Source organism: Juglans regia, chromosome 6 (assembly GCF_001411555.2).
Source record: "Juglans regia cultivar Chandler chromosome 6, Walnut 2.0, whole genome shotgun sequence".
Lineage (NCBI taxonomy): Eukaryota > Viridiplantae > Streptophyta > Magnoliopsida > Fagales > Juglandaceae > Juglans > Juglans regia.
The window spans coordinates 5,013,581-5,069,059 of record NC_049906.1 but is presented as its reverse complement, the minus strand read 5'-3'; the positions used below and the strand labels follow the sequence as shown (position 1 = coordinate 5,069,059).

Sequence of the window (55,479 nt, the reverse complement as noted above, 5' to 3'; positions counted from 1 at the left end):
TGGAGCCCCCAATAGTGTTCTGGTGCGGCTGTACGGTGATGGATCGTATGTCGATGGCAGTGATTGGAAAATAAATGTTGTAAAAGTAAAAAGAGACGACACAAGATTTACATGGTTCGGCAATATGCCTACGTCCACGGGGTTTGGGGAGGGAAGTTTCCAATATAATATATCAGTTTACAATCACTCATAGATCCCCATATCTCACTGTATAGAGAAGGTTGAAGCTCTTCTTGTTGAGGGCGATGTCTTCATTTAGGGGTTTCTTGAAGAAGAAGATCTTATTAAGGGAGAGCTCGTTCCCTCTGAGAAGTAGAAGTTGTTCATTTTTCTCTCTCCTTTCATCTGGCTGTGTGCTTTATATATGTACCCATTTGTTGCGTGTATCAGCTTCTTTCCTTGGCCTGCTTTCTTTCTGGCATGCTTTGAAGCTCCCTACCATGATATAACTTATCCCCTTGACGTGTCTGATTTTTTCTCCTTGATCCTTTCATATCTCCCTCTAACATTCACAGCCCTTATATCTCTTTTATCCCCCCCCCCTCTTTTGTCCCTAGTGGTATCTTGATGGGCAGGACCCAATTTATGGGCTAGTGTATTTTTTTTCCCTCAGAGAGGAAAAAGCATTTTTCAGTCTAGATAGCACGACAATATGAAGCATTATAGAGCGAGGGCAATAAGTAACCTGCTTAACATAGATAACAGTTGGGGCCATCAAAGCTTCACCTAATGAAACATCTTCACCAGGAAGTTTGTCCTTCAAAGAAAAGCCACTTCGAGCTACAACCCTGAGAAGTCCCTATACATATCAGCAATTGACATAGATAAACACTTCATCCATAGTTATAAGAGAGCAAAAACTATTTCATTTGCTGAAGCCTTTTCATTTGACATATAACAATAACAGAAAAGTTGAAACTTTTGAAAATAACACTAAACTTTCTTACAAGAGAGAAACCATTAGAGTGAACACCACTGGATCATCCAGACCAACAAGGACATCTCCAACCACAATGTCATTCCCATTAATTACAAGAGATGAGTTCATTTTTTTCTATTCAATTTATTCGTGATTTGATTAATTTGCATATATTTAGTTAAGCTAATGATCTTTATCTGATGCATTTATGTTCACTTCTGATCTTTAGTTACTTTGTTTATTATCTAAGATTATTTGTTTCATGGTGATCGTTCTCATGTATTTATTTGTGATTTAATTAATTTGCTTATATTAAGTTAAACTATTGATATTTATTTGATGCATTTATGTTCATTTCTACTCTTCAGAAAAATTAAAAATGGAAAATGCTAAACTAGCACGTAGTTAAAGACGAACGATCATTAATGATAAAAGGAGTGGAGTAAGAATGCATCATGATGATGACCAAAGTAGTGACAGTATAAATGATTACATAGTTGTGCGACGTAGAAGACAAATGATAATGCATAATATAGGAAGTGGAGTAATGATGTGTGTTGATGGTAAACGAAGCAGAGATAATACAACTGTCGAACCACCAAGTAAATGACTCAATTACATAATTCATGTATAATAACACATTTTTTTATAATCGAATTGATAGTGATGATGCTTTTTGGTTTTCTTTTCTATGTTCTAGGAAAATACACAAAAGTTTAGAATTTTGGTCCTCTATCTCATGAATGTAATTATTGTGGAGCGATATTATAGTATGAAGAGAGAACTCAAAAATTAAGGATGCCCACTCAATCGAGATTTTCTCTTTTTTGTATGAAGTTTCAAGTTGTGCTACCTTTACTTCAAAAGTCATATTCTCTCTTAGAAGAACTGTTAAGTCCAATGGGTGGACAACATTTTTAAAAGATTTAAGACAAATAGAAAGTTATAATGTCGTTCTAACTATGACTTCAATAGATGGAAATGTAGACAAGAATATCAATGATGGAGATGATCATACATATTTCGAATTAATGGTCAAAATCATATAAAATTGGAACCCTGCATCCAATAGATGGTTCTAATCCTTGATTTGCACAGTTATACTTCTATGACACTGAGAATGAGGTACAAAATTGAACGAGTGTACTGAATCCCATCAACTCCAATAAAAATATTGAGTCATCAATTCTTACTGTATTAGTCTAGATGCTTAATGAAATGAATGAATTCGTGAAAGTTTTCCATATAGTAGGGACCATTTCTCAAAGGATGATATTCATCAAATTAGACTATGTCTTATTAGTTCAAGAACAATAGATGGAAGAGAACATAATTTGCCCAACTGTTCTGAGATTGCTGTAATTATTATTGGTAATATTGGTATTGAGGATGCTAATTGAGATATTGTTGTCGAATATCTCAATTATTTGAGGTATTGTTGTCCTTTTGAATTATTTGAGTTGCTAAGTTGTTCTAGTAGCCCGTGACCTTAGCTATTGTGTGTAGAAATGGGCCCATGACCTTATTTTGGTTGTTGTCGATTAGGACGGGTGTCTTCCGGTATATAGACTAGAGGTAGTGGTTTGTAAAAAAATATCTAGAGTGTTGTTTGGCTTGATTTTGATGGAGGAATTGGGGTGTCTAGAACAACTCCAAGTTGTGACTATTTTTTCAATCTAATATCCATTATAGTTTCATTCTTAATTTCCTTCCATATTCATATTTCTATCTTTCTCATATCTTAGTATCTCCTTTCTTTTTCGTTGAGGTTCATAACAGATTCTATAGGACATCAGTTTGGGCCTTTTCAGTTTGAAGCGTTTAGCACCCGTTGGAACAATATAATTCTATATATCTGCCTATTACTTAAAAGCGCCTATAATGTTACTATTCATTACTGTTTCATCAACAGTAATGAACAGTAAATCAGCCTTTTTTCCTGCATGTTTTTTCGTATATTCTATTATTGTTCATTAACAGTAATGAACAGTAAAGAGTTTTTTTTTTTTTTTTTTTTGTCCGTATGAATGCCAATGTGCAACGTAATACCGCAATTGTGCATAGGGAATGAGAGAGAGGAAGAAAGAAAAAGTGGGAAAAATATTGATTTTTGAGTTTTAAATGAACAATAAAGAAGCTGTTTTTTTTTCTTCACATGTTTTTTTCGCATATCCTATTACTGTTTATTATATCTTACACTAAAAATTAACTTTAATTAATAAAATACTAAATTTTTATCATTAAATAAATGATGAAATTTTACTATACATTTTTAAGAGAAAAAAACTATCTAATTAATTTGAATTTTTAATATAATTTAAATTTCATAATAAATTATGAACATAAATAAATAATAATTTTATTCTTATACAATAGACTATTTTAATATTTGAAATTACACTTTATTTTTTTCTTCAATTTGACAGATGTAGCAAACGTGCTTTTTTTTTATCAATTAGAAAATCTTACGCCATACAGGATTTTACATAAGTACCATTAATTTCAAAGTAACCAAGTAATTTATAAAATACTAATATTTCATCATTAAATAAATGATGAAATTTTGTTAAATATTTTTTAAAAAGTATAACTATATAAATAATTAGAGTTTTAACATAATTTAAATATGATAATATTCTTAATTAAGTAAAGAAAACTACTACAACTAATAAAAAAGTAGCCTGAAAATATGTCCTGAATGTGTATTTCATTTTTTTATTTTTCTTTTCTTTTTTTTATGTATTTTTTTAATCATCATAAATATTTTTAAAAAAATAAAAAATTTACCTTATTTCTTATAAGTTCTTCTTAAAAAATTTTAAATATGATAATATTCTTAATGGGAGTAGGATAGTCAGATTGTACAAACTCGATTTCCTGTAAGCTCTCCTTGCTGGCAAGTCATAGACCAGTCAAACTTATCTTACAAAGGTGCTAATGGGTATGGGCTACTTAAAATTTGATAGTGTTGAAGGTCTTCCCTTAGATCATCGTCACCAAATGACCATGGCCTTGGGTCATGGCCTTCAATCGAGCCTTAGAGCTGTACGAGGTGGGCTAGATTAGTTGAGAAAGAGAGCGACCGGAGGTGGGGATAAGCAAATTGTAGTAGGTCATAAAAAAGGTGAGAGTGAGATGAGGTATTTTCAGGGCTAGCAAGTCACCATTAACGAGTATATGTGGAAAGAAATTTTTTTGAAGGAGGATAAGTTGCCATAAATGTGATTTGCATTGGGGTGAAAATCATCACATTTCCTACACAATTTTCGATCGTGGCTAATGTAAGTTTGTTGTCACTAACCACTCTTATCATGAATGAATGCATGTCATCATAAAAGGATATAATTTGCAAACTTTTTCTGACATATATCCGCAACCAAAAGTGATTTTAGGTGAAAGAGTTGGTAAGGACCAAATCAATTCAAATCAACGTGCGTGTCCGATATTCAAACCGGGCCTAAAACATCCATGCGTACCATTGGTCCGTATTGTTCTTTCAAGTATGAACGTAAAAGAAAAGAACTGTGGAAAAATAAAATTATAATAGGCAATTTTTAGATTGTGTTTGGATGTTGAAGTGAGTTGAGTTGAGTTGAGTTGAGATGATAAAATATTATTAGAATATTATTTTTTAATATTATTATTATTTTGAAATTTGAAAAAGTTGAATTATTAATTATATTTTATGTTGAGATTTGAAAAAATTGTAACGATGAGTTGAGATGAGTTGAGAGTGGTTTAAGTTCCAAACGCACCCTAAATCTGGTCTTCCATTTCCTGAAAAGACATACAGACTTTTCTTGAACTTCTCAATTCTTTTGGGCAACTGGGAACGTAGACTTCAATAGGCACAATCCTGTCACAACAGAAATGCATCACGATAAAAGTTACCCATTTTTATTTTATTTTTTAATTTTTTTAATTTTTTTAAAAATATTTAAAACAATTAAAAAATGTTTAAAAAAACACAAAATTAAAAATACATTTTACGTCGATAGAAATCCTGTGATTCTAATTGGACTCATTGTTAAAATATAAGTTAAATAATGAAATTTAATTGTTTAGGTTATATTTAGTTGGTTGAGTGATTTCAATTCATATCAAATTATTGATGAAATTTATTTTTTTATCTTTTAATTAAAAATTAAATATCTTAATTTATTTCAAATTAATTAGTAATGAGATTTAATCTTTTTTAACTTCTAATTAAAAAATTACATCCATCTTAATTTACATTATATATTTATACATATATATTAATCAATTTATATTTAAATACATCTTAATAAAATTTACAAAATATTACTGTTAATAAATCAATTCAAATCATTTAATATCATCTCGTCGTATTATCAACTATTTACGCAACCAAAGTGATTTTAGGTGAAAGAGTTGGTAATGGGGCCTTGCACTGCTTCGTTGACAGGCGTGATGGATGGGACTTCGCTAGATATTCTCGAGCATACAATGACTTTCGTATTATATAGAAAATATAAATTATTTAAAACATTATTTTAAAAAGGAGTTCTATGGATTATATAAAAATAATTATGAAATATAATTAACTACAGTAACTTATATGTAGTAGGTATTATTCATCCTGTAAAATAATTTTTATTATTGATATTTCATTTATTTTTTTCTTTGTATTTTACCATATAAGCAAATTTTTTTATTATTTATCATTTAAAATATATATTTTTTAATTTTTTTTTTTAAATATTAGAAATATTTTTTATTTTTCACATTTTTTTTAAACCGGGTATTTTTTTTTCTTTGCTATTTCGACTCTGAAAGTCAATTTGCCGCGTTTTGGACCTTTCCAAGCAACGGGCACTGCAACACAAGTATCCATGGATGTTGATCAATAAAATTGACGTTAAGGTTGCGTTTAAACGGTGTGTTGGTTTAGTTGAATAGATTTTTTTATAAATAATAATAAGTTAAATAATAGAGAGAATTATGTAAGGCCATTTAAATTAAATTTAAAGTATATTTAAATGTTATGATGAGTTTAATATTTTTTATATAAAATTAAGAAAAATTACGGGTCTCCTATATAAAGATGTTTTAAATTAAAAAAATTGTAGATCACATATATAAGAAGGTTTTGAATTGAGATGAATTTAATAATTTAAAAGTTAAGTATTTAGATATTAGATTCAGTTTAAAATTAGACTAAACTTAATTGACTTCAGCTAAATTTAAAAATCAAACTTTAAGGTCTCACATCTTCTAAATCCAATGTTCAGCACCTTAACATGAACGGAATCTACATGTCTTTTATTTATTATCAATTATTTTTTGTAAAAATTATTATCTTTTATTAAAATAATTCTATTTTTATTATAAATAACTCCTCACAAATATATATTTTTCTTGTACCTTTATATACAAGAACGTGCGTGTCCGATATTAAAATCGGGCCTAAAACATCCATACGTACCATTGGTCCGTATTGTTCTTTCAAGCATGAACGAAGGCACGGGTCGTGGGGGGCCTCCCCGCGCAAAGAAGTCCGGAAAAAGCAAATTATGATATGTTAATGATTAAAATCTCTCCACAGGCCAAAACAGGAGAAAAGGTCATTCCAGACTCATAGAGGTGTCTCGGGTTTTGATGAAGCTGTCTGAAGCCTATATGGTGGTTTGGGGTGTCGGTATAATACCTGTACATACATTTATAATATTAAATAATAAAGACTACAAAAATTAAAAATAGACAATGAAATATATAAATTTACGTGATAGTTAGTGATACAGCTTGCGGCCTATGTCTATTGATAGCATTACTCTTATATAAATGGGAGTTGATTACCTTTTTGGACGGGAGAAGATAGCCATTGGAGTCTACTCCCACTGAAGATATCCACAAACTTTTTTTTACCGAATTGTTTTTTATTTATTTAAGAGAAATGATACTTGCAATTGTGAGTATAATCGTTTTAAAAAAAATGAATAAATATAGGATCCACATGAAAATAAATTAATTTTTTAATAGTGGATCTCACTCTTTTTCAAAGCAACTGCACGACATTTACGTATTCTACGACTGTATGTAGCATTACTCTTTATTTAATATTTAAAAAAATATTTTTTCATAAGTTTGTGATTTTTTTTAAATTTCTAAATGATTTAAAAAAAGGTGCGGTTATTATGCCGTCCCATTTTGACAGCTGGCCATATCGCCCAACAGAAAAAAAAACTTGTTTTTTCACATTTTTTAACATAAAAAATATATACCAATACTTTTAAAATTATTTTCTTAATCACTTAGTAAAACAAAATTTATCAAACGGTCAAATAAAGTGTCAAAATGAGTGGATATAAAAGTATTTTCCTTAAAAAAAATGTTTGAAAAAGAAATTTGAACATTCGGTGAAGAATTTCGATGGCCTTCCCATGTGGTGTAGGTGTAGCATCACCATCATAATAAATGAACAACTCATCACGTACAAAAGATCATACGCGCAAAATTCGTTTTCTTGCTTCCGAATTTCTAATTAATTTGGGAGGTCGTGGTCAATCTGAACTCAACTTTATTTAATTTATAGTCACCTGAATAGAAATTAATCACTTTATATATATCTTCCAGGTGCATATACATTGCACAAGATCAGGTCATGGGAGAGTAAGACCTATTGTCGTTAACCAAATCTGCAAACATGGCTATGTAAATTTCCAATCAATGGCGTCTCTCACCACGCAAACATCCCCTTCTGCTTCTTCGCATGAATGGGATGTTTTCCTCAGTTTCCATGGCAGGGACACCCGCCAGAGATTTACCGCTCATCTGTATAAAGCTTTGGAACAAAGAAGCCTTTCCACCTTTATGGACGATAAAGAACTGGAGAGGGGAAGATATATATCTCTAGAACTCTTGAATGCAATTGAAAACTCCATGCATGCGGTCGTTGTTCTCTCTCCATGCTACGCTTTTTCGAGGTGGTGCTTAACCGAACTCGCCAAGATTGTTGAATGCATGGAAAAGAAGGGGTTGATACTTTTGCCAATTTTCTATCAAGTGGATCCCTTTGACGTGAGAAATCAGAAAGGTACTTTTGCAAAAGCTTTTGTTAAACATGAAAACGATCCCAGGATTGTCGGAGATGATCTACAAACATGGAAATCTGCTTTGAGCAAAGTGGGCAATATCTCCGGATGGGATTTACGCGATAGGTAATTGTTTAACGTTCTAGATCTTCAGAAACCTGCTTTTGGAAAATAATTATGTTTTGGTTTCAGTACTATATATATATGATCAACTATCTTTAAATTTAAAAGTTTTGTTTCTATATAATGTATTTTATATTAATTATAAGTACATAAAAAAAACATTTCATTTGAACAGCTAACTTATATCTTTTTTATTATGATAACCATATTAATCTCTCTCTAGCTTGAGACGGCATGTGGCCTGTTTGAACTTGAAGTATTGATGAAGCGCGCATAATGGGTTTTCCTTGGAAAGTTCACAATTTGTGTGCTAGCGATATCATGGCCATGGCTGGAAGCTAATAATTATATTCTTGTTGGGTTTAATTGTGATAGAAATGTGTTATTTTTGAGCAGCCACTTATATATATTTTTTAAAATAATTAGTTGGCTAAATTTCAATCGTCTTAATTTTGGCAGAGATGAGTCAACTGTTATTGAAGAGATCGTAGGAGAGATACTTGCTAAATTAAATTCTACATTCTCGACTGTTTCCAAGAAGCTTGTTGGAATAGACTCTCGTCTAGAGAAATTGGTGAATTTATATTTAAATATTAGGCGGGATGATGTTCACTTTTTAGGTATATGGGGGATGGGTGGTATTGGGAAGACCACTCTTGCACGTGCTGTTTATGACAAAATTTCTAGTCAATTTAAAGTTAGTAGCTTTATTGCCAATGTTAGAGAAACAAGTACTCAAGGTGGTCTTGTTAATTTACAAAAACAACTTCTTGCCGATCTCTTCAAGGATAAGAGTAGCAACATAAAGGATGTCGACAGAGGAAAGAACAAAATTAGACATGGACTACGTCATAGAAGGGTTCTTCTTGTAGTGGATGATGTGGATCAAACCCAACAATTAGAAGCATTAGCAATTGAGCGTGATTGGTTTGGTGGAGGGAGTGTAATCATTATAACAACAAGAGATAAGCATCTGTTGATAGAACGTGGATTGGCTGAGGATGAAATATATAGGGCTAAAGAATTGGATGACGATGAAGCTCTCCAACTATTTAGTTGGAAAGCCTTCAAGAAAGACCTCCCTCTAGAAGGTTTTGTGGAGCTTTCCAAGGAAATTATACATTATACTAATGGCCTTCCTTTAGCTGTTGAAGTTTTGGGTCATTTCTTGTGTCATCCAAATGTAGTCTTTTGGGAAAGTGCTTTGAGAAGTCTAAGACAAGACCCCATGAAAGAAATCGTGGATATACTTAAAATAAGCTTCGATGGACTCCAAGAAAAACAGCAAAAAATCTTTCTAGATATTGCATGTTACTTCAAAGGGGAGAAGTATGTCGACCGTGTCAAGAGCATACTAGAAAGTTGTGAGTATGAACCAATCAGCGGTATAGATATTCTTATCAATAAGTCTCTTGTAACAATCTCGGAAGGAAGACTGTGGATGCATGATCTACTCCAAGAAATGGGTCATAAAATTGTTCGCCACCAATCTCAGGGAGATCTTGGCAGACAGACTAGGTTGTGGCTCTCTAATGATATCATTCGTGTACTGAAGAACAATAGTGTAAGTGTATCTTGCACGCTCATTGAATTGCATATGTTAATGCAATTAAAATTTTCAGTATACTTGATTATATTCATGCACTGCACTAATTTGTTCTCGTTGGTCTCAAGGGAACAAACTTGATCGAAGGCATAGTCCTAAACTCTCCTCCACAAGAAGAACTAAACTTGAATTCTAGCGTCTTCTTGGAGATGAAGAACTTAAGATTGCTCAAGATCACAGGTAATGTGCACCTTTCTCAAGGCCTTAGTTATCTTTCTACAGAGTTGCGGGTCATGGAGTGGCATGGATATCCTTTAAAATCTTTGCCAATGGGTTTCCCACCTGATAAACTCGTTGAACTCAATATGCGCTGCAGCCACATTCAGCAACTGTGGCAGGGAACTAAGGTAAGATTTTTGCTTACACAAGTGTCCTTTCTTTCTGAAAAACTAATAAATTAATGTATGCATCAAAGTAATTAATTCCCATATTTATTGTTATGTCCCAGAGTTTATACAAGCTAGAGCATGTTAACCTTAGTAACTCTCGGTACTTAGTGGAGACCCCAGACTTCACTAATGCCCCAAATCTTAAGAGGCTGATTCTTCATGGCTGTACAAAATTGCGTAATCTCCACTCATCGCTTGGAGCTCTAAAACGCCTTATTCTTCTGAATTTGAAAGGTTGCACATCTCTTACTAGCCTTCCCTGTAACATTAGCTGGGATTCCCTAGAAATTTTGATTCTTTCTGGCTGTACGAGACTCTGGAAGTTTCCAGAAACGGTAAGAAATATGAATCGTTTGAGGCAACTTGATTTGGATGGGATTGCACTAGAAGAACTTCCATCATCAATTGGGCATTTAACTGGCCTTACTTATTTGAGTTTGAGAAGTTGCAAAAGACTCTTGAGTCTTCCGAGTGCTATTTGTGGTTTGACATCTCTTAAAACTCTCGCTCTCTTTGGTTGTTCACAACTTGAGGAAATGCCCGAGGGACTGGGGAATTTGGAACATCTGGAGGAGCTCGATTTAAGTGAAACCGCTATAAGGAAATTTCCATCCTCCATTACACGTCTACAAAATCTTAGAATGTTGTCCTTCCAAAGATGTTCAGGTTTGCCACCTAAGTCGTTTCTCAAACGATTAGTAACTGGGTTTTGGGGGAACCCCAACACTGGTTTGGTGTTGCCTACTTCAATGTCAAGTACTCCATGCAGCTTGAATGTATTAGATTTGAGTTATTGCCATTTAATGGATGGAGGAGTTCCCGATGACCTGAGTGGCTTGTCATCGCTGCAATTTCTAGATCTAAGTGGAAATGATTTCACGTTCTTACCTGAAAGCATCTCTCAACTTTCAAAGCTTTTTATCATTTACTTGAGATGCTGTAGCCAGCTTCGATCATTGCCAGAACTTACGTCAATTATAGTATACGGTAATGCTCCAGATTGTATCTCATTGAAAGCACGTTCTATTGACATTAATATATTGGTAGTAGATGCTGGATCAGCTATTCTAAAGAGTACCCGTAAGCCACTTCGATTGAATGAAAGAATCATTATGGTATGTTAGTTTCTTCTCTCTTGCACCTTCAAATATTTAACTTTATTTCAAATTGCTGCAATCCTTTGTCAAATATCATATAGAGGCTTTTAAATGTTAAATGTGCGGTCAAATTATAGTGCTTTTTTAACCCTACTTGGTGAAGATAAGGACACTGATAATATCATCTCAAGTTCATAAAATAGACGGTGCCAACAAGATTAAGTACTAACGAAAGGCACTTAAATGAGTAATAAAAGTTGCAATTTAAGAACAGTAATTTGGACTGAAATCATGGATATTGAATGGTTTAACGTGACAAAAGAGTTTTGCTATGTACAAGCAAGTTTGCGTACCAATCTGCATACAAATGCTGTTGTCTTCATATTCTAAATTCAAATTAACATTATTTTCAATAAAGTCTACTTTCTGACCAATCATATTGAATGGATGCGTGTATTAGTGCGCATAATCACTTACAACTAGATTTTTCCGTGACGAAATGTCATATTAATATACCTTGTTAGTTGAACCATAAAAAGTTAGCTTTTTGTTTCCTCTTTTTCTTAATTTAATTTATTTTTCACAGGCAGAAATTGATGTTGCGGCCAGAGGAGTAGGAATTCCAATGTATTTCCAGAATCAGAGTATGGGTTCCTCGATTACAATCTCATTAAATTCGGATTTGGATGATAGTAGAAAGTGGGTGGCATATGCTCTTTATATTTTCTATGAAATCAATGACCTTGAAAGTTGGGAGTCAACACGTTTTACGAGGTTAGATTGTGAGGAGCTTGTGTTTCATTTTGTTACCGATGAAGTTCCTTTCAAAGCCCTCCTAAAGTTCGATACACTCCAGAAATTCTCCAATACTATTGATACACCAGCAGGATATTGGATATATGTACCACGCAAATGGTTTGATGAAAAGTCAAATGAGGTGGATACATGGAGTTACATTGAGGTTTCAATTACGATTGGCAATCCAATCACGAAGGTGGAAAAGTGCGGGGCTCAACTAGTATACGTGCAAAATTTTCCAGAGTTTATAGATGCAGTTTTCTGGCATCCTCATTTTACGAATAAAAATTCAATTGTGGCATCCTTAATTTACGATTAAAAATTCAATTATGACTTTGGCTAATAGACTTTAAAAATAATTTACATTGAATTATGCAAATTCAAAAGGATATGACTTTAACTACAGTAATTTGGGATTGGTGGTTATATTTGGTGGTCACTGTAGCTAGACCAAATTGATTAAAAAATATTTTTAAGTACTTGCTATTTCCTTTGCTTTTTCTTTTGCCCCATTTATTTCGTTTCAAAGTTTTTTTTTTTTTTTTTTTGCCTGTTATTAATGGGTTCAATCTTTTAGATTTAGGACTTTTTTTTTTGGGAGGGGGGGTGGGGATTTGTGCTTTGTTCTAGTGCTCCCAGGGCTAGGATTTGAGGTGGAAACAAAAAGAAAATTAATTGGTGCTTTTTTTTAGGTAAAAATGTAATAGACAAATGTGTTTTTTTTTTATGGTGTGTATTAAATATTTAGAATATATTTGCTGCACTCCAAAAATATTGCTCTGCACTTGTATTAACGTATTTCCATATAACTCTTAATTTAAAAAAAATTAATTGAAAAAAATATTATTAAATTTATAATATTTTATTATTATTTTGACTAATAGATGGATAATCTAACGAGGGAATAAGTTTTGCGTGGAATACCCAAATGCAAAATCATGTTATATTATGCAAATTTTGCATTTGCATAATCCAATGCTAATGCTCAGAAGATGACTCTCAAAATTTGCGATGGAAATGGGCATTTCAAATTCCAGAGCTTTCTGTTATGTGTCCATATATGGCCCACGGATTCACATCCTAGAAAACCGGCTTGCTAGGTGGAGGTGCTCTCAAGCTTATATGCACACATATTAATTGACTCCTAACTAATGTGGGACCATAACATACCCCCTCCTTCAAGATTAACGCCCACGTTGGTCGAGCACTATGGGAGGCTTTTACTAGGCTAGGACAACATTGCCCGTCCCACTAGATCCAAAGCCGGCCACTCCTCAAGCCTAGCCCATTAGATGAGGTAGTATGGAAGCCCATAACCTTCTCTGATACCATTTTTTAAAAACGCAACCATTGATCCAAAAGTCCTTAATACTCTCTGCGAAGTAGCTATCCAGATGGTTCCAGTTTTTCCTTTCTAAACCTGATTATGCCAAAGAATGTTGGTGAAATAGAATCTAGTGGTCCAATCTATTGCATAAAGGTTTTACCTCAAATGAAATATTAGAATGCAACTCAAAGAATTAAAGTAGTTGTTCTTTCAAGGACCCAGGCTGCATTAACAGTGACTCAACCATCCGTCTAAAAACACTACTTGAATCCTTGCTTCTCAGATACCTCATAGACTTTTTCTGTTCCACATACCCTGTGTTCTTTTCACTGATAAGTTGAATCAACGAAGCAAGATCCAAGCTTCATTTGGAACCAACGATCAAAATATGGAGGTTGTAATGTGTGGCATCCGTGTTGTATACAAGCAAGGCTTGATTGGGCTTGTCCATACACTAGTAGACTGCGTATCTAGGAGTCCAGATATCCACCGTCAAAGCTATCTCCAAAGTTTTGTAAATCAAGTCAATAATCTGCCAAACTATGTTTATGATAAAGCTGTATCAACTGAGTGCAATCCAATATTACCAGGAGAAAGGCCTTGTTCTTTTGGTTACTTCTCAATGGAAAGGTTAAGTTTTTGCTAAAACAATTTAATTTTCCAATGAATCCTGAGCCAGGCTCATTAACTTTAATTTTATAAGCTTCAAAACTGATATGTTTTATTTTTATTTTTTTATTTCTCATTAATTGATCTGGAAAAATGTAGGAAGAATCATTTCTCGGAAAAGCATCCATCAAATAGTGAAGAACAGAACAGAAAAGCTTCGATCAAATAGAGAAGAAAAGAAAAGCTTTCATCAAATAGGAAGAATCAAATGTCGGAAAAGCTTCCATCAAATGAGAAATGCCTGACGCAAATAATTGCTGGAAGGGTTTCAAAAGATTTGAGTTCTAATTTTATTAATGCTGGAGCAGTGTATTTGAATGAATTCAGCAAAGGAGATCCTGTAAAATCCTCTCATGTGAATTTAGTTCTAAATCACTTCCAAGTTCCTCTCTCTCTCTCTCTCTCTCTCTCTCTCTCTCTCTCTCTCTCTCTCTCTCTCTCTCTCTCTCTCTCTCACACACACACACACACACACACACAAAGATTGAACATCAAGTCTCCATAATTCTTTATGTTATGGGGACTACAAAGCGATTTTCATGGATATTTCTTTCCTCAAGGTGAAATTCCACCGTTGTTCAATAATCGAAATGATGAAACCTCAATAGAAATCCACTTGCCACTGAATTTGTATAATAACGAGAGCTGGATGGGATTTGTTGTATGTGTTATTTTGGGTCACCCAGTTGACTCTCGCAACAAGTCAAACCCAAAAACTCCTACCATTTGCATTCTTCATTTGGATAGCAATGAAGGTTGTTTGAAACCTCACTTAGTCCTTAGGATCCCTAGATCCATATTGTTGAACTCAAACCAATTACTTGCCGTGTATTAACTATCACCACAATTCTTCCCAACAAACTAAACCAATGGAATCATGTTAAACCTATAGTTGAATGCAACACCCCTAGTGTGGAGACTCAAATATGTGGGATACGGCTAATGTACAAACAAGATGTTGAAGTAGCTATTCGAAACGACCAACTTTGCTACTAGCATCTATCTTTTGTAGATAAATTGAAGTTTCTGAAAACCCATGGTAACATAACTAAATCTAGGGAGCGCAACTTTTATGCATATCACTCCCCCATAATTGAAAGGTAATCCATTGTCAGCTAGCCCTTTATATGAATGCATCATTATTCATACTCCCTACATGAAATATATTAAATTACTTGGGTTATTTTGTAGGCGCTTTGAATCCTTGTCAAAGCCTCCATCTATTTGTAAACATGAAGCACATCAACAATGTTCTTCATCAAAAATATTATCGAAGGAAAGAGTTTCAAATAGCACGACTTCAGGAAATGGTGTTGAAATAGTTCTACCACTTGGGTATCTAGACTGCACCAGTGACTCAGTTTTCTCATTGAAAACTGATTTTGAGTACTTCCTTCATAAAGGCATCACAGTACTTTATTTCCTCACCTATGGACTCTCTCTCTCTCTCTCACTCACACACACACACACTAGAACCATGTTCGGTTTAGCAGGCCTTTAATCTATCCTCCACATCCCGTATAAGTACCGCTTATTTGCCTCAGACAAAGGTTCTGTAGTAGTTAAACCATCAAAGTAGTTTGTGAATATCCAGCTACCTCCAAATGTCATGAATGATAGAAATTGGTTGGGGCTTGCTCTATGTGCTGCCTTTTCAATCCAATATTATCAATATTCGACTTATCTCTCTTGAAAATCTCGATTCCAATGTTTCTCACGAGCTTATTTGGTGATTGGATATTGATTTAGGTGGGTTGATACTTCTCCTTATCACTCGCCTTACTAAAGAAAAATGCATGTGGTTTTATCTACGTGGATTCATATGGCTAGCCTATATAGCGCATGGACTTCTAAGAAATGGCTTGTGAAACCCATGTAGTCAAATTAAGGCTTTATTTGGAAGCAATTGCCCTAATTTGACAGCGCAAAATTGTAGGCTCTGCCTCTTATACCATCAAGCTATGGAAGAGTGTGAGCAAACATTTCTAAGTGTTTTACCCCACCTTGTCAGTACCAAAACTGCGAGGTAATAAACTATAGAGAAAATCTATTCTTAATCTGGTTTGGGTATCACACGCCACACGAATCTGATGTGTCAAACCAGTTTAACTTAATGTCTGGTCCAACTGAAATATCTGAGTCCTTCTCTCGTGAAGCCTCTCCTCCCTTCAGAAATCCCTCACCAAAATACATCCTCCCCCGAGAGAAATTCCTCTCCTCCCGTGAGAAATCCCTCACCAAATCCCTCTCCCCTCATGAATGAGACTCCACTCCCTCTAAATCCCTCTCACCAGGCAATTTTCCAGTGAACTAGTGAAGTTAAGGCCAATCGGAAGGGCCTGGAAATGAAATTTGAAGACCTACAGTCGACTTTCTCTGTTTCGTTGCATGGAGATCCAATTGCAATAAACCTGAGGTTGCATCTTTTAGACGTTAGTGAGGTGTTTGATGAGATGCCTGAGTGAGTCTTGGCTTCACAGGCTTCCAAGAAATGGGTCTTCAAGGAGTTACATCCATGCCACACCTGTTATGGTTCTTTGGCATAGCCACCTGAGTAAAGCTCCCCCTCATCCTCTCTTACCATAGCACGGACTTCAAGGTCCACCACAACTAGCTTGCTCTCACAAATTTCCTCCCTCTCTCCCAGTGGTACTTTCTCCATTTTCGCCAACCTTATCGGCCCCCAAATCGTTCAGTTACGAAAGGGGAAACGAGTTGTACAATAATAAATTCACCTCTCAATGAGTGCAATAGTATTGCTGCTTGTTTTGTTCCTTTTCTTTTTATTTCTTTTTATTTTTTTTACAAAAACAAAGACATAGTATATATTCTGATATTTATGAGGTTGTTTAAGTTACAATCGCTAGGTTTGTTCTTTTTATTTATTCCATATTTATTTTTGGAGGTTTATATGTCCTGTAATTAATCAATCAGGGTTGTTAGATTAGTAGTCATGCCAAATTTGTAGAGAATTGATTTTGAAAATCTTGTAAGGTTGTCAAATGAATTGATTCACACCAAGAAGATAATATTATTTAATCGTCTCGAGGGAGGACCAATGATTTTGACATATATAGGAATATGGATAACTATATTATTATTTTTTAATTCTTCACTTACAATCTTTTTTTTTTTTAGAAGATGATGGTACCCCAATTTTATTTATAGCTCTCACTTGTGATGGAAGAAAATTGTGATTACAACAAGAAACCTGGTGGATACATATTAATAAAGAAAAAATCAAACTCAAGCTTCAAAATGACTAAAACATCCTGATTACAAAATAGAGGATTAATAAAAATACAATAGGCCAAAACTATATTTTGCAACGCCAACCCTAGACAAAATATTAAAACCTGCAAACAAAATACTTGTAGAGCAAATAAATCAGCAAAATTGCATACCAAGAAACTCCTTACAAAATCCACAAATAAGGAAGATCAATTATGTCCAAGCGAAGAAGACCTTTGAGACTACTAGGTAGCAAATTATCTCTAGACCAGTCGAAATTAGAACCACTAGCTCCCCACTTGGGAAGAAGCTCAGCCACAACATTACATTTCCAAAAAACATATCTTATTCTATACTCCATGCAATTCACATGAATATGTAATTCATTCCAGAAATTCTCTAAATACCAGATATTACAATCACCCTTAGAGCATCCCCATCTAGTTCTCCATCTCTCCTCCATCCCCATAATTTAGGAATTATTTTAGGATTTTGGAGGAAAACACTCTCCATCCCACTCCCCATTTTGCGGTTTGTTTATACAGTATCTACAATCGTTCCCCATATATGGGGAACTACTGTACATCCACATTGTCATTCGGCATCTTCTTCTTCTCGCAAAAACTCTCTCCATCGGTTGGCCCCTCCCTCGTGCCACCAACGAACACAGCCCCTCTCCATCGGCAATATTTGTAAGTTTTACTTTAGTTTCTTCAAAATCAAAACCGTTTCTCTCTTTCCTCATTTTCTCCCATTTTCTTGGAATATCTCTCTCCTTCTATGCTTCTCTTTTCAATTTTTCTTCCTCCTGATGCCATGATCAAGGTAAGCATACAAGATCTTCAACTCTGTCTCTGGCTCTGCAATTTCTTCACTATTTGGCTGCCGAGAAAGTTATGGCTCACTTTCACTGATTTGCATTTTTTTTTTCATATGAGAGATTCAGTTTATGATTCTGGGCTTTGTTAGAGGAAACCGCTTCTCATTTGTATTCTTGCATTGCCATTGATTTTCTTGTATTATTTTGGCTCTCTTCGCTGCTTGGTTGTCAAGAAACACCTTGGAATCGTCTACTGTTTGATTTGCAATTTTTTTTTCACTCTCGTTTAGATTTGTGATTTTGGACTTTGTTGAGGAAACCGATTCTAATTTTTATGACATGCGTTGCCATTGATTTCTCTGTATTATTTTGACTCTCTCGAGTTGTTTGGCTGCCAAGAAAGTTATGGAAAATTATTTCTATTTTTTTTAATTACTCTGTTTCTCTCATTGTTGTGTTGACTGTTGGCTGTGTTAACTGTTGAAATGCTAAGAATTTGATGAAAAAAATTACACAGATTTATGGAGTTTTTGGTTTTGAGAAAAATTTGATGGAGTTTGTGGTTATGGAATGTGTGAGGTTTTTGGTTTTGAGGAGAATTTGGTGGAGTTTGTGGTTATGGAATGTGTGGGGTTTTTGGTTTTAAGGAGAATTTGATGGAGATTGTGGTTATGAAATTTGTGGGGTTATTGGTTTTGAGACCATTTTGGTGGAGTTTGTGATTATGGAATGTGATTTATCATTGTTTGTAGTTATTCATTCATTAATTTATTGTTTTGTTGGGTCATCTGCAGTGTTTCGTATCTCTCGGGAGAGAGGGCTATTATTAGGCTGTGTTGATGGTGTTATAGTGCGGGTTAATTCACAAGTGTTAATAGGGCCCCATCGATATGGCGGGGTAATCCTCAACCAGATTGTCATATTGCAGTTTCTAGTACTTTCCAAAAAAGGCAATGGATGTTCGGGTGGGATTTTGCAGTCATTCGATGTGAATGGCTCGTTGCTTACGCATGTTGTCAATATTTCCACCATTCTGAACCTCATTTATTTATAAATTCGATATAAAGGAACCCGATGAGAATGCTTTTATTTAGCATTATTGTGATTTGCATTATTGTTTGGTTGTTTTGTGTGAATATGTGAATTGGTCAGTTCTGTTCAATTGCTTTTTTGCTGTGTCTTTGTTTGAGAAAGTTATGTTGTGATAAAAAAAAAAATTTTGTGTAAATTAAACCCCCTCGGCTGTGATGATGACAAAACCTAGTGGAGATACAGGAAATTTATGGTCATTTCCTCAATGGCTAGGTAACCCGGACGGCCAACAAGTAGTGGCAACCGGTTGTTCATGCCATGAGAGGGTGGCCAAATTTCGTAGATGTCACCATTTGGTTCCTGAGCCAGCAATCGGAAAAAACTCCAAACTTCATACTTAAGTGTCTAACATTATTTTTAGATATGGATTCACAAGACCCTGGACATATGTATTTCACAAACCTCCTGAGTGAAGATCCTCAGCTAGACCCCACTTATGGTGGGCAAAGTAGAAACTCTCCTATGACTGTTGATGACTCTCCACCCTTACCCCATAACGATCTTATCAACATTAGGAAGTCAGTCAGGGGTGCGAACTTCACCCCCGAAGAAGACAAGTTACTTGTCTCCGCATGACTTAATTGTAACCTTGATGTAGTCTAGGGAACAAATCAAAAACACTCTCAGCTTTGGGAAAAACATTTTGAATACTTCCAGCAATTTAAAGAAACCACAAATGATCAGACCATCAAGTCTTTAATACATCGGTTATTCAAAAGGCCACAAACCAATTTTGTTGCAAACTAGCGCAGGTTGAAGGGTTGAATCAAAGTAGCATGACCGAGCAAGACAAGGTAGAATATCCATACTCTTACTTGTTTTATGAATAATTAATTTTTTTATACATTGGTTTAACATAAAAAATTTTGTTTGCATGCAAGTTTGACAAGGCGAAAGTTATGTACGCATCGCTAGAGAAATGCTCCTTCAAGTTCGAGCATTGTTGGCACCTGTTAAAGGACCAACCTAAATAGATTTAGCGTTCGACAAAGGAGGATCCAAAGTGAAGGAAGATGATGTCCCTGTCCCCGACCCCGACCCCTACTCAATGTTCGAGGGCGACAATGGATTCAGTCTTTGATCTCACAGTAGATAATGTGATGAATAATGACGTGATTGAATTGGACCGACCAATGGGAAGGAAAGCTAAGAAAGGAAAATGAAAGGCCCAAGCCAAGTTAGCACAGGAGATTGTTAGGCTCAGCAAGCTGAAGTATACGCTTTTGGAGGAGTCACGTGCTCAGGAGAAAGATTATTTTCGTCTTAAGGCCGAAAAGATGGAGTATGACAAGGAAAAATAGCTAAATCTCATCCATCTCGAGGATGAAAGACTGAGATTGGACGCTGAGAAGATAGAAAATGAGAAGAAAAATGAGTTAAATAAAATCCATGAAGAGGACGAAAGACTAAGGTTAGAGGTAGAGAAACTAGAGCTTACCAAGAAGGAAGTGGATCAGCGCATTATGATGATGGTGGTGAGTGCATGCCAGGACAGCAACGGTTATATTTTGAGCAACTCCAGAGGGACATCATGCTGAGACGCAATGATGCAGGACATTTAGATTGATTTTTTTATGTAAAAAGTTTATTTCTTTATTTATTTTTTGTTTCAGACAATGATGGATGACAAGTTCCATGATACTAAGACAGTTTAATTTTTAATTTGGATTGTGTAAATTGATATTTTGAAATAAGGAAATTGCCTATTACAATTTCAGAAATTATTACTGATTATCTCAAATATAATCACTACTAACATGAACGAAATACGAATGAAAATTTAATTAAAAAAAATATTTTATACTAACATAAAGGAAATACGAATTGAAATTTGATTAACTCAAATATAGTCACTATAACATGAAGGAAACACCAATCAATTATGCGACATGTCTACTGTTGGGAATATAATAGCTATTGATGTTCAATTAGTTCTGCTTGGAGCTGATGATGTGCCAAGGTGTCTCTAATATTATGATGACATTGGATGAAATCCGTAAGCTCAGTTCTATGATTGCGCGATAGTTCAGAGACTTCATCATCAAGTTGATCATACTCAATATTCGATTCCTCACTATCATCACACTCGTCTTCAATTATCATATTATGTAGAATAATACATGCCTTCATTATATTTGTTAGTTCCTTGACTTTGAACATTCGGGAAGGTCCACGAATGATCGCAAATCGTTGTAGAAGTACCCCAAATGCATGCTCGACATTTTTTCTTACAGATTCTTGTACTTTCACAAAAAATTTTTGCTTATTCCCTTGTGGTGATGGGATCATCTTTGTAAAAGTTCACCACTTGGGATAAATTCCATCCGCAAGGTAATACCCCATCTCGTAGTGGTTGTCATTGATTGTGTAATTGACTAGATGAGCACGCCCTTGGGCAAGTTCCATGAAAATAGAAGATCTCTCTAGCACATTAATGTCATTATATGGACCGGGCATACCAAAAAATGCATATCATATCCAGAAATCATATGAAGCAACTACTTCTAAATTAATAGTTAGTTCACAAATGTGGCCGGAGTACATACATTTCCAAACTGCAGGATAATTTTTCCACATCCAATGCATGCAGTCAATGCTTCCCAACATTCTTGGGAATCCTCGTTGTTCACCAACCGCAAGCAATTTAGCAATATCATTGGCATTTGGAAACCGCAAATATTCATCTGAAAAAACACTTACTAGTGTCTCAGAGAATTTTTTAAGGCTCTCAATTGCAGTGCTTTCACCAATACGTATGTATTCATCCATAAAATCTCCAGTAACCCCATATGCCAGCATTCTAAGTGTTGCGGTTATCTTTTGTATAGAAGATCAACCGAGTGTTTCGGCATTATCTCTTCTCTGGAAGAAGTACGGCTCGTAAGAATCTACCTCATTTAGAATACGAAGAAATAGGGGACGGCTCATCTGAAATATCCTTCGAAATAGATTTGAGGGATATATTGGATTTTCTGCGAAATAATCACAAAATAGGCGCTCATGCCCATGAATATGATCACGCCTAATAAACTTACGGTGTTGACAATTGGCACGATGCCTCGATGACTATCCATCGACCTCGTCATTTCATCTTCAAATGATAAGTATGTGAGCAATTTGCGAAAGAATGTACGAGCCATTTGATGAAGGGAGTGAGATATCAGGGGAGACTGTTGAATTTCGGTTCTTTAGATCAAATGAGACTTGAGTTTGTGAGAATGTGAATACAAGCAGAATGCGTATTTATAGAGGAAAAAGTTACTATTACATATAGGACAAAAAATGTTACCGTTTGATAGAATAAACAAAAAGTTACCGTCGGAGAAAAAATAAAAAAATATTACCATTGGAAGCAGGAGTTCAAGATGTTACCATTGGAGATAGGAGTTTAAAATATTACTGTTAGAAAATGCACATATTAAAAAAAATACTATTTTTATAATACGGATTTCGGTTTGAAAAATAATACTGTATTCAGTAGTCAAAATCGTATAGGTATTTAATAAAATGTGATATTTGAAAAGAATGAAGATAATAAGACAAAATAGTTAGTAGTTAAGATTGTAAATGGAAGTGAGACAAAAAAATAATAAAGAAATAATAGAGAATTATTATTTAATAAGATAGAGATTGGGATAGGGAATGGGATGTAGAAGGTTTTTGAAAGATGAGTAAAATTTAGGGAAAAATTTTAGGAAATGTACTTTTTAGTTAAATTATAAGAAATTTTATGGGAAACCCAATGTGAATACTCTTATAGCACTCTCATTAGATTAATCAAAGTTAAATGACAGTTTTGATGAATGTAAAAGAAATTTGACTTTTGACTATTTCATTCACATAAATCTCTACATTGGAATAGCTATTTTTTCATTATATAATAATAAAATAATATAAGATGAATTTGATTTTGATTATTCACATCAAATCTCCACATTAGATTATATATTTATTCATTATATGGTAATGAATAACTAATAATTTCAAAAATATTTAATTTTTTTAATTATTAATATATTTAATATTATCATATTTTACTATTATACTAATTATATGTTAATTAATAATCATGTTTTTATTAAATTAATATATTAATTGTGATAAAATATGTGATAAAAAAAAGAGAGACAGAAATAATTAATAAAATATGTATTTGATGTATGTACAGTAACCTTCAAATTTGGAAAAACTTTTGAAAGTCACTGTAGATAAATTCCAAATATTTGGAATTTGACTAATCCAATGTGAGCATATTTTACTCTTTAATAACTAAATACTCATTGGATTTAGCTTTTAGCTAATCCAATGAGAGTACTCTTAATGGGCCAGTTAACTAGGATTTAAGAATCAATCTCAATCTCAACCCGAGAAAAGCCCAAATGGTAGCATCTACGAATCCCTTTCAACAAACTTCTCATTTCAGCAAAATTATTAGAACCCGAGCCCAAAGCCACAGAATAAGCCGCAAGTAACCGACTACAATCATCATGAATGACACCCCATGCTCTTATTGGTCTCGGATTACAAACACTACTACCATCCGTATTAAGCTTCACCCAATTCTGAGGGAGCCGAGTCCACCCAATCACATGAACCTTCTTAGGTCTAGGTTCTAGGATTGGGATTTCCAATATTTGTAAATAGCAGTATCCTTGGAAGAAATGATGGAAACTTTCATGATCAAATCCATAATACGGCGAAGCAATAATTTAATAACATGTCAAACCGACTCCATTGTGTCCTCCTTATCTCCATGCCGAGCTTTACAACGGTTGTCCCAAAGCTTCCATGAAACAATAGGCGAAAGGAGGCCAAAAATGATCCGCACCTGGGTAGACTTACTCGCCCGACGGATTCAAAATTTAATTTGTTCCTTACAATCTTTTGATGATGATAATAATAATAATAATAATAATAACTCTTTTTTTTTATCCTAACTCTTTGTATCCTTCTGCATGCCATAGGTACGTACATATCACTCGTAACAATTAGATTTGTTTTTACCTCTTATATATATATATATATATATTTATCTATATAAGAACTACATTTATTGAAGTTTGGACTAAGGCTATACAGAAACCGATGCCACAGGCCGCCACCGACGCGAATCGATCGGCCTCGTCAGGAACCGGCCGGAACCAATGGAGAATCGGTTGGCATGCGGTGGCAATTTGAAGAAACTGACGTTCAGCGGTTCGGTCCCAGTTTGTAGCTGGATCGGAGCGCTGAACCGACCGATATTATAAAAAAAAAATTTTAATATACCCTTATCAAAATAACGTCCTTCCACTTAAGTTTAAGTGGAGCGGCATCGTTTTATAACTATAAGTAGTACAAAACATAATGGAAACGACGCCGTATGGCATTAAACCAAACGGCATCGTTTTATTAAGGACGTAAGAAAAAAAAATAAGTCTGAAATGACATTGTTGCACTTAAATTTAAGTGGAACGGCGTCATTTCGAAATGTGTCTTCTTCCTCCCCAGCGTCTTCTTCCCGATTTAGTCTGTAACTCTCTCTCTCTCTTCTCTATAACTCTCTCTCTCCTATGCAACTCTCTCTCTCTCTCTCATTGTTCTCTCTGTAGATTATCGGCGCTAGGAGAACCGACGTCGACCGAGAACCGTCTCGATCGGTTTCCTCCTCCCCATCGACCGGTTACGGTCGGTGGCTCCCCCATTTTTTCAGACATCAGTCGGCGTCGGTTTTGCCCAAAAACCGCGCCAATGACATCGGTTTTCACCCCTAGTTTAGACTTATATATATGAATCAAGATTAAAATCAAAAATTAAAATTACCACTCTAATACAATGTTAATCACCAAATCATGTCTTGAAACTATTTTTTGTTATACATATATATTTCACCGATAGAATTAGTTGAGAAGGACGCCACGTGGACCGAATAGACACTACAACTCTAAGGTACGAAGCACAACGTACAAGATTCGCGCTCGTCACTTGAACTCTTCTTCGCCAACACCAAGGCGCCGTGGTCATGCGGCCGACCATAGATGAGCCAGGGCTTTGTATTTTTAAGAACTTTTTAAATGAATTTTCTTAAGTAATTATACCAGTTTTTATTTTTATTTTTATTTTTATTTTTTTATGTACATAAGCAAGCATATACAACGTACTTGACACATGTCCAACTTTCGAATATACCGACGTGGCATTTTAATGGTTTACAGACAGAACTGTGAAATAAACAAAAAAACTAATTCAATCATTCTTACAATTACCGAGTAAAAAGTTCAATTGAAACCCAGATGAACCAATTTGACTTTGAAGCAAACTGCAAACACTTCTAAGTCTTTAACCCGTTATTTAATCCCATAAGGCACCTCGAGCAACTTAAAACAGACAAAAAAAAAATGTTGTACAGAATATGGAGCCACCATAAAAGCTCCGTACATAGAACAACATGAAACAAAATACGAGACGTGAAGTGCTGCCAGTACTCTCTAAATTCATAACTTGTAAATTAAACACAGTTCTCCCTTTACATGGCCACACAGATGGAACTACTTATTAGTGTGTGATAAGGATCTTTCTTCAAATGTGAACACCCTCACTCACTTTGTCCACCAGTGGAGGAAATCCTTGCGCCTGTTGATCTTCTTCTGCAGCTGGAGAAGTCCATAGAGTAAGGCCTCTGCAGTAGGAGGGCAACCAGGAACATAGATGTCAACGGGCACAATCCTGTCACAACCTCGAACAACGGAGTACGAGTAGTGGTAGTACCCACCACCATTTGCACAACTTCCCATGGAGATGACCCACCTAGGCTCCGGCATTTGGTCATAAACCCTGGAACCAGATGATAACATGGAACTCAAATACATTTACACTTCATAAGAAATAGGAACATTAAGATGTTATTTTACAGTAGAAACGTATTCCTCACAAAGAGTGGACTACCAGCTTCATAACAAATGTTTGTTTCTAGGCGCATTTTGTTTCTTCTACTCATAGCCCAACGAGGTAGGGGTGTAATTAGTTTGGTCCGGTCTATTGAAGGGCTATTTTTGGACCGGACTGAAACTTTCTGTCCACCTATTTTCCACACCGAACCGATAGTACCTCTAGACTGGACCAAACCGTTATCTATCGGTCCATTCCTGTCCAGGATTGTGCAAAATGGGCCAGCTTTTTGTTAAAAGCCCAACTTACCAATAAACACTGTTTATTTTGGCCCAACTAAAAACAAGCCCAAAGAATTTCCAGTTTTGAAAATACATTTTTTTTTATAAGTAAATATATAATAATATATCAACTATTTAACTTTATTTGCTCATTTTGTTTGTGAAAATAGCCTAAAGAAAAGTTAGGAAAAAGTAGTAATTAACATATTAAAATTATCCATATCCATCTATGAAGGTTAGCAATCATCATAACAAAATTTTAAAAAAAAAAATAGGGATTTTGTCTGATTTAAGGGCTGGAATATTACCCTGGAATTTCCCAGTAAGAGGCTGCCCATTTTTTTAGAACTAATTAGGAAAGAAGTTGACTCTAGAAATAGCTGTACAGCCAGCATTAAACACTCTGGCAGGCCTATAACAGCAAGCACGGGAAATCTTTACATGTAAAACTCACAATGAAATTCCTAGAATCTAGGGATATGCAGCAAGCTTAGAAACCCAGTATATACCCAATAAAGTTCAAAATAAGGGGCTGCCGGGTCTGAAAAATCCAGTGGATATCGCCCCTGTTATGAGACCTTCAAACCAAATTAGGAAAGCTTCAACCTTATGAGAAATCACAATAGGAAACTGCTGGGTAAACTTTCAGCCAGCTCCTTTCCCCAAAACTTGAGTCAGCTTAAGGGTTTTGAACCCTAATCTAGCCAGCCATATTATGCTGTCACTAGGTAGACAGCAAACAACACTATGGAGTATAGGTTATACCTTAGTCAAATGGTAAGAGTTTGAGTAGAGATTGGCATGGAATATTTATGTAACTTAATAATAGGTGCTTGATTGACGTGCTTAGTTGATTCTCAAAGCTAAGGAGACAAGGTAAGTCACATGATCATAACCTTTATGTCTGCTGAAATTATTCTTTTTGCCTGAAAAAGTATTGTTTACCTATGCTATGCATAGCCAAGTTCAATGTTAGCCCCTTTCATGAACCATCGCTGATTTATGAAAATGTGCTTGTTGATGCAATTGTGTATGGCATGCTGAATCCATTGTTTACCAAGTTTATGTATGCTAACATGCCATGTTTAGTGCTATGCCATGCACATGAATACGGCATGCCATGAACATCATGGAGTCAAAATGTTCGCATGCATCATAATAAGATAAGAAAGAAGTCAAGTGAACAATAAGAAAGCTTTAATGCTTAGTGTAACATTATGGGTGGGTGTGCAAGCCACATTCGTAAGTGTGGTCCACCATATGTTATATTTAGATTTTCTGCAGTCAGTGACAATTGGACCAATGCACACATTTTATGATGACCACTATGCAAGTGAAAGACATCATTTACCAAACAAGGTATGTAAAAAGGGGCTTCCAATAAAGGGTCATATATACATAATGCTTTAAAAACATCATTTACCATACATGTAAGGGTATGATCATGCTACTTACATAATTTAGAAAATATGTGTGATAATGAAGGGCATGATCATATTACTTACATAATTTAGAAAGCATGCATGATAATGAAGGGCGTGATCAAATTACTTACCTCGCAACTCTAGACATCAATTAGTGCATCGACAATCACCTATTCAATGAATATGTAATCACGTCAATTTATAATCTCATATGTCATCACTTTAAACACTAAAGCTTCTCTAGTTGGACTACCCGAATGCCTATTGAGGTCCTAAACACAATTGGCCCTTAACTTTTTGCCAGGTCACTTCAATCATTTTAGTCCATCACAATTCATACCTATGCCCTATAAGACCTTCAAACCTTAATCTTGTCTAACAAACCTATGACTATTCATGCTATTTTAAAGTTCCTATAATCTGAACCTTAATGCATCCATCCATGTTCAAGCCTATGCTACATGTCACCCAAATTCCTCATGAGCTCTCTTTGTAAAATCTGTCCCAATGTTTAAACCATCAAAATCATGGGTCTAAGTCCTCAAATATGCACAATTTCATTCAAATAATCACCCTATATGTATGCTCATCCAATCCCATGTATAAAGATGCATTCTAATGCCATGAAACCTAATTCTAGCATGTGTATTTGCTAACCCTTTATGAATCCCTAATTTCACTAATTTCTTATGATTTCATGGCATTAGTCTAACATACCTATCATAAACGAGAAAGGGAGAGAGAGAGACTTACCTAAAGGAAGAGCTCGATCCAAAGGTTGGGTTGGAGTACACAGCTTGGCTAAGTGGTTTGGATCTTGATCTTCTTGCTTAGGGTGTGGTGTGAGTATTGTAAGGGCCTTGGAAGGGGCCATGCTTAGGGCTCATGAAATGGTAGGTAGGCTCTCATTTGGGGTCTATAAATAGAGTTTGGAGGGTATAGAGTCCAAGGGGTATGGTAGTGTAATGCCCCAATGGAAGGCCCAAACCACATGGCCTATACTTCAAAAGGATTAGTCATTGATACAATTGGAGCCCCATTGGAATATTATAAAGAGCAAGAATTTCTCCTTCCCAAGCAATGTGGGATCTTATACACCACCTACCCTTATCCTTATTATATGGGGTATCACAGGTAGTCCTAGTGTTGTGGGTCTAGTGGAGTGTTTGAATGTGATTTGGAGTCATAGTTGCCCTAAGAGTTGTGGTTGCCTTAGAAATTGTTTGCCTGAGTTGTGGCTGCCTTAGGAGCTGTAACTTGTGTTTGCCTTAGGAGTTGTAGTTAGAGTAGGAATTGGTGACTTGTAGTTGAAGTAGGACTAGACTTGTGCTTGCAACTAGACATGTAGCAAGTAGATTTCGGGTATAACATATGTGGGCTGCCTATTCTTATGATCAATAAAATTTTATTTACCGATTAAAAAAAAAAACATGTGGGCTCACTTTCATGGGCTGTATGGGTTTGGCAAGGATGATACTTGGGCTTGGGCCTAATTACCCTAATTCACTCTTTAAAAATAGAAACCCTAACTTTCCAAAATTAGAAACCTCATGTTACACGAGGTATTTTTATTATGTCAAATCTCTTTATAGAGCATAAAGTTCGGTAAGTTAAAGCTTGATCCTGTAAAAGTGTGATCGTGCAACTAAAATATTGACTGCAAAGCCTCAAACACTGCTTTATCAGTACTTGCGAATCTTGCAAAATCTTCTCCAAGCATTACTCATCAAAAACAATCTTATTACCACAACCTCCTTAGAATACATTCCCAAATAAAGAAAATTTTCAAAAAGGAAAATAGGCACTGTGAGAAAATGGCAAAGTACGCTCTTTTGAAAGAATAAGTGTCTCATAATTCATACAAGTAGGTTCAGCTATCCTTCAGAACAAGCCCGAACACTGCAAAGCCAAGATCAACCAAGCTTAAGACTTCGTTTAGAATGTTAACTCATCTCAACTCATCATTACAATTTTTTCAAATCCCAATACAAAATATAATAAACAATTCAACTTTTTCAAATTTCAAAGTAATAATAATATTAAAAAATAATATTCTAACAATATTTTATCATCTTAACTCAACTCAACTCAACTCAGTTCAACATCCAAACGCAGTCTAAATGTTTTTGGTTAAAGAAACTATCATATGCTTCCTATGATTTAAAGTCATCTTTTGAACAAAAAATATTCATGCCATACACATTCAACTTGCTCACTTAATGATTGGTATTTTAAAAAATATTCGTGCCATACACATTCAACTTGCTCACTTAATGATTGGTTTAAATAGTCATTCATAAACCACTTCACTCATTACTCCTTCAGAATGGCGAATCTACTTTCTTGGCAGTTCATATCCACCTTATCCAATATCTAATATGATTCACAACCATGTCATGAAGTTCTTTCCACAGCACAATGGTAACAATTGAGCTCCTACCATCTCTGACCTTCTAAACCCCTTACCCCATATAAATGATTACTCTACTAATCCTTTGCATATAAGCCCCCATTGACATCATGCCATGTCCTAATTATACTAATGAGAAATGATATGGTCCTAGAGTATGCAAGCCACGCGCAATCACATTGCTCCCTTTGAAAAAAGAGGGTAAATCTAGGTCATTTTTTTAATGATGAACCTCACTTTTTTCCTAAACGACATGGGTTGCACATCCTAGGACTGTATCTAGTAGCATTACTTTATACTAATATCAACAAAAAAGTACTCAAAACAGAGGATCAAATACCCATGAATTATCCATCTTACTCTGAAATCACAATCCCTATCAACCAGGATGTAGCAAACCTTCTCCATCTCATTTGACAAAAAGGTACACGAGGAGAGGACCCACGAGCCTAATCACTCTGTCTTTCACAAATCAAACTCCCTAAGATCAGTTAACTGGAAAAGTTAGCAAAATTGGTAATCGCAACAGTAACAGTTGCTAAAGAAATTAACGCGAGTAATTGAAAATCGAATCTTGGGCATTAGTCACGTCCTCTTCGATTACCAAGTTCTCGTGCGCGGAATAATTCTCAGTGCCTTCAAATGCATTAGCCACGGAAGACACCCCAATCCCAGATCAATAGTAAAACCCTAAGAATCTAAACGAATCCAACATTTACAAAAGAATAATAACCTATTAGAAGATACTGAGTGAAGAATTTAAAATGAGACGAAACCAATAAAGATCTCACACATCTCGTTTTCTATGGGAAAAAAAAAACACAGAACTGACAAAAATAAAGGAATCCAAAAAAATCAGGGGAAAGAAAAAGTACTTGCGGAGAGCGGGGGCCATCTTATTGGTGAGAGTGCCGGCAACGATCATGCAATCGGACTGGCGAGGGCTGGGGCGGAAGATGATTCCGAAGCGATCAAGATCGTAGCGGGCGGCGCCGGTGTGCATCATCTCGACGGCGCAGCAGGCGAGACCAAAGGTCATGGGCCAGATGGAACCGCGGCGTGCCCAGTTCATGAGATCGTCTACCTTGGAGATCACGAACTCCGCGGCCTTGGAGAGGCCCGCTGGAGAGTGAGAGGCCGAAGGGGGTGGAGCCCGCGCATAAGGAGTGGGGCTGGGGCTGGAGCTCGAAGAGAGGGAAGGGAGGGTGGTGTGGAGGGAGAGGACACGCTGAGCCGAGAGCGACAGCGGAAGGCGCCTCGCGGTTCGTGTCAGGAGAGCCATGGCCGAGCTCAAAGAGACGAAGAGAGAGACACAGACAGAGGCAGGCCAATTATTTTACGGATCAACCTACAACTACAGCAAAACCTTAAGGGGGACGTTTGGGTACTTTGAGAGATTGGATAAGATAAAAATTAAAAGTAAAATAAAATATTATTATGATATAATTTTTTAATATTATTTATATTTAAAAATTTTAAATTATTTATTATATTTTATTAAAAATTTATAATAATTAAATGAGATGAGAGAATTTATATAAACAAACAAAACCTTAAAAGTCAAATATCTTTTAAAGAAGATCATCTTATTTCTAAAATTACAAGCATAAAAGTTATTATTCAAATTTTCATAAATATCATGACAAGGAGAGATTACATAAGAGTAATGTTAAATATAGTTATAATTGTATAAATATCGTATATTTATTTTAAAAAAATAGAATCTATTATTAAATAATTAATTTTTTTATATATGTCACATATTTATTCTTTTTTTTTAAAAGACATGCACAACACTTATCTATTCTATTATTCTATGACTATAAATATATTTTTTTTATTAAAATATCTATTGTTATTCATGTAAATAAGCAATTATTTTTTTTTTTTTTAATGAATACGCTTTCACTGAACAAAAAAGTGGTTGGGAATAGGGTGGATGGAAATTATGCTTCTAATAACATTTTTTTGAAGTGGCCTATTTGAGACCATATCTTGTGCACAATAAAATTGACATTTCTATGAATTTTCTAGCCTTCAAGACAGCCACGTCCTTCAACATCTAAATGATGTGATTGTATTAGCCAGCTATTTTAGGATTAGATACTTTCCAATTTACTTAAATTAGATGGTATATATTTAATTTAAAATATAGAACATTTTGAGTACTATATTTTAAGAATGATTCCATTAATATGTTAGAAGTGTTAATAGTCATTCTTTTAAGAGTTTATCTATTTGCAAGCCGGTGTATAGAATATATCATCTATATCACTTAAATGACACGATTTAATTTATAAAATTTAAATTTTAAAATTTATTTTTAAAATCAAATTATATCACGTAAGCGTTTTGTTAAGTGTTATCTACACTAGTTTGTAAATAGATTTTTTTTTTTCTTTTAATCATCATCCTCATATCATCTTCTAACGTGGCATTAAACTATTAGATAACTATTTATTATCTTTTATTTCTCTTTCAATCACTTGATACCGTAACCAGAGATGATGAAAGGATGATAATTAAGAGGGCAACAACTAACATTTTTCTTAATAAATACAATAATAAAAATGCCTCACATATTCACTTAAATGAATGCTATTTATTTCAAATGAAACGGTAATAATCTTTTGACATTATCTTTTTTTTTTATATATACATAGGGATGAAGGATTCGATCATTGGTTCTTTTAGTAAGAAACCAAGTTGTTACCAATTGGTTCAAAGGACATTGGCAATATTCTTGATATTATCTGGATCAACGTTTTTGTTATTAAAAACGATGACAATAAAGAAAATATGAACGAAAAATAACCAAGTAAGCAATCACACGACACGAATTTTATGTGGTTTGGTAACGTGCCTACGTATACGAAACTGCAAAGAATTTTATTAATCAAGATATTACAAGGTACATTTGTTTGGGGTGTATTATTGTGCACATCGTATGGTCTCAATGTTTAAAACACATATTTATAGGGTTATACAGAGGAAATCTTAATTTCTAATTTCTTGCGATATTCGCTCAAGCGGCGTGTCGAACACGCATCGAGCGAACTCTTTGTTTGGCCTTTGCTAGAGCCATCTGTCGAGTGAGTGACGAGCAAGCTCTCTACATGACCTTTGCTCGAGCCATCTGTCGAGCGGACTAAGCTAGGCTCCACAAATCTCAACAGTTTTCTCATATTCTTCTTCAACTCAAGAGCCTAAAGTAGGAGAAAGAGTGACATATGAAATGAGCCCTATAATATTTATTATTCATTTAATATTGTTTAAAATATTTACATAGACAGCAAGAAATGCTATGAAATCCCAAAACAAAAAACAAAAAACAAAAGTCGAAAGAAATATTTTGGGCCTTATCTCGAGTCTCTTTAATCATCAATATTTATTGCGCGGCAATGAACTTGGATGGTTATCAGCGTTTCTAAACTAGCCACGTTTCTGCACAATACGCCAATCACATAATTCAAACGAAGTTCTTAATGAATGAGGCAGGCAAATCGTTATTCCGAACAGGACATGAAATCCGTCCATTGTCACTCCATTCAGCTTATTTTTAGGGAAGTTTCTTGTGCATTAATTTGTGGAACATAACTTCTTCTTTTTCTTCTTTTTTTATTTTTTATTTTTTTAGAATTGTGAACACAAGGATCTAACTCCTTTATTTGGAAGAATATTTAGCAAATTAAAACGGGTAGTGATGGGATTACTACCCATCTATTATCCAAGTACACTTCAACTTTTCTTTTTTATCATTTTTTTTAAGTATTTTTTTAACATCTTTAATTATTAAGAAAAAATTAAAAAAAATATATAACTTTAATAATACACATTTTCTTAATTATTAAGTACAAAAAAAATTAAAAAAAATTAAATACAAAAAGAGTAGTAGATGGGTAGTAATAAAATAGTAACCCTATCATTATTCAATTAAAACACTTTGAACTTTGAAGAGCAGTCTTTTTCGTTGGGACTGCCTATTTTTATGGAAGTTCTTCACCATGATAAAAAAAAAAAAGCTCCTTTATTGTGATGGGTTGGTGCTAATGATATAGGGTAACTCTCAAATCATTTGTGCATGGAAGATATCTCCTCTTGTCCAGTGTGGTGTATTAGAAATGAAATGATTTATAAAAAATTTTAAAGGAAATGATTTATTAAATCTAAGGGCCATTAAGGGACAATGACAAAGCTTAAAACCTGCTTGAATACTCTTTCTTTAGACAGCTGCTATAGATTTTAATGGGCTGAATATTTATGATTTCCTTGTTTGTTTTTGTGTTCTTAATTATATGTTTCTATGGACCATCCATGCCTTTTGGGCACATTTCGATTACAGAAGAACCAACAGTCATCAAATGTTTCAAGCCAGGAAATTCAATCAAGATGGAAACCAAGAGAAAAACAAAATAATGAAAAGTTTTTTCAACCATTTATTTAAAAAACAAGAATGCATGAAGATAGAACCGACCGTACCAAACAAAAGAAACCCTTGATTTTACAATGTAAAGGCCTTAGAAAACTAGATCTGTAAAATCCCACATGTTTGGGTTGGAAGACTGCAACGGATGAGGTGTTCTATCCTAGCCAACTATACTATTACAATGGCAAAGATCACAACAGATCAGCATATTCTTAAAGAGGAGAAAGAATGGTTAGAAAATATAAGACAGCAATAATCATGATAAATTTTCAGAAGCCTATAATTTTAATTTCAGATAATACAAGGTTGAAGCCCCCAGGGAGAAGAAATAAGAATCGATGCCCCATATTATTTCCATCTCCTAGCTTCAGTTTAGGACCCACAATTGATGTGAAACCTAGCAGCACGGACATCTTCTCGCACTTCGTCTCGGTTGCAGAAATGCAACTCACATTTTCTTCGGCCTATCGAGAAACAGCAAAACAGCGAAGCCAAGCTAGCCAGGAGCAAAAGGTTAGTTACTTCCTTCAAAAATTTCCACATTGTAGATAGGAATCCTAGGGTTGTTGGAGAAAGGTAAGGGTTATTAGGGTCAGGTATTCTGAAAAAAATGGTGCAGCTTCGACATTACCGGTTGGGGAGCAAGTCAAAGCAGCATTTGCCAGAACAACCAGAAGAGCTTTGTCTGGCAAACAGTCTTTCTTCCAGTACCATCTTCAGGCATAATACATGTAAAGGCTATTTGAAGCAGCACAGGCAAGCGAGTTCTCAGTCGGGTGCCATGCTAGGTGTAGCAACTTTGTAGTGAAATCAAATGAACTTCCATTCACGTCAACTCCAGAGGAGTCAGCTCCTGTGGCAGTTTAAAAAAAAAAATTGATGTGCAGAGAACATCACAACAAGATCACAAACAAACACCACAAGGAAAGTGCCCAACAGATAAGTTTCCGGGGGTTCTATTGGTTCTAAAACGAACTACATAACTCGTACAAATTATATATCAACCAAATAGACTCAAAACTCACCATCATGAGATTTTGAACCTCAACATAAATCAATTCAACTGAGAAACTTGGCAGAAAAGTTAACCGAACATGTTGAGCATAACAAATAAGTGACATAAATTGAATTGGTAGGGAAGATAACAACAACGTTCAGCAGACACCTGTATAAATCTTATCACATGAGCAAGAGCATACCTCCTCGCCTGAGAATGCGGGGAAGAGTGCCCAGAGATTTAGAAGGCCTTGATGGTGTTTGAATTTGTCTCCTGGAAGTGCAAGAAATAATTAAAATCACTTGTAAAGGAAACAAAAGAAAGAAGAAATGTTTTCTTTTTCTACTTATCAAAAAAAAAAAAAAATGTTTTATTTTTTTGATCGATAAACAAAAATTTATTGATCAAAAAAGTAGGCAAGAGCCCAAGTACACGGACATGAAAGAAGAAGAAGCGTTTTTTAACAATCAATGGTACCATTCAAACAGATAGAGTACTTTGAAGTGCAGATACAGATATTCCCACTGTTATATACCTAAATAGCAAGATATACATTTTCAGAAAATACCTCATAGGGTTTTTGCTAGCCTCCAATGTTGCTTCAGTGCTCCCTCCAGAACAACCAAACACGCGAAACATATTGCTGGAATCATAGGAAAATACTCCATCAAATGTTGAGGTGCAGAGATTATGGTTAAGGGTTTTATTTTATTTTTATCAGTAGTCAAGGGTTTTAATTATAGTGGTAAAACAGGACCAAGCAAATATATTTATGCAGACCTGTAGGAACCTGTTGCAACACGAATTCCATCTCCACTTAGACAGCACTCAAATTTGTCGAAGATAGAATCATTTTCATATAAATCACACAGCTGATCAAAGCAATGAAATAAAATAAATTGTATTCCATGACAAATGCATCAGATCTATTTCACATCATAAGCATTAATAGAGGCTTTGAAAAGGAATGTGTCACCTTAGGTCTTAAATATTCATGAACCTGAAAAGTTACAACTGGGCCGCTATCCATATTTACGTCCCACAGCTGCAAACCAAGAAAAAACCATGTGAGGAAAAAAAAAAAAAAAGGAGGAGGTTGTACCAGTGACAAAATGGGAGAGTAGGGATCAGAAAGTTAATCTTAATACAAAAAAAGGGATTGCCATACTTCTTTTGCAATATTAATCAGAATAATTTCTATCAAATTTTCTCTTATTCAAACAAGACCAGATGTTGCTCAAATCATAATTCCTTCACAAATAATCCACTGCATATATACTGTACTGATCAACTAATCCATTGGCTAAAACAATATCCATGCTCAGTACTTCCAAGATATTTAAGAACACAGTTTGACGTAACTAAGATAAGTAGAAGAAATGTGTCTTCCATAGAAACTTTCAAATATCTAATGTAAGATTTTTTTTCTATAATCCACATTCATATTTATTTTCAGTTACATCCTACATTGTAACTGTAGTACTATACCCAAACACTAGTCCAATTCTGTAGTATACCCCCGCCCCCTCTCTCTCCCAAGCGAAGAAAAGAATAGTCTTTTGAAATATGAAATACTGCCAACACTACGCCATAAACTTCTTTTACACATACCACCAGATCGTATGAAGAAACACCCAGTTATCAGCAGTATCTTTCAAGACACAATGCAATTGCAGCTTCAAATGATTCATGGAAATAGGAACCGGAGAAAAATGAAAATACAAACCTTAAGAGTCATGTAGTCTCGACTAAGGATATATCTTCCATCTTTTGCGAACTTAATATCTGAAATTGATGCAATTATCTCGGTGAAAAAAGACCTTGTACCAGGCACTTCCTGTTCTTCAAACCTGTATCAGTAAAAAGCATTATAAAAACCTAAAAGTGAAATAGTGGAACTATCTAAAAACATTCTCATGTGATTGTAAACACCACCCATGTACCCATACTGGATTGAATCTGTAACCTCAACCTTCTTCACCCATTAGGGAAGGGAATGCCATTGGAACCAAACAACCCCATTTATATTTTCATGCTTTAATCTTTAGATGAATTTAAAGATAAAGACAGTCAGCAAACAAAAAACTGATTGATAGCTTACAATTTGCTATGAGTATCACACAGAGCTGACTGCCGCATATCAATAAGACGGATCGAGCCCCTAGAGCTACTGTATGCTAACATATTACAGTGAGTAGGGTGAAACTCTGCTGACGTTATCACCTCTGCACATTTAAATTCAAGCAACATGGATCCAAACATTTAGCTGTAGAAAGCACTTTCGACCACATTAGCATAAACTATGAATGAAATATGTTGACTGCATAACCAGCATATACAAAATCCAACACAACAGCTGAGAGATGAATAGTTGATGAGAAGACTTCACCCTGGAAAAGGAGAAATATTAAGAGAGAGAGAGAGAGAGAGGAGGGGGGGGGGGCACAACCTCAGAACCTGATGGAAAATTTTAAATACCAAAGAAGACACCAGAAACTATGCTGATTTGTCTATCTGTATAGGATGTTCTCTTTAACTTCCAAATCCTTTGGCAACGGCTAAACTAGGAATGATAAAAGATCCAATCAATCACGTAACAGCCATTCAGGATGCCATGAGTTTTACCGGTCAGATCTTCCATATTTGCAGGCTTCACATCAACGATATTGAAACTTTGATTGCTAATTTCTAAGTTCCAAAGGTTTATTCGCAAATCATCCGCTGAGATAAAAGTTTCACCATCACTACAAAAGAAAAAAGAATGAATACTAAGTGATCAGTTACTTCCATGAACATGATAGCTAAAGGATTACCCTCCATTTCCAGAGATAATAATCAGGCATCACCAGCACCATGCATATTGGTATATAGAAGAAGATGCCAAGTTAGGGATAAACCCATTTTCTTCTAAACAGTGTCTTATGGATATATTTCCCTCAGCTTCACATGCCATGCTAGGAAAAAGTTAATCAAAATGAATAAGTTGCATCCTAATTGATGAGGAACACACAAAATTTGAAGCAAGCATATTCAATTTAAGAACACAACCAAAAAAGTCGTCATGAATATGCAAGATAAAAGATCATGCTATAAAAACAGAAGTTAAGAAATAAAAACAGAAGTTAAGAAGAAAAAGTTAAAAAGAATGTATTCTACCAGTAAGTAAATTGCACCTGTTATTTGAAATAGAATTGATATGATAGTCATGTGCATGGGCATAGATTCTTCGACATTTAGCCACAAGGTTTGTCTCATTATTGTTCGCCTGATTGTCACAACAGTGCCAAGTGTTAAAGAGGCAAAACATATACAATTTTAACAAAGATTTCAGTTAATGTCAGTTCAATGCTTAAAGCCTGCCAATAATGGCATACTCAATAGTGGGTAAACAATATTATTTCTTAACTCCAAAACCATATGGTGCTAGGAAATAAGTTAATCAGCTTGACTACAACTACCACAGGCAGACGCAAGGACAGGACACCCCCAGCTGGGAGTGAAGTATTGATGCTTGAATAACTGAAGGGGTTTTCATTACATCCTCCATTCTCCATGCACGGTTTGGAGCTTGTTGATGTACTTGAACAAACAACCGGGCCATTTCCTATAGCTCCCGAAAGATCTACGTTCAAGTCACATACTTTCTTGACCTTCTTCTCTTGGACCTGCCCAACATTAAATCACAGCAGCAGAAACGCCAATGATCAGGCTGGTATAGGAAGTTCCAATTCATTTTTTAAATATCATTAATCATTTCGAGGAAAAATATTCTAGCTAGGTTGTTGTACCAGCTAGTGCTGCAAGCTCTTACCACACTATTATATCCATGCTTTGAGAAATGGAAAGGGGAAGCGTTCAAAAGGGAGGGCTCCTAGCTGTCCCACGAGATATTAGGAATAATTAAAATGTCCATTATTAAATGGTAGCTTTGTTGAAGTTATTTACAGAATAGGAAGCTTTTATACTCCTTTTTCTTCCCTTTGGATAATAAAGGTACTTAGATATATTTTCAGATTTTATAGCAAAATGACAATTTTCTCTCCAATCAGATATTTTTGGCATAAAGTATCCAGCAAAATGTTGTTCTTAATACTCAATACATGCCTTGTTATATTTCTACATGGGCCCTCACCTAGCAGGAACTAACCATTGCATCATAACCTTAAAGGAAATATCTTCTGAAAACCTTCTTGTCTCATATCTTTCTAGATGATTTTTTTTTTTTTTTTGATAAGTTATATACCAATCTAAATGATTACCATCTTGATTATGATTAGATGATCCAATAGTCGTACACAATGTATCATGAAATGTTCCAGCCATGTTTTGAGCCCAAAAGATGGCACAAGGATGCCACATTTGTAGCTTGTTTAGACATGAAGCCTCCTCCTTGGATGCCTAACACCCCGATAGAATCAAGCAAACAGCCTTTTTAGTGCATGACCAATTGCACACGGTTTCATTTTTCTATAGTCAATAGTACTTTCACAATTTTGTAATTGCAGTTCATGGACAATAGTTGTGGACCTAGAGTTGTATTTCTCCAACACCAAAACTCAAGGGGGCAGCAAGAGTAGTGAATTCAGAAATAAGAACTGGGCAAGCGGAATGTATTTGGAGATACTAAAATATGAGAAGAGATCAAGTAAGCCACAATCCGCAAAAGCATCCTCTTTGAAAGCCTGAGACTAAGGAAAAACCAAGCACAAAACCTTTTTGATCCAACGAGTGTCCATGGTAATTAATTAGATCCATAGTATTTATTTTTATTTTTATTTCAGTTTATCTAGTGTCAAAAGTAATTTTTAAATGCTGTAATTGCTAGTTGTGGGTCATAGTTGTTTGCCCGGGGTTTATTTTATTAATATGTGAGTGAGTCTCATATAGATTGCAAAGTTAATGGGTGGATTTTAATCCAATCCAATTAGGACTTTGTTTACTAGTCAAAGGTCGAGTTCAGATTCTATTAGGAAAAGTTCAGACCGGGAGTCTAGTTAAGTGTACCTTTATCCTCAAATAATCCAGAGTTAATTAATAAAACTGGACATAATGGATTTATGGAAGGCTTGTATGCAAGCATTTCTTAGTCCTCTTTGCCTTCTCGGGTACTGTTCAAGAGTGCTGTTCACAACCAGAGGGCAGATTCAATCTCAGTTGCTTATGACCTCCTTTGTAATCCTAAATTAAGCCCTTTCCTTCATCTTAGCAGAACCCATTTTATAAGAAAGATTTTATTCAAACTCAAAATAGGTGCAAACCAAGTACACAGGTACACCCAAACAGCAAAAGGAACAAAGAAAAAGAAAGTCCTAAAAACCAGAGAGAGATACAAAAATATAAGCAAATGCCCAAGTATACAGGACAACCAAAGATAAAGGCTTTTGAGGAAAAATGGCTTAAGTTCTCCCAATGAATTCTCCCAATTTTCCAAGCTCTGATAATTTATTTACACCACATTAAGCAAGACCTAACCAATTTCCACAAGGCCCCTATCAGATCCCTTAAATCCTACATATAATCCCTAGCCTTTATCCATCACTCAACCAAATAGACAAACCCAATAAGAAATAAAATTCAGCACCCAAGAATTATTACCCCTTTTTTCTAAAATCCAAAATCCTAGACACTCATATTCACTTGACCAAAGCCCAACACAAGCACACATAGATTCCCTAAATGTGTGCAACATTAAATATAGGAGTATTTGTGATTTGCGGAGTAGTGGCAGTATATACTATTGCAATTCATATCAAGATCCTTTCATCTAGAACCAAAAAGTTCAAAATTTTCAAAAGTGCCTTTTCCTACCTTCCAAAATTTTATCGTTTTATCATTGGTGGAGAGAAGAAACAGAGCACCGTTAGCTGTCTGGCACCATCTGATCTTGTTGATTTTCTCCTCAATTTCCAAGCTCTTAAGATAGTCAAACTGAATATAGAAAGATAAATAAGGAAGCACTAATTATAAAATCCACATTCTAGTAAGGAGGAATATATATATATAAATGAAAAATATTCATAAGAATACTGTGGAAACAATACCTCAGGTTCATGGCTCTGAAACTCAGTTTTATAGTGGAACTCAGGATGCCTACCGATTGAATAATCCATCCTCTCTAGATCCATGCGATTTCCACCATGCTACATATTTTATGTATATATCATAGACTATTATACGATTGCCATAAGAAGAAAAAAAAGCATATGGGAAAATACTCCGAAACAAAATATTCAAAAAAAAAAAAAAAGCAATTCCTGAACTCACATCCTTTGTATCATTTCTCTCAAATAAAACCACCCGCCCCCCACGATCTCCGGTAGCTAAGTGGTTCCCAGTTCTATCAAATTCAATTGCAGAAATGATATCAACTGCAAATAGAACAGTCACCAATCAAGCAGGTCAAATCAGTAACACACTAAAACACGACAGTCATATGAGGAAATATAAGAATAACGTACTCAAGCAAAGTCATCAAGTGAAAGAGCCTTATGAGACATGATACATTATTGGGGTAAAAAAAAAAAAGAATTTCCATTCCAATTAATTCTGCGTCCCATTGCCTTTAAGAAACAGAGTAACATATGGGTTAAAAAAACATATGAATCGTCTTGTTGAGCTAATATCCACTATCACCAAACTTCACACTCAAAGCGAATGTAAGAAACTAAAAACTTTGGGGCATAACTAAAATACCCAGGACACTCATCAAGTTTGACAATGCAACACCAATTACCCCCAATACTCAGACGCTTCTAGTCTTTTCGTCAGATACATAAATTCTTTTAACAACGGTAAATTTCATTCAAAGCGAAAAAGATACAATCCAAGTACACGAAGCATACAACAGGGAAACACCCAACCATTGAGACGAAGAAAAATAACACAATTCCATAAGAAACCAAATTAGCAACGATGAACTTTCAACAATGACTTGCCATAAGCAACCGAATTTTTGTTTTTTATAGGTTTTTCCATAAGCAACCAAATTAGTGACGCAAATGGATTTTTTGGTCGTTTAGCTGCTAATCTTCCCTCCATAGTAAAAACAAGAGCACATAATAACTCTCACCCAAACTATATTAGTTCCCACCACGTATAAAAGGCTAAACCAAAAGCGGTTCGAATACAATGACAACAAACTATTAAATCCAATCCTCAAACTAAAAACCCACTCTATCTATAAAACTCGCATATCACAACTTCAGCAATGAATGCACAAATCTAGCTCACCAAAAAGTAATATCACTATTAATTAGTAACTCGATAAAATAATTGCACATAAAGAAACTATAAGAATAAATGAAAATAATATCACTATTATTTTCATTTTTTTTATAAGTAAAAAAAATGAAAATAAATTGGTATTTTTTAAAACAGGAATTGGAAAAGCGAACCTTCCTGAACTTCTTCCCCGGCCGCCCGTTCGCCGAAAACCTGCGAGAATTTCCACTCCAGCTGCTGGGGCGCCCCCGCCGCCGTTCCCTCTCCTCCGCCGAGCATATCTCTCTCTTTCCCTCTCTCTCTTGTTCCTTTTTTATTTTTTCCTTATAGGGATCAAATTGACAGTGAAATCAGCAAGAACACACTCAACTCAAATGCATAAATCAGTCGATCTGAGACTCAGCTTTTACAGGAATCTCTCGGATTCAGGAAATGCAGTCCCGCCCTTCATCGTCGTCCTCCCCCACCGTACATATACGGAATCAAAAGATGGCGAAGCTTCACCTTCACTCTGTCTTTGTCTCTCCTACCCGAAGCTCAATCTCTGTGTCTCCGAGAGATGAAACTCGATGAGATTTCTCACGCACAGACACATACGCACACTCTCTCACTCACTCTTATTATTATTTTTCCTTTATTTTCTTTTGGATGATGACCAATTAAAGCATCTTCGTTAGTTTGGTCCAATTGGAAAAATTAATTAAAATTTAAATAATTTATATTAAAAAATTTTATATTGAGATTAGTTATCTTTAAAATAATTTAAATTTCTACTATAATGATTAGTTAAATATAAGAAAATTATAATTAATTTATCAAATATTAAAATAATAATTTTCTCCTTCAATTAAGTTTAATTATCAATTTTTTTTATTAGTATTAAATAACATTTAAAAATATGATTTTTTTAATATTAATTTAATTAAAATATAATTATTATTAATATTAAATTAGATAGAATTATAAAATGTGATATAAATAAATTAAATAAATAAATTATTAATTTAATAATATTTTATTATTATATAGAGAGTAAATGGTTAATCCAATGTAGAGATTAAATTCTAAATGGAATAAACAAATATAAAAAATATGATATTAGCTAAATTTTAAAGATGAATTTAATCAATCTAATAAAAATGCTCTAAAGTGAAGAAAATGAGAGAAGAGAACGATGGAGCAGTGAAAACATCGTCGCTTTTGAGGAGGCTTTTGGCTTTAGCCTTTAAGCCTAACCTCTTTAATCTCTAATATTATTATCCATGTCCATGACATCGCCTTAATCCATTTAGATACTGAAAGTATTTATCTTATTCTCATCTTATCTTATTATTATAAATTTTTAAAATTTTTATATAAAATATAATAAATAATTTAATTTTTTTAAATCTTAAAATAATAATAATATTATTAAAAATAATATTCTAACAATATTTTTTATTCTAAAAAATATAATATGCTGGTTGAAATAAGATGAACTAATATAAAAGTTAAAAAATATAATATGCCTGTTGAAATAAGATGAGTTAATATAAAAGTTGAATAAAATATTATTATAATATTATTTTTTAATATTATTATTTTATGATTTGAAATTTTTGAATTATTTATTATATCATTTTATGTAAAAATTTAAAAAAATTATAATAATGAGATGAGATAAGATACAATAAGATGAAACACTTATTATATCCAAATAGAGGCTAAAAATGATATCAACTAGATTATTTTATAGAAAAATGATCCGCATACAACTTTTATAATTTTTTACCTAGCTCTATTTTAAATGGGAAACATTTTTATAAAAAAATAATAATATAATTATAAAGAAATTCTATAAAAATAAATTTATAAATTTATAAATTGATATAACTTTATATAATATATTAAATCAATTTTACAATAAATATAATTTTATAATCTATTATATTACACCAAACTACCTCAATGTTTTTCTCTCTCATTCTTCACAATTTAGGCTTAAATGTGGGGGCTGAATGAGAAGGTTAGACAGATGGAATGGAATAAGAGAATAGAAAAGCAAGTTCTAGAGATTGGAAACTGATGAGAAGTAGATGAAAATGACATGTTTTTTGGCCCTACCATCTCAGCTTTATGGATGAGGGAGGCTTTGAAGTGAGCTTTGGCGTAGATTACAATGATGCTCTGTACTTATTTAAATCCAAGATTGCAATGATCATGACAATTTTTTTTAGGGATTCCATAAAAAAAAATTATATAAAAATAATTTTATAAATTAATATAATTTTATTCGATTCGTTAGATTTAATTTTTAATAAAAATAATTTTATAATTTGACGAACAACATTAAATCACATTAATTTATAAAATTATTTTTATATAATTTTTTTATAATTAAAATATTTTCTTTTCTTTTTTATGGATGTGTTTGCTTCCCAATTACTCTTTATTTATTTATTTATATTAGTGCTTTAGTGGATGTCAGACATCATCAGTGCTTTAGTGATTGAATGAATACATATTCTTTTCTTTTTCTTTATCAAATAAATGTGTTACAAAAGGATTGGAACATGAACTTTTGTTTTCAATATTGTTATTTTTTTGTTTTTGGCAGTATAAAAGTGATTATTGAGGGAGTTTTATAGTAGATATAAAATGAAGTAAGGTCCAGTCCCATTGTCGAAAAAAAAAAAAAAAAAAACGAACGAAAGGGATAAAGTTAAAAGAAATTGACTAACACACAAAAAAGGATGAAAGTGACAAAGTAAGTGGAACTCAATTATTTAAAAAAAAGAAAGAAATTTTATATAGAATGAATGAAGCACTACAAACGTGGGGATCTACACTCTCTTGGGACTCTTTCTCCCCGGATTATATAGAGGACTACATATTCGCCAACCTTATTTTTCATTATATTGAGAGGTACGTGATGTTATGAGAAATTATAAAATATCAGACATACATGATTTCACCTTCAAACGAATCGTGAGTGTAGACTTTTATGCCAACCACGTAACGTGACTCTTTCTTTATTTATATTTCATATGCTTTATTTAGTACTTTATTCATGGATGAGCACCTAAATATTATAGAGTGATTTTGATTTAGAGATGAGTTAAGATAGTTTATGAATAGTAGAATAAAAATTGAATTATTTATTATATTTTGTGTGTAAATTTAAAAAAATTATTTTAAAATTTAGAAAAAATTAAATTGTTTATTATATTTTATATCAGAATTTGAAAAAGTTATAATGATGAGATGAGATGAGTTGAGGTGGGTTGAGATAGGTTACAAATACAAATGAGACCTGTATCAACACCCAAGCCTAATCATGCATTCATGCCTCATGTGCCATTCAATTGTATTGTTGGACTCCAGTTTCTCCAAAAAATTGCATCTACAATCTCACTTTATATATATAAATATATATATATATAATCTAACTTTATTATGTATGCTCTATTACGATGCAAAAACGATTTACGTTAATCTCCTAAAAGATGTAGTCACGTTTACTCCCAAAATGACTGGTTAAACTTTCATATATGCTATGTACGCTTGAAAGCAACAAGTGTTGTTCTTGTCGCTACATAGTGTAGGCTGCAACCTATCTCCTTGCTTTCTAGGTTCTGCTATCTTTCCTGTGATATATATATATATATGAAGTTCAAGAAATTAAACTTATCATTTCTTATACCACATACCAACACGTGTTTTATTATTTTTGTTCATTTTATTTAAATACATATATTTATAAATCAATATATGTGTTTAAATATAAAAATAAAAATGATAAATCACATATTAATATGTAGTATAGAAGATGATAAGTATAATTTTTTTATGAACTTCCAAGACTAGATAAGAAAATATGTGCATTTTTTTCCTAAGAATTTCGTTTGCTAAGAATTTTTTATATTCCATTAATAACAACCTCATATGAAATAGTTTATGAGGTTCTTTCTTCCAACCTCGTTTCTATTTCAGTTGAGGTGGGACATTTTTCAAGTTGCTTTCAGACTATATTTGCAACCATTATGTGGCTTGATTTATCGCACGGTATTCTTTTTCTATAAGTGATGGATTAATATTACTAAGGGTAGGTTTGGAAAAATGAGATGAAAATTTTGTATTTTCTTTTAGTATTTAAAATATTATATTTTAATATTATTACTATTTTGAGATTTGAAAAAAGTGTATTGGGATTTGAAAAATTTGAATTGTTTATTATATTTTGTATGGAGATTTGAAAAATGTGTAATGATGAGATGAGATAAGATGAGAATTTTATATTTTATCTTATATCCCAAACCTGCCCTAACATTACATGTACCGTCTTATAAAAAAATAAAAAAGAAAATAGAAAAAAAGTTGGTTCACTTTCTAAATTTTGAACAAGCCCATTTTAGTTGTAGACAATATGTGTGCTGGAAAGATATTGGTCTTCCATTCCTGTAGATTTTGGAGGAGGAGGAAATGGAGACCTTATATGGACTTGGAACAACATCACATAGCTGAAACCTTAAAAGGAGTATCCTTAATCGACTTGGCCAATTTGCATGTGTTTGTTATTAGTTGTTAGTATAGAGTACATGAAGACCCGTCACAACGTTACGAACTCCAGCGTCACCCATGATTCTCTACCGTCTTGGAGGAGGAGGAGAAGGAAGAAGCAAATCGGGAGAAGAAGAGAAATGGGAGAGAAGTCAAGGCCGAGGATGGTGACTGTAGGTTGTGGCTACGAGCTCTGAAGCATAGCTTGATGGACTGGGGAGAAAACTCAGAAGATGAGGGGGAAGGGAGGAGGAGAGAGAGAGAGAGAGAGAGAGAGAATGTCATATTTATACACATACAAGTAGGGTTTTGTAACCCTATAATGAAATGATGTCATTTTGGATATCTCCAAAATAACGTCATTTCATTATAAACCTATTATATATGTGTGTGTGTGAGTGAATGCGCACGAATACAAGCCAAACAGTATAGTCCTAGGCAGGTTTGGACCCAGCTCAAGCCCCACCCCCTCATGGGAAGGAGAGCGAACAGCGAGACCCTGCCTTCCCACCCTTAAGTGGGACTCAGCTACTTTAAAAAAAAAAAACCTCTATAAATGGAATGGGTCACCATAAGCGTGGGGATCAGATCTACACTCTTTTCAAATTCTCTCTCCCCATATTTATATAGAGGATGACATCTTAATCAATCATATTTTATCCATTGTTTTGAAAGATGTGTGAGGCCATGAAAAACCATAAAATCACCAAACATAGAGAATTTCATCCTCAAACAACCCATGGCCATAAACTTTTATGCCAACCATGTAAATCTACGTGTCTCTTTATTTATTTACATTTCATATGCTTTATTTAGTACTTTATTCATGGATGAACACCTAAGCACTATATCAACACCCAAGCCTCATAATGGGCATTCGATTATATTGTTGAACTCCAATTTCGCTGAAAAATTGTGCCTATAAAATATATATCACGTTATTGTCGAATTTTATAGAGCAAATATGGACAAAAATTTGACAGAGTTTCGACAATATAGTGACACTTTCATGAGAGTATTTTTCTCATAAGTTGGTGATGGACAAATGGGAATTCAAGTGTGTTAATTGTGCACAAATAGTCCCTATTTATAGGCCATGAGGTATTGGCTGGCAAAAGGCACAAACATTGGTAAGTAACATAACCTTTTTACTAAGGTTATGTCTCTTAACACTTCCTCAACCATCATCCTTCATGGGAACAATCACCAAGGAGGGTGTCATTCTAAAGGTATATCATTTAGTGATCACACCCCTTAGAATTACATCTCTCACTTGATCACACAAAACGATTATGCGCCAGTTAAATATTTTTATATTGGTACTAATATAAGCGTTACTCTATTCAACTCTCATCTGCAGACTCCTACAAATCGGCTTCAGAGCATAACAAGCCTCCGCATACGTACGCTTTTATCATTATCTTATTTGATTGCACCCTCCACTATAAATGCTCCCACTGACCACATATAAAGGATAACTTCATTTCATTAAAAAAATTTTAGTAAAAGTCATCAATTCTCTGTAACTGGATCAATAATCAATATATTTATCACAATTGACAACTTCAGTCGAATACATAACACATGTATCGATTTGAACTGAATTTTCATTAAGTACTTAAGGTAAAGGCTATTTCTAAGGTTTTTCCTAATCACATTATCAGCAACTTTACAAATGATAAACCAATTATCAAATTTTTGAAAAAATTTCAGTAGATACAGTAATCTGAAAAAATAAATGCGACTTTGAGACGTATAGAATACTATCTTTAATGTGATAATTACCCCTACTTGAAAGAGTTTGCTACCGGATTATAAGCAATTCACCTCTAGGATATAACAAAGTCACTAACTGCAGATAGCAATTATGAAGTTTTTTCTTCTCAATTTCTCTACAAAATTGTGTAAGTGATTGAAAATATGGAAGAATTGAATGTTAAAATTCATGAGTCTTGTTCTCTATTTATAGAAAATGAAGTGGTATTATGTAAAAGATCACAACTCTTAACTTGTGACATTTTAACTAGCAGTTACTAGTTTAAAGGTTATGATGTTTTGCTTAAAGACCAAGAGGCATGCCTAGCCAAATGGACAGGCGCCTCCCTTGGAGAAGGGAGGGCACTGGTTCAAGTCTCAAGCCTTGTCTAGCCCAACACATCCTTACTACTTAACCAATGCATTTCCTTAGAGCACTAGCAATGACTTATTCATCTTTATTTTTATCTTCATATTTGCATAATATATCTTTAAATTCATCTACACATCTCTAAATTTTTACATTTATTTCTTATCCTCTATAACATTTATGTGATATAAAAACGACTTGCGTTAAACTCCGGAAGAGGTAGTCACGTTTACTTTCAAACTGAATAGTTAAACTTAATTTCATATCTAATATTTATGCTTGAAAGCAACAAGGACTGATCATGGGAGAAACAATGCAAAGGTATAAAGTATGATGATAAGGAAGTTTGATGGTCCAAGTAGTGGAAGTGAGATGGATAATCCAGTTCCAATTAAGATATAGAAGATTTAAGCGTTTGAATGTTAAATTAAATTGATTTGAGATTATAAAATATTATTAGAATATTATTTTTTAATATTATTATTATTTTAAAATTTAAAAAAATTGAATTATTTATTATATTTTATATTAAAATTTTTAGAAAATTATAATGATAAATTAAGATGAATTGAGAGAAGATGAAGATCCAAACGTACTATTAAGGTCAAGTTCTTTTTGTCAAAGAAAAAAGTATTAGAAAGTTGTCCTTGTCGCTGCAGAGTGCAGGCTGCAGCCTATTTTCTTGCTTTCTGGGTTCTGCTATCTCTCTTGTGATATATATGAACTTCAAGACCAGATAAGAAAATTAAAAATCTGTGCATTTTTTCCTAAGAATTTCGTTTGCTAAGAATTTTTTCTAATTCCGTTACTAACAACCTCATATGAATTAGTTTACGAGGTTCTTCTTTCTTCCAACCTCATTTCTATTTCAGTTGAGATAGGACATTTTTTGAGTTGATTGTGGACTATATTTGTAACCGTTATGTGGCTCAATTGAGTCGATTTATTGTACGGTATTCATCTGCCATAAACGAGAAATTATTACCAACATTACATCTTCTTCTATCAAATATAGAAGAAACCAGAAAACCTGTCTCAAGTTGGTTCACTTTCTAAATTTTGGACAAGCCCATTTTAGTTTTAGCCATGATGTGTTGCTGGAAAGATATGGGCCTTCCATTCTGTACATTTTGGGGGAGGAGGAGGAAATGGAGAACCTTATATGGACTTGGAACAACAACACTCGGCTGAAACCTTAATTTGCATGCGTTTGTTATTTACAGAGCATGGTGTCGTTTGGATTTAAAAATAAGTTGAAATGAATTGTAAATAATAATGAGATTTGTAAGTTAAAATTGTTGAATGGTAATAAATAATAATGAGATGAGTTGAGATGAATTGAGATGAACTATGAATACAAACGAGACCATATGACCCAAAAATATACAAAATGAAGAGATCATAGCCCAACAATGTATCTACACCATACCCAAGACAGAGATCTTTCAATTAAGTAATTCTACATACAATTATTGTGAAGTGCATAAATATCGCGTAATCGCTTTAAAAAAAATGAGATTTGCTATTAAAAATTAATTTTTTTATGTGGGTTCCATATTTTATTTATTTTTTTCAAAACGATTACGCAGCAGTCACACAATTTACGGTTGTAAATATCTTTTCACCTTTCAAATAGTATAGGTTTTTTAAATCTAATATATTTTCTAATCTCAGTGCGCATTATATTTTACCTAATTTAAAATATATAAATAATGGTATAACTAAATCTTAATCATTTAATTTAAAAATAAAAAAAACAATGATTGGAATTTATAAAAATATACATATATATATTATATTACAGCTTATCTTAAAAATAATGTTGGATCTACTCCTATAAGTCATGTCCATTTTTTTTTTTTTTTTTGGAAAAAAAATCATTAAGATTGGAGAGATTAGAGAATTTTTGCCCTCGAATGGGGCCTAAATGGCATGAATAAGTTTCAGCATTTTCTCAGTATGAATTTGAGCCATAATTTAACACTAATCTCCACGTCGATAACAAAATAATATCAAGTCAGATTGAAAGTAACATAAGTTCTTCTACTCATCTCTATGTTACATACTTGTTAAAAATTAAAAATAAATAAATAAATATAAATATAATATAAAAATAATAAATAGAATTTTTAAAATAATGGATATGAGTGTCGGCTCATGTCCACAACATCACATTTAAGAGGTTGAAATTCTTCAGCTCTTCATCCATTCATAGAAGATACGTTCCACAATAAATGGGATTTTTTTATTTTTTTTTATTTTTTATTTTTGCTGAATGCATAAATTATGGGTATTTCTTGTCCACACATAGACACTTAATAAATCACGTGTAACTCATGGGACTTAGCTCCCCCATCATTTGTCGGTCCAATATCTTCGAAACCACAAATTAAAAGATGTGAAGTTATGAGTTAACCCACTTTTTATTCTTTTCACCCTTCTCTCCCTCTAATTATTTTTCAAGAAATGCGAGATATAATTCTGGAATTGTATGTTTTGCATTTTTTTTCCTTTAAAAATTAATTTATTATTAAAAAAATTAATTTTATGTGAATTATAAATGACGTGTTTCGCACCACCAATCGTTTGAATAACCTACAATAAATAAGAGGGCGGTACTGGACGACCAGATCAACTTCGATTCCTAAGTTAAAGAGATGTAATCTCAATATGAATATATAAATAAAAGTGTATTATTTGTTATCTTTAGATATTATTTATAGAGATGTTGAATACATAGATGTATATTAATTATCTCTTAATAAGTGGACGAGATAATCACTTTAATCTATCGGAGTTATCATATCACAACGTTAGGACCATAGGTTCCATGGCCTCCTAGTCTTGGACCTATAGGCTGAACATATCCTCTAGTCGTGGGCTTATTACCAAAGAGACCTAAGCATCCCTTTCATAAATATTAAATTTATTTTTTTTTTTTAAAAAAAAATACAAGACTTCTATATTCTAAAAATACAAATATATTTCTCTAATTTTTCGGGTTTAAGACTTGAGACGCAAAATTATTGCTTCCAAGTAAAAAGGTCACGTGAAAAAAATGTAAAAAAGTCACGTATGTTTGTGGGGTTAAATATATATATATATAAAGAGAAAAAAAAAAACTTAAATGAGTAAAACAAAGCAACGTTGTCAGCTTGAGGTCATGAGTCTACCACTATTTTCAATTTGTAGTTAAATTATCAAAACTATTACATATTAAACTATGAAATATTTTTTATAAGTCACACTCTCATTTATTTGGTGTTCTCAAGAACAGTTCTATTCATTAGAACATTTTCCAAAACTTTGTTAGTGTAAGCACTTTTTAAAGAAAAAAAATAATAATTTCAAAGCACTTCATGTAAAAAGCTAAAAGAAAAAAAAAAAACTACTCATAACTTAAAAAACAAAACAAAACAAAACATAAAATGATAAATAGGAGGGAGTTTCAACTTTCAACTGCCACGGCCAATTATGGAGAGGGATTTGCTACCAACCTAATATTAGTTGTTATTCACTTTCACGCTCTACACTGGATAATTTTTTTTCATATAATATAGAGTGTGAGAATAAATAGTAACTATTGAAAAAAATTATTCTTATGAATAACAGGCCTAGAAGGAAGAAGCAATAATCATCATGAGCCTATGATGAACGTTGCCTCTCACATGTGATGCCTAAGGCTGTCTTTACAAACAGTTTTATTATTATTTATAAATTATTTATTATTATTTTATAAATAATTATAGATTATTTCACTATCTAGATTAACCTAAGAGCTTAGTTAGAGGGGAAGATCTCTTTCCTCTTATAAGGTGACTATGAACCACAAAGGAGTAGAACTCCATCTAAGAGGTGACCACACAAGTAATCATGGTGGAGTGATAGATCTTAATTCCCATCTCAAGTAGGTTGAAGTGGATATGAGATTCTCTCGTTTAGTTATGCAGATGAGATATTTTATTAAAAATTAAATAAAATATTATTATAATATAATTTTTATTTTGAAATTCGAAAAAATTAAATTATTTATTATATTTTATGTAAAAATTTGAAAAAATTATAATGATTATATAAGATGAAATAGGATGAGATAGTTTGATTTTGTATAACTAAACCACCTAAGGTCCGTTTTTGGAAACATGTTTGTTATCCGTACTCTCAAATATTCTTAGATATTTCTTTTTCAAATATCATTAAAATACAAAACATTTTTTAATTTCAAATCTTTAACTTTTTTATTTAATCATTATAATTTTTTTAAACTTTTAAACAAAACACAAAACCTTATACACACTTTTCACACTTTGAAACAAAAATTATATTAAAAAATTATATTCAAATAATTTTGTAATTTTATAATATTTTTATTCAAATTTTTTTCTCTTATCTTCTAAAATCCAATAAAACATCATAACAACTATTTTTGACTACTATTAAAAAATTATTTCACTACTATTTATAATTTATTTCACTACTATTCACATATACTCTAAAGTATTCTTTGGTGAGGTTTGGATAGTCAGTTGAGATGAGATGAGTTAAAATGAAAGTTGTAAGTTGAATAAAATATTATTATTATTTTGGAATTTGAAAAAATTAAATTGTTTATTATATTTATATGAAAATTTAAAAAAGTTATAATTATTATATGAAATGAGATGAAATGAATTTAGATAAATTATGAATCCAAACGGACCTTAGTATCCAAACAGTGCTTATCGTTATCGCTGGCTGCAAATGTCCCCTCCACTCATTTATTTTGAAAATTCATCATTTTAAGTTATTTAGTAGTATTATTCATTTTATTTAATTTAAAAAAATTCCATAGATAATTATTAAACGCTCCCTATTGGAGTAGAAAGACACCCCCACAACACTTTTTAATATTGTGCTCCACTACCAAATGTAATGTAAATTGTAAAATTAAAATCAAAGGCTGTCGGTTGATTAATTGATTTTAGTTCAATTCAGGTTGTGTCGGTGCTACATCCTTCGATTTTTCTTTAAAAAAAAGAGAGAACCTCACGTGCAATTTATTTATGATGAGGTGGTCAATTAAGAACATCTCCTTTTATTTATTTTTTATTTTTTAAATATATTTTATCTATATATAAATATCTATTTTATATATATATTTGTGAAACAAATATGAGTCAAGATTGTTTAGAAATTTTTGTCGGACTTTAAGACATAATTAAGTTAATTTTATAATATTAACTTAATATATTATTCAGATAGTCTAAGCAAAAAACAATAAATGCTGAACATAAAATTATAAGTACACGAAATTTTAAGTCTCGTTTAGATAGTGAGATGAGATAAAATAATTTTAGATAAAAATTAAAAGTTTTATAAAATATTATTATAATATTTTTTTAATATTATTATTATTTTAAAATTTGAAAAAATTAAATTATTTATTATATTTTATATAAAAATTTAAAATAATTATATTGATGAGATGAGATAATATGTACCCAAACGGAACTTAAGGGGTGATATTTGGCACAGTTTTTGGTAGACCAAAGAAAAAAAAACTTAGATAATTATGAGGGGTCGGATTGCACTGAAATTATTTGGATGGTTAAAAAACTTTTATTCTTTCGAATTTTTACGAAAAACACATAATTTTTATGAGAAATGTTATTTATCATTTATGCACTATCTATTGATTTGTTATTTTTGTTATTTTATTTAAATATATATGTTTAAATAGAAGGATAAAAGTAATAAATCACATTTTAGTACGTGCATATAGGAGATGATAAATAAAAATTTTCAATTTTTATTATTCAAAATAACATACGAAGTAGACAAAAAAGAAACAAATTTAAAAGTTGAAACCTTTAATGTAGAGAAAAATTTTATTTACAAGTTGATGTGAGTAACACACTTATCAAAATATTTACGTGACATAATTTGATTTGAAAAATAAAATTTAAAATTTAAATTTTACAAGTAACGTGGATAGTATGTTTTAACATATATAATAAAAAATAAATTTTATGCATAAATTACTATTCACTATCACATTCCATATCTATAATTTTTATTCATAAGACG

General features: G+C 33.3%; 3 protein-coding genes across 4 annotated transcripts; 1 reads left to right on the top strand and 2 right to left on the bottom strand.

Annotated features, from left to right (window-relative positions):
• The first annotated feature begins 7,519 nt into the window (after positions 1-7,519).
• Positions 7,520-12,538, top strand: LOC108984026 (TMV resistance protein N-like). The gene is made up of 5 exons (XM_035690927.1): positions 7,520-8,097; positions 8,554-9,658; positions 9,769-10,047; positions 10,149-11,204; positions 11,773-12,538. Exons 1-5 carry the CDS (start codon positions 7,607-7,609, stop codon positions 12,301-12,303), a joined length of 3,462 nt encoding a protein of 1,153 aa, XP_035546820.1. The 5' UTR covers positions 7,520-7,606; the 3' UTR covers positions 12,304-12,538.
• A 12,793-nt stretch (positions 12,539-25,331) lies between these two features.
• On the bottom strand, positions 25,332-31,503 carry LOC109009058 (NADH dehydrogenase [ubiquinone] iron-sulfur protein 7, mitochondrial). Its single transcript, XM_018989400.2, has 2 exons — positions 30,981-31,503; positions 25,332-25,936 (listed from the first exon to the last, which is right to left on the bottom strand). The coding sequence occupies exons 1-2, from the start codon at positions 31,385-31,387 to the stop codon at positions 25,702-25,704; spliced, it is 642 nt and encodes a 213-aa protein (XP_018844945.1). The 5' UTR covers positions 31,388-31,503; the 3' UTR covers positions 25,332-25,701.
• Positions 31,504-34,565: 3,062 nt separating this feature from the next.
• Positions 34,566-43,381, bottom strand: LOC109009056 (serine/threonine protein phosphatase 2A 55 kDa regulatory subunit B beta isoform-like). 2 transcript variants are annotated; one of them, XM_018989396.2, is made up of 14 exons: positions 42,923-43,381; positions 41,793-41,896; positions 41,570-41,668; positions 41,337-41,456; positions 38,984-39,193; positions 38,702-38,793; positions 38,154-38,272; positions 37,630-37,753; positions 37,255-37,378; positions 36,505-36,573; positions 36,309-36,400; positions 36,097-36,171; positions 35,731-35,801; positions 34,566-35,384 (listed from the first exon to the last, which is right to left on the bottom strand). In XM_018989396.2, exons 1-14 carry the CDS (start codon positions 43,026-43,028, stop codon positions 35,248-35,250), a joined length of 1,542 nt encoding a protein of 513 aa, XP_018844941.2. In that variant the 5' UTR covers positions 43,029-43,381; the 3' UTR covers positions 34,566-35,247. The 2 variants fall into 2 exon arrangements, with proteins under 2 accessions (XP_018844941.2, XP_018844942.2); XM_018989397.2 differs by having other exon boundaries at positions 38,987-39,193.
• Between the last annotated feature and the right edge of the window lie 12,098 nt (positions 43,382-55,479).

Excerpts from the sequence above, each read along its gene's own strand:
- LOC109009058 (XM_018989400.2), bottom strand. The coding sequence starts at position 31,387 with ATGGCTCTCCTGACACGAACCGCGAGGCGCCTTCCGCTGTCGCTCTCG. Across the intron at positions 25,937-30,980 it reads ATGGCCCCCGCTCTCCGCAA|GGTTTATGACCAAATGCCGG; the intron begins GTACTTTTTCTT and ends ATCTGGTTCCAG.
- LOC108984026 (XM_035690927.1), top strand. The coding sequence starts at position 7,607 with ATGGCGTCTCTCACCACGCAAACATCCCCTTCTGCTTCTTCGCATGAA. Across the intron at positions 8,098-8,553 it reads GGATGGGATTTACGCGATAG|AGATGAGTCAACTGTTATTG; the intron begins GTAATTGTTTAA and ends TAATTTTGGCAG. Across the intron at positions 11,205-11,772 it reads TGAATGAAAGAATCATTATG|GCAGAAATTGATGTTGCGGC; the intron begins GTATGTTAGTTT and ends TATTTTTCACAG.
- LOC109009056 (XM_018989396.2), bottom strand. The coding sequence starts at position 43,028 with ATGCTCGGCGGAGGAGAGGGAACGGCGGCGGGGGCGCCCCAGCAGCTG. Across the intron at positions 41,897-42,922 it reads CGGGGAAGAAGTTCAGGAAG|TTGATATCATTTCTGCAATT; the intron begins GTTCGCTTTTCC and ends TTCTATTTGCAG. Across the intron at positions 38,273-38,701 it reads AATTCTATTTCAAATAACAG|TGATGGTGAAACTTTTATCT; the intron begins GTGCAATTTACT and ends TTTCTTTTGTAG.